This window comes from Marmota monax, unplaced genomic scaffold (genome assembly GCF_021218885.2).
Source record: "Marmota monax isolate L192 unplaced genomic scaffold, Marmota_monax_Labrador192_F-V1.1 WCK01_AAM20220418_F8-fsc00082, whole genome shotgun sequence".
Classification (NCBI taxonomy): Eukaryota; Metazoa; Chordata; class Mammalia; order Rodentia; family Sciuridae; genus Marmota; species Marmota monax.
This window is the reverse complement of record NW_026695207.1, coordinates 3,532,947-3,604,314: the sequence shown is the minus strand read 5'-3', so window position 1 is coordinate 3,604,314 and position 71,368 is coordinate 3,532,947. Positions and strand designations below refer to the sequence as shown.

Genomic DNA, 71,368 nt, shown 5'->3' with positions numbered 1-71,368 from the left:
AGTATTTATGGAGGTTTTGGCACAAATGTCACTAGGAGAGTATGGTGTACTACACTTAACTGCTCACAGGCACCGTGGATGACGCACTGTGGGTTCTGGTAAGAATTTCCAAGTTACTGAAACCTGTGGAATATAACAAAAATAGTTCTGAGAAGGACATTTACAGAAACGAACGCCTACCTCACAGATGTGGAAGATATCAAATAAACAACCCAACAATGCACTGAATGAACTAGAAAAACAAGAACAAACCGAACCCAAAATTAGCAGAAGTAAATAAATGAGAAAAATCAGAGCAGAAATAAATGAAATTGAGGTTTTTGGAAAGATAAAATATTAAGAAAACAGAGAGTAGGATTTTTGAAAAGATAAAATGACAAAATTTTGGCTTGACTAAAAAAAAAGTATAATACCCATATAAATAAAATCAGAGATGAAACAGACACAAAACTGGCACCACAGAAATACAAAGCAGCATTAGGGACATAGACAACTGTACGTCAAATTGGAAAGACCACACAAATGTATAAATTTCTAGACGCATAAAACCTATCAAGATGGAACGATGGAGAAATAGAGAAGCTAAAGAAGTCAATAACGATCAAGGACATTGAATCCATAGTAGAAAGTCTCCCACCAGGGAAAGGCCAGGACCAGGTGGCCTCGCTGAGGAACTCTTCCTCGCTTCCTAGAACTTACAGCCCCTCTCCTCAGGCTGATCCTAGGTGAGTGAAAAATTGGTCAACATCATTCATCATCAGGAAGATGCAAATCGAAACCAGGATGAGATACCGTCACACCCCAATCCAAATGGCCATTATCAAAAAGACAAAGAGTGAAAATGAGGCAAAGACCCAGAGAAAGAGAACATTCGAATTAGTACAGCCATTACAGAAAACAGTGCGGAAGTGCCTCCATCAGAACTAACAATTCCCAGGCTCGATGCAGCACCATCCATGATGAACAAGACAAAGAAACAACCTCAGCGTCCACTGAGGGATGAATGAGCACACACCAGGGAGCATTATTCAGCCATGAAAAATCAGAAGACTTATCATTTGCACCAAATGGATGGCACTGGAGAACACTGTGTCAAGCGAAATAAGTCAGTCACAGAAAGACAAACCCGTTTCCACTTATATGTGGAAGCTTAAAAACTCGATCTCATGGAAGTAGAGAGTAGAATGGTGGTTACCTTCTAGCTACAAAGGTGGGGGTGAGAGGAGATGGAGGCAAGATGGTTAACAGGTGCAGAGGTGCAGGTAGACAGGGAACTAGCTCCCCCCATTCTATAGCACAGCAGGGTGATTGTGGTTGACAGCAATTTATTGTATAATGCAACATAGCAAGTCCAGAGGGTTTTAAATGTTTCCAACACAAAGAAATGATACATGTTTAAGGTGATGAATATGCCCATTACTCCGAGGTAATAATCACATGTTCTATGCGTACACTGAAATATGACATTTATTCCATATATATGTGCAATTATTATGTATTTTTTTTAAATAATGTATTATTAAAAGAATTTCCTTTTTCTGTTCCCTAGAGAACTTCCCTCAAATCAGGACGGACAGCACGAAGCTGAACCCAGAGTTCTGGAACCCATGTTGGCCTGGCCGCTCACGATCTACGTCTTCGCTGGCACCGGGGTGTGTCCATCAGAGAGTGGTCCCTTGGCCCTCGCTTGTTGATCACCGTAGTGAGCTGCGTGGGGCGGAGGCCCCTCTCCCTCCTGGCCTTCCTGGGTCTGTGTCTCGCTGGGGAATGAACATGGTGCCCTTGATCCACCACAGCCAGGCACGGAGCCTGACGAGGAAGGAAAGAGATTTAAATTCTTTTAGGGGGAGAGTCACCTCCCACTTAAACTGGAGCTAAAAAGAGTTCCGCCATGTGTGCAGCACCACGTAACTTCCGGTGTAATGCCACCAAACACCCACACGTGGAAAACAGAGCAGCCAGCTCTTCGCCCCCACTGTCCAGCTCCAAGCTGCAGGAGCTGATGCCCATGTGACAGATAGTGACAGGTGGCATTCTTCTCACTGATGAGGTGAAAGGCAGATTCGGGATTGCAGAACCTCACCTGAGGAGCAGCCTGAATGTCATGGGGAGAAAGAACACCCAGTGCACTCCAGCTACGTTTTCAAGAACCCCCAGAATGCCTTCTGCCTGACCATCCCTCTCTCTCTGTTAGAACTGCCAATTTTGAGTTTCTCACTATTTTTATTTTCTTGAGAAGTGATCATTTTTATAAATAGCCTTTTTAAATGTCAAACTAACTGGTTGAATAATTTATCTCTACTTCTTATCCTGAGTAGCTTAACCCATGTTTAATTTTCTTGGGCATGTTTGAAGGATTGGGGGAAGGGTTTTCAGAAACAAGCACCCAGAGTGAACAATTCTGTTAGTTAAGGTGTTGGCTCCCTCTTCTCCCACGGGCGGAACTGGATTCCGTGGGGTTGGAAGGTGGTCATCTTCACCATGCCCTGTTTCTACTTGGGTCTGAATACTCATTGCTCATCCCCTAGCCAAGGTCAATTAGGTCACATTGGAACCACCCAAAAACAACCAACCAGGGGCCAAAGAAGGTCTTCATAGTCACAGCAAACCTTGACTTTGATTCCTCAGAGCAGAAGGCTGCTGCCAAGTGCATCTTCCCAGTGCTGGGCATGACGGACACTTGTCCGTTTGTCTGCCTCTGGGTTCCTTTGTTGGATCCAGTAGGAACCAGCTCACATCAGGCTGAAGAGACCAGGAAGTTCCGCTTGATGTTGACCATGGTTCTCAAAATGTGTGCCCAGACCAGCAGCCCCTGGGAACTTGTCAGAAATGTACATTCTCATCCCTCCTCCAGACGGCCGAATCAGAAACACCGCGTGGGGCTTAGTACCCATGAATTGGCACGCCGTCCAGACCTCCCAATGTGCCCTCAAATACCAGGACTCCTGCTCTGGGACCCTGGTTTCAAACTTGGCTGTACATTAAAGAAAGAAACAAACAAAGACTGCTGACATTTTGACCCTTAGAGATTATGATTCATTTGACATGGGATGTGGTGTGGACATGAGAATTTCCTAAATTCTCCAGTGAATTGGATGGGCAGCAGGGTTGGAGAACTGCTGGCCTGGAACAATCCAGAAGCCTGAAGCCTAGGTGCACCCTGTGGGAATGCTGCTCTTTATCCCAGGTCCTAAGTTTCTGTATCTCTCTGAAGGTAGGTCTAAAGCAAGATTTGCTTCCCTAGCTGCACCTTAGGGTGACCTGGGGATATTTCCAAAGATTCTTAGGAGGTTTTTCTTTCTTCTCCCCAGGGTTATTTCTCAGGTAACCAGTGTGAATCCAGGGTTGAGGATCAAAGACCACCCGGCCTGTCTCCCCCTGGGTAGATGTCTTCCTCCGTTAACAACATATGAAGGGGTTTCTGAGATCAGCTTGGGGTGGGAGCCCCTGCCAGTGGGGAGCCTGCTGAGTAGTTTGGGATGTTCCAGGTCCTGGCTGTCCACAGTCCTCCTGATCAACACTTCAATGACCCACAGGTTCCTGTACCATCCCTGGGACCTCCAGCTGCAGAGAACAGTTGATCCATGTGAGAGACGCCTTCCGGGACACCACCTCCCGCCCAGGTCTCCACTCAGAACCCTTTCTCTCACCGCATGCTTACTTTTTGCACAGAAGAACAGAAAAGATGTCTCTTTTCTCCTTCAATGCTCCTTGTTTGCATTCAGGGGCATCTCTAATTAGGGCAATTTTATGAAAATTTTTAAAATAAATAATCCCAAATTGCATTTAGCATAGCCAGTTTCACCATAATTAAAATGCCCTGGTGGATGTGAATGGCCTCGAGAAAAGCAAGGCCTCCATTGAAGTTTCTAAAGCTAGCTTGCAAATTCCTATTTAAAAGCTCCTCTCCGCAGCCTTCCTCCAACCAGGAAGCCCTCCCTCATTTCCCTCAAAGCATGTGGAATGTGGAAGTTCCTGTTCAAGGCTCTCCCATCTTGGAAGGCCTTCCCTCCCTGTCACCTAACAGCACCTGCTGCCTAAGATTCCTGGGGAGTTGGGTCCTCTCTGTCCAGCGAGGACACAACAGGGCCATGTGGCTTCCTCTTGCACCTCCAGGACTTGCCCGAGGGGCTGGTACGGGGTCAAGGAAACAGAATGCTATTCCTACTCGGAAGAGCACGGACCCTTGTTCCTGTCTTGCCACTTTTCTCTGGCCCTTCCTGGGTGAGAAGGTAGAAGAGGCTACTTAGGAAATCAAGAGGGTCTCCGGGAAATGCAACATTCCGCATGGAAGTTTCAAACCAAGAGCGGAGGAATGCTTCCCTTTCAGGAGGGTGGCTGGCGGCACACGGCCTTGGCACTGTTCAGTGTGGGTGTGTTGTGTTTGGGGTTGCTTCTGCTGAAGATGACCAAGCACAAAACAGGGCCCGTGGGTGAATCCATCAGAGAGGCTGGGTTGCCTCTCTGATACAGTTCACCAGGCTTCCTGCTTCTCCTGAGCAGCCCTCTCCCTGGCTTCACAGAGACCACAGCTTTCTACCCTCTCAAGTCCTGGGAGGGCATGAGGAAGCACATGTCAAGTTCTTTTGATGAGGCTCCATTGGGAGGTAAGCTGGGATACAGACCCAGCAGAAGCAGGACAACCTGGGTCCATGCCCGCTCCTGGCTAAGGCTGGGGGAACCCTGGTGTCATGCACATCTCCCTCTGTACCTTGCCCAAGGGCAGAGAGTCCAAGAGAGACTTGCAGAAGGTTCTGGAAAGCAATGGTAGAAAGGGTAGGCACAGGTCTCGAAAGCTCCTTGGCGTGCCAGCCATCTGCACCACCTTGTCCCATGGGCCGGTGCTTGGGGAGGAGTGCTGTGCTGTCACTCCTGTGAGAGGCACATCTCCTGCCTAATCGACCACCTAGTCAGCCACCCAGCACAGTGCCATTGGTCCTCGGCAGCGTGTGTGAGTCTGTCATATCATTCTCAGCCCACCCAAGGAACAGCCCGTCCCATTAAATTTCACACCTGCCCATAAAAACCCAGGGTGGAGCAGTATTCAGTGATTCCCGGAGATGCTGCAAAGAGAAGCTTTAGAGCCAGAAACACTCAGACCCTGGATGATACCCTCCACCAGGGCTGGGGCTCTGCAGCAGCCTGACTCCTAGCAACCTGTGTGCGCCTCTACCCAGAATTCCCCTGAAAGCTTTGTGGGGCTTGCTGCAGCCTGGGACCCTCTGCAGCAAGAGGGCAGCTGACCCTTCCCCTTCTTTAGCCCTTCCTGGGTGAGAAGCACATTTTTCTTCAGAAAACACTCTCAGGACAGGAGACCTGAGTCTGGTGCCCACTTCCATTGTAACCAAGCATGACCTCAGGCGGACAGGACATACCCTGGGCCTCCTCTTCCTAAGTGAGACAGGCATGGTGGGCAATCTGGTGCTGGACGAACCTCAGTATCCAAGACAGACCTTGCAACTCTGAACAGGACAACCCTTGACAGCACTTGGGAAATGCATTTGTTTTGTTTGCTGGTTTTAAAGATGTTTTCTCCTGTCCTTTCCACTCATTCTTTACCCTTTCTTAGAAGAAGCCCATTTCTAATTTTAAAGAGAGGAGCTTTGACCCTGTGGTTAACTCAAGGGTGTGGACAAAGCCTGGGGGACAGTCATTTCATCATTCCAGGCCTGTCTCCAAGTTTGAAATTGCAGCTCGAGTGAGATAATCCATCCAGACCCCTCAGCAAAGGAGGGCATGTGATGCCGTCCATGCTGTGGGGGTGCAGGCCACAGACGGCCACAGGCCAGGTCACAGGCCACACACAGGCAGGCACTCTCCTTCATCCTCATGCAGAGGAGGAATATTGTCCAAAGGGTTAAGACCCGTGCCTCAGAAGAGTGGACAAGGGTGGGCCTTTGCCTTCTATAGATTTAGTGGTGTATTAATATACTTAACAAACATCTTGCTTTGGCGATTAAAACTAACTTTGGAAAAGCACAAATGAAGTCCTTTGGCTTGGACTTGGTGCTGAGGTCTCCTCTGGGAGGGAGGATGGCAGGAAGGAGCTGGTAAGCCAGACCTATTCTGCAGAAGGTGAACCTGAGGGAGGAAGGAGGGTCCTGGGGAGCGGGGCCAGAGGCCATGGGCATCCGCCTGCGGGGACCTGTAGGTGGGGCAGGGCACAGATCCTCTCAAAGACTGCACAGGAAGGAGATTCTTCAGGGAGACCAAGCCCCGAAGGAGGACTATTTATAAAAAATATGTCCAGGGAGCTTGGGGTAGGAAGGTGCCTATGGGGATGCAGGAAGAGCATTATGTGACATAGCATGCAGAGGAGGAGGGCCGCTGGAAGAGGAAGGTGCTCAGGAGGGAATGAAGGAGGCAGAGGTCCAGGATGAAAGGCCCATGGACCAGGGCATCTGGGATAAGGGGCTGAAGACAGAACGTGAAGAGGCCCTGGCTTTGAAAAATGGAGCTGAGTTACCCTTGACCCCACCACCCATTTAAAAGAAAGTAAAACGAGGGACAGTGGGCATAAGGGATTTATACAGCCCACACACACCCCATAATCTCTGATGGCATCTTGTAGGGTGAGAGGAAGAGCAGGTGTTGGATGATGTAGCAAATCATGGAGTCCAGGCTGCAGCCTGGGAAGGCCTGTTGAGCCTTAGGCTGGCCCCTACCCAGACCCATGCCCCTCACACCTGGACATCTTCCCACTAATAATCTGCAAGGAGTTTCCAACATTGCTCGCTTCCAAGGGCATGTGGGCTTATTTTAATGATCAACTAATGGACACATGATGGAGGTCAACTTTCCCGATAGACTTGGTACCCTGACCAGAGATCCCCCTGAAACCTCCCTAAGTACCACTTATGAAGTGGGGAGGTGCTGGAGCGAGGAGGCCTGGTTTCGGGAGGATGGGGTCATCTCTCGCGTCCCTGGACTGACTGCACCTTGGAAACAGGGAGCATCTTCAGCTTCGTTTCTGCCGCATCACCAAGTGTTTGGGAGAGCCGACAAGAGGGGCAACTCAGCAACTCAGCCTGCCTCTGAAGCCCACCGGTGATATCTGGGGACCCTGGTTGTCATGCTGAGAGGGGCTGTTGCCACTGGCATTTAGTGGTCAAGGGGCAAGGGTGCTGCCAAGCATCTGCAATGCACAGGACCTTTACCAGGGAAGGGTCATCACCTGCCCCAACACCAACAGTGGCGAGGGGGAGAGGCCTGCTGGGACCCTCCGAGATCCAGGTTCTAAACTGTTGGGATGTCTTCAAGCTCCAGGTTCATTCATTCAAACTGATCACAGCTACCTCACATACTGAAATCATCACAGCTGAGACGCCTGAGGGTCGGAGACAGTCCACAGAAGAGAGCGGGAAGACAGCCATCCAGGGCCATCCGGAGGCTTCCGTTGAGGCTGCAGTCCTCGCATCTCATCAGAGGGTAAATAAAGAAGTGGGTCCCAAATAGGATGAGTGCTCCTTCTGCCTCTGAGTGGTCACCTTGGCATTTTCCCTGACGTGCCTCACATTAGCAGCCCAGGCAGGAGCCCAGACAACACCAGCCCCGTGCACACAAGGTCGGCCGAAGGAGAGGCATGTAATTACACCAGGCGGGAGACAGAGCTGCCCAAATTACATGTTTCCCCAGCTTCCCATTTTACGATTTAATAATACCTCCTGTAATCACACACTGCTCCAGCATGTGATGTCACCGACACACTCAAGCCCCCCTTCAGGGGGATTTTCAGAGGCTACGCTGCTCCCCAGTGCATCCCACACACACTTCAAGATGTTCCAGTCTGTTTCTAGGTCTCACCAATAAGAATAGAAAAAGGCATAGCCAGGCGGCCACCAGACGGGACTCCTTCCCGTTGAGCCTCTGTGCTTTCACTGGTACCGGGTCCACGTCACTTACTGGAGCCAAGGCGAGTCTGGTGCTGGGCCTGCTAAAGACCCTGCAGTGAACTCAGCCCCACCCTGCAGTGTGCCCTGAGTCTGGGCCACTGCCACCCCCTTTAGTGGAGTCTCAGGCCTTGCGTGCTAGTGACAGATGGGGTCCCCACAGAAGGGTGTCCTCACAGCCCTGGAGCCCAGACTCAGGCCAAGGTGTCAGTGGGCCATGCTCCTCCTGGGGCCCTGAGGACAGCCGCCTTCTCCCTGTGTCTCATCATCTTCTCTATGCCTGTCTGTCTCTGGGTCCACGTTTCCCCTTCTTACAAGGACACAGGTCATGGCGATTTAGGCCCAGCCTAGTGGCCTAGCTTTATTATCTCGGTAAAGACCCTATTTCCAAATAAGGTCACATTCTGAAGTGGGGGAGGTTAGGGCTTCAACTTCCCTTTTTGGTGGGGGTGGGGACACAACTCAACTCTTGACCCACTTCTTCCTCTGGCTTGTTCCTTGGTCAACACAAGGAGGGAGACGCATTTGCAGAGGGCACATGAGCACCAGGCTTCCGGCAAAGGCCTTTGTGCACATCTCAGACCTGATCCTGCCACAAACCCCAGGCACTCCCTCTTGTCTTTGTCCCCACAGCTGGAGGTGGCCGAGTCAGCAGTGGAGAGTGGGCCTGACCAGTCGTAAGGCTCAGGTCCTTCCCAGTCCAACCTGCCCCTTCCTGCTGCTCCTCGTTCCCCTTGTAATTAAAGTAAGCCAGCCTTAATTTAGCTCCTGCAAGGAGCCCACAGCTCCTCCAGAGAAAGCCAGAAACCCCTTGTGGGTTGTAAACGTGTCATTGGGAAACTCGTTTCCACAATTTTATATTTTTAACTTGGGAGTCAAGCATAAGCCTTTGGCTTTGTAGTTCGTCTTCTAAGCAGAGCTATTATGGTATTAGAGATCCTGTCTCCGATCATTTGTTTTCCATGGTTGCTTCATGCAGAATTCCTTGCCTGCGGAGCAGAAGGAAGACAGGCACAACCCCAGGCAGTTGATTCCCACTGAATCTCAGCCAGGGTGGTGCCCAGGGCCGTGGGCCTCATCACATGGAGGTCAGGGGTTGGGGCCCAGGAGGCCGCAGGGTGCTGGGCCCTGACAGGGAAGCACGCGCCCAGGCCAGACTCCAGATGAAGTCACGGAGTCCTCTCTGGTTGTTTCTGCTCACCTCCACCCAGCTCCCCTTGCTGGTCCTGCCAACCCTGGACTTGGAAGCAGACTGAGCTCCTTGCCCCACAAATCAACTGATTTAATCCTGCCCATTTAAATTCTGTCAGTGACATAAAACCACATTCACAGGAGGAAACCACTGGAATGGGAATTGGGACAGGCTTCATGGGACAACAGCCGAGGACCGTGGCCTCGCGTTGCCAGCATCTTGGAAGAGTGGGGCCTCCTGCGCCCTGTGCTGCTTCCCCTGCCTCGGTCCCTGCTTCTTGCTGTTCTGTGTCATGGCGGAATTCTGACCCCAAGCACTTGTTGCTGTCCTAACCCTGAGACCTGTGAACCTGACCTTATGTAGAGAAAGGCTCAGGTTAAGACGAGATCCCAATGACTAGTGTCCTTAAGAGATGAGGGGGACACCATGTGAAGTCAGACATGTAGGAGGAAGGTGGCGTGGTGACGGAAGACCTGGGTGCTGCAGCTGCGGCCTAGGGACACTGAGGATTCATGGAGCCATGAAGCCCAGGCCAAGGCTGAGAGGACTCTACCTAGAGTCTCGAAGGGAGCCGCATGGCTCTGCCACCAGATGGACCTTGAACTTCTGGCCTTCAGAACTCACAAGGACACACGTGTGTTGTTCTGCGTGGTTCATGGCTCTTGGTCATGGCAGCCAGGAAGCCAGCACGGCTCCCCTCGTCTCCTTCGCCACTTACTCAGGGAAACGCTCCTTCGAAAATGGGTTACTCCCTCAGCTGTGAGGGGGATGCACCATCCTCCGCCACTCCCTGTTTACCACCTCCTTTGTCCTGGAGCCAGGACTGAGGACAAACCATTCCTGTGTGGTGGCAGGTGGCACCCGCTGTCCCCGTGAGTCACTGTGGCACCCACAGCACGGGGCTCCTTCCTTCAACAGGAGCTGTCCCCAGGGTAGGGGTGAGTGGGCCTCAAAGTGGAGGTGGACTCACTCTGAGAGTCAAAGCAGGTCTCAAAGAAAGCCACCCGAGACCCGACACCCTGGAGATGAGCTGTGTCTGTCCACTGGCAGGCGACACAGTCCCCTGGAGCACCTTCAGAGCACTTGGGCCTCTGGGGGAGCCGGGAGGGTTGCTGGAGCGGGAGCAGGCCTGCCCACGCGGCTTACTGAGGGCCGCCGAGGCCCAGATGATTCAGTCTTGGGGAAAAATGCCAGCGGAGGGAGCTCTCAATAATTCTGCTTGTCCCACAGCCACCCAGGATGTCGTCTCCTCCTCCTGTTTTCCTGGTGGAATCCCTTGTCTCCATCCAGGATTCCTCAGACAAAGATGTCAGTTCCTGCACTGTCCTAGGTGGGCACATCAGTCCTGGAAGAGACCCTCTGTCCCTGTCCAGGACGATGTGTTTCTGACTCACCAACAGAGATGCAGACCAGGAAGTGACCCCAGGTGACCTGGCCAGAGCTCTGGCCATACAGGACTATCATGCCAAGCTGTCCCCCTCCCAGAGCCCAACCCTGTCCCCAACCAGCTGCCTTTGGGCCTCCAGAGCCAGGGGACAGCCCTGAGGAGGGTTCTGGGCCCACCAGGCCCCTCGAGTCAGCCATGCTGGCCATTAGGACAGTGTCCCCTGGCTGCAGTGAGTGAGATCTGCCCAATGCAAGGACGTGCTGGAATGCACTGGCAAGGCCTCCGGCTCACCAGAACAGAGCTCTCTTGGTCATGGCGGCTCCCCTGCCCGCCTACTGTGCAGCCTCTGCAGAGAGCCGCCCTCTCTGAGCTGACTGGGCAGGACCAAGGCTTCCTCCTCCTGTGCCCAGCACCCAGACCGCCTGGGCTCAGAACATCACACGGAGAGACCCGTTTCTGCCCCTCCTCTCCAGCTAGGCCAGCGATCCCATGTCTGAGCCTCCCCCAAGAGGGCCAAGTATCTGCAAGACCAGCCCAAACCCCATGCAGGTAAGCCTGGGAGTGCCCAGGGTGAGAGGGCTAAGCCAGAACAGAAGGCCCAGAAGCCCTGGCGATGCCATCTATTCCATTTTCCTTTGCTTTCTTTCTTTCTCTCTTTCTTTCTTCCTTTCTTCCTCCCTTTCATTATGAAAGCCTAGAAAATCTGTCACATCTGACGGATGTCGATGAGTGAATGAATGAGTGTGACCTTCATGTGCCTTCCTTGGATTAAAAGGAAGCGTTTATAAGGGACCTGCTTGTTCTGAGTACAGCAGTATGAAGGTTGCTCTCCTGTCACATTTTGACTCTCTAGAATTCACATCTGACATGAAAGGCGAATGCTACGTGAAAAGTGAACAATGTATTTTTCACACCTGCAAAACTGATGAACAGCAGGCCTCATTTGACTCGAATAAAACAAAATGATTTGACTCTGGAATTGGCTTAAATACAGAGTTGCAGACATGAGCCACGAGTTGTAAAAGCGGGCAGATGAAAACCAGCGTGCAAGGGCTTTCTGTGACAGACGCGAGCGTGGCAGCGACGCTGAGCGGGCTGTGGATCAAAGCTGGCAGTGCCAAAGCTTATCAACCTTTCTCATTCTTTGTGCAGGAAAGGCCTGGGTTAAATGATGTCTTCTTTTTCAAGCTTCAAACAAACAAAATCTCATTAAATTTCACCAACTGGACTCAAACATTTACACAGTAGAGAAGAAAAATCCTTCCGACAAGCAAGAGATTAAGAAATGATTTTGAAAACAAGTGGGTAATGAAGGAAAGAAGGGATGAATCAGGTCATGTTGACCAACACAGGAGTCCCTGGTTCTCATGGAAGGGGACCTAGCAAAGATGGCTCATGGAAGTGAGAATTCACTTCTCAAAGGACACAGGGACACACAGGGAAGGACGTTTTCATAAGGGTGGTGACAGTCTCCTGGTTACCAAGCCATCTTTTTCCTTCATCAGCGAACAAGTGTTGGTCAATGTTCTTTCTGATTACCTGCGCTGTCAATGCACGTGCCCTGCTCCCTGGATTTAAATGATCTGAGAACAGGACCTGTCTTCCTTCTCCCTGATGTACGCAGGTGCAGGGACAAATGCTGGCTTACTGGGGAACACACCCAGAGTGCCTGATTCTAATTATATCACTGTAATAACACATGTATGTACACGTGACACATAGACAACATCACACATGACACGCATTATGCCATCTACACTGAAGCATGCATATACACAGGTGTCCATGTGTGAGCATGTGCCTAACAGTTACCAGCAGATCATACTGGAGAACCTGAGTCTCCCTGCACCTGATTAAGACACAGTTAGTCTTTGTCCTTGGACCTAGATCATCTCTAAGGACCTCTGACAGATGAACAGATGGATGGATGGAAAGGTGGATGGATGAGAGGAGCTACTGACACATGCACATGTACCAGGAGCTAATGACACTTGTAGTATAGGAGCACTGAAAAGGGTGTCATGTTTGCTGCAGTTAGTTTATAAAATAATTCCAACATTTCTCTAAAGGCAGAGAGTATTTTTTTAAAAAAAAAAAAGGTCAGAGGAATGAAGGGTGCAGCAGATTCTCAGTACCAGTGATCTTCTTTAGAGGTGTCACTTCCCCCAAACCACAATCTTATTTATTTATTTATTTATTTATGGGGTATTACTAACTGATCCCAGGGCCCATAACCACTTAGTCACATCCCCAGCCCTCTTTTATATTTTATTTAGAGACAGGGTCTTGCTAATTTCTTAGCACCTCGCCCGTTGCTGAGGCTAGCTTTGAACCTCCTGGCTCAGCGGAGCCACTGGGATTACAGGTGTGCACCACTGCACCAAGCCCAAACCACAACCTTTTACGTACATTTCTAAGCAGCACTCCAAGGTCACTCTGGGAAGGGCATCTTTAGTGTTCCATTGCCTTTTCCTCTCTTGTCAAAGACAGGTCACAGAGAAATAAATGAAGGAGCCTCAGTGCAGCACCTAGAGAACCCCTGGCCACCAGAGCCTGAAGTTCACCACTAACATGTCGGACAGCTTCCCATCACTGTGATGGAACACCTGCGCTGAACACCTTAGAAGGAGGAAGTGCTCACTGTGTTTATAGTTCTGAGCTTTCAGTCCACGCAGGATGGCTGCATTGTCTTAGAGCTGGTGGCAGAGCAGAACGTCAGGGCAGGGAGCATGTGGTACAGCACACCTGCTCCCCCATTGCAGCTGGGAAGCAAAGGGAAAGGGCGGAAGAGGTCGAGGTTGCACATCCCAGTCAGGGACAGGCTCCGGTGGCCTGCCTACCTTCCACTAGCCCCCACTGCCCAAAGGTTCTGCCACCTTCTGATGGTGCACAGGCTGCTGACCAGATCTTTCACACACGGCCTTTTGGGGATGTTTAAGATCCAAACCATAGCAACCAGAAGCTGGTCCCTGCAGTAAATGCAAGGCTCTTGCCCAGGGCCAACCCACCACTGGGGAGGCTGAGCATTGTCTGTAGATGTTCATTGTCATGGGTGCTACTGGCATCTATCAAGTGGTAGAGACAGGGATGTCACTAAAGGCCCTGTGATGCACAGGACAGCCTCTAAAACCAAGAATTATTCTGCTCAAAATGTTAATAGCACCAAAGCTGGAAAACCCTGGATCGGATCTTTGAGGATTTAGACATTTGAAAGGAAAATAAAAAGGAAGAGGCCCATTGCTGATGTCTTGTAAATCACTTGGGGGTGACCACAAATATTTACTAGATGATTAATATGGCATCTATTTTGAAAATGTTGCAACCATTCTGATTATGAATCACTCTTATTTTATTGCTGAAGACGTGTAAATTTCACAGAAGCTAAATAACTTGCCCCAAAGTAACCCAACAAATGGTTCACCAAAATCTGTACTTAAACAAAAACCCTTCCCTGGAGCCCGAGAGATGTAAGTCCAAGGCCAAGGGGGTGAGGGGGGGGGGGTGGCCTCACTGTGGTGAGAAAACTGCCCTCACAGATGCTGGCAGGCCTGGGAATCATAGAGCCATGGACAAGCATCAGCTCACCAGGGACATAGTCAGTGCCATTCTCATGGGACAGTGGGCTGGGCACATTGCAACACTGATATCAGAAGGGACATTCATATCCCTCTAGAAGGTACAGTGAGACCAGGCCTCATCTTTGATCACACAGCAACAATTGCTTGTCCAAGGGATGTAAGATTTTTGATGCTCTGGTCAAAGACAATTTCCAGATTTGACAATTTTTACATTTAGATGTTCTTATTTGAGAGGGGAGAGGAAAAAAAATAATTAAACTGATCCCAGATGAGCCGAGGTCAGGTGATAGGACACTAGCAGTCAACTCCTTAATAAATAAACAGGTCTGACCCAGAATTTCAGGGAAGTCTCCTGAAAACAGTAGAATATTTTCAGGCTTATTTTCAAAATTTCCTTCATTTATGCATTCCTAGTCAATGCTATTCCCAAATCTATAAGTTTCACCTTTTATAAAACCCAGCAAATCGTGGACCTTTAAAAAGCTGGCCTGCCTTAAGTCTTCCTGACCTCACACGGTGGCATTGCATGAACGTCACAAGATGGATCTCATTTCCTCCTCGCACGCAATCTTGTTCTATGTCGCAGCACAGCTTTTGTGTAGAACTTTTAAAAATAGCCCATTTGGGTTCCAAGCCAGAGCTAGCTCATCCTTGCCTGGCATTGCCTTGGAGAGCTTCCCAGGCTGGAGGCCGTGAGGTGCCGGAGCCCGCGGGATGGAGCCAGGCCCAGAGACCAAGGCTCGGGAAAGCTGTGTGGACCTGACTTCAGGAGCCAAATGGGTCGTGGCCTTGGGAGCCATTCTCTGGAACAGCTCTCGGGACCGTCTCTCAAAGCCAGCGGTGGACTAGCTAGGTTTCTGCAGCTCTTCTAGATGGGAGACAGGGAGCAACCACTGGGGCCCCAGAACTGATTGCACAGGCCCCTGGGCAGCTGGCTTGGTGGCTGGGCCATGCCCTCCCTGGCTGGCTGTCTCCTTCCTCCCTCTTTCAGAGACCTGAAAGCCTGACTCTCCACCCCTCCTGAGGAGTCAGGGAGGTCCAGGTGGGAAGGTGTTTTTATCCCTCTGGATGCTGTTCTGTGGTCTCTGGGAAGGAGGAGAGGCCAGGATCCCTCCCTTCGCTTCACCAGCACAGGCTCCATCAGCACAGTCCTGTAGTCCTCATTGAGTACCTACGAGTGCCGGGGACACTACTGGACAGTGAGGGATGCAGAGGAGGCGAGAGTCCAGGCAGTTCATAACCTACTTGGGGTAAAAAGTAAGCAAGACCAGCTGTTGAATGAACGCTGTTAAATAGAGGGATGGAGAAAGGTCTGCCTCCCCTCCTGCCCAGGGGATGCCACCAGCAGAACCAACAAAGCAGAGGGCAAGTTAGCCTTCTGGGGCTGCGCTGGAGTCTGTCATCTGTCTGTCTGTCTGTCTGATGGGTTGAGAGCGAGCACCTCAGGTGGCCAGGATGGAATGCCAGGTATCAAGGTTTAAAAGGCCACCGTGTGTGGTCTGGGGACCTACCTCTGATGCATCTGAGTATTTTTAGGACTAAGAGATCTTGTTCTCTAACAGACCTAAAAGTCGAGCCTGGGGAACACAGGCCGCCCCAAAGCAGGGCCTGCTGCATTTGCACCTTCAGCTGAACCCTCCGGGGAAGAAACTTAAAATCCAAGCTACAGCCGTCTAGGGCCAGCGGGGAATCCGTGCCAGGACACAAAGTGCCACTGGGTTAACAGCCTCCCCACGGGGGGTGGGGTGGTTGGCTCCAGCTGTCTTAGCAAGGGCCACACAGCACATGGCTTAGGCACAGCAGCTTGTTCTCCTGCAGTGCTGAGGCTGGAAGTCCAAGACCAAGGTGTCGGTGGGGCTGGTTCCTTCCCAGGCTTCTCTCCTTGGCGTGTAGATGACATTGTCTCCCTGTGTCCTCACATGGGCACCTCTGTATCCCAGTTTCTATGACTTTTAGGAGCCAGGAGGCTTGCAGTAGGACTCACCTAGGTGACCTTGTATAGTGGAGCCTTTAAAGGCCCTGTCTCCATACACTGTCACTTCTCAGGTATTCGGGCTCAGGACTTCAACCCAGAAATTTTCAATGGTATATAATTCATCCCATAAAGGGAAAAAAAAATTGTGTGTCTTGGGGAGAAAGGGGTGGATACAACATTTTCCTGACCCCCAATTCATGCTCATTTCAACATGGTTGTGTTGAACTGAAACAAATTTGGCCTAAACCAGCTTCCATTCTTGTGTAATAAATCTGACCCAAAGCAGACTATATATAGTGAACTGTACCCCTTGCAGCCTGGGTAAACAAAATATAAGCTAAGAGTCTACTCTCGTCACCAAGCAACTGCATCTCAGCCAATCACAGCAGTTGAGCTACAGCCAATCACAGGTTGTCGACTCATCAGACCCTGTCCATATAAAGAAAACTCCCAAGGCAGCCAATCAGGTGGCTTCTGGATATTACTTTCTTTTCTCTGGTTAGAAGTAGAATCTGGTCCAGAATGATGCAGAACCTAGAACCTTTCATTCTTATTCAAGTTAAACTGAGCTGGTCTTCATTTTTCTCTTAGCAGTTGAATTATCCAAATAAACAGTCCTTCTAGGTCATTACAGGGGACTGGGGAAGGTGAGATAAGGCTATCCAGGGAAAAGTGACTCTGGAGACCAGGAGCAGATCATTTTCAACATGAGCAGGGAAGAGGACAGGTAGAACTGAGTGCTTGGAAGAGCTTGCAGGACAAGGGGAATTGACCCCCAGTTCCCATCGTTCTGCAAGGTGTGGAAGTAAGGGCTGATCTGCCTGCCTCTGATTCACTCAGGACTGGGTCTGGTGCTGGAATAAACAGGCAGTTCAGCATGTACACTCGATGTGACCAAAATGGATGACAGTGATCAAAGAGGGCCCATGTCTCATCTTGAGCAGCTCTTCCACCTCTCAAAACCCTTTAGAAAATATAAATATCTTCTTGAATATTCTGCCTTACAAGAAGCCTTCTATATTCTAAATTCCTCCAGTTGAAAACCAAAACGCTGTTTATATAATGGGTTGGAAAATATTAGAAGGCATTCTTCATGAATTCTGATAAGGATATTATTCTGTGCAGAGGCATCCTAATTATAAAGCTACACAATAACCCTCAATTCCAACAGAGTTATTCTTCTCTATCAGGCAGATGGTAATTGCTTTTAAATATGTGCATGCATGCATGTGCGTGTGCATGTGTGTATACAACTCACGTCTCATCTGTTTTGAGAAAGTAATATCTATCTTTTTAAATTAGCTATTTTTTTTTACTCTAAAGACTAATTCTGAATAAAATATCTTTTCAGAAAAATATTGCTGGCCTAAACTAAAAAGAAACACACACACACACAAAAGAAAGAAAGTTAAAAAAATGAGTATTTTCTCAGAGAAGATGAGATTGCAAAGTGACGAGACTCAGAGGGAAGTCTTCTAAGCTTTTGCTCCTAGCTACTTGTGAATGCAGAGAGCAAAATGAAGTTTTTTGGGATTTTCCTGTGTGTGAACACACCCTGTGCAGACTAGCCCACATCCCAGGGTAAAAGAGAATTCTGCACATGTTAGGAATAACTCAGTGCAATTACTCCCAAGGTCCTACCAGGATAATTCCCCTTCTTTAAAAGATGGTTTCGTGTAGAGTGTTTCAGCTTTAGCCCTGAATAATATTCTCCTACCTATAAAATGCTTCATAAAAACAAATATTTTATGCATGTGTGGGAAGAGGTGACTCTTATTAGTGGGAGATAACATAGGGTAGGATTTTAACACTGCAGATCAAAGCATATTAGGAGGGAGTGAAATCAATTTAGCATCTTCTGAAAAATAAAATAACAGAACCGGCTGGATTAGGAGATGACAAAGAACACGTCAGAGTGCCTTGCACACAGGAGGGGAAGGACTTGTGGCCCTTTCGTTCACCCACCACCCACCCTCCTCCTGACAGGAAGGGTTAATGCTTCCAGAGGCTAAACAAAAGGTGCTGGGAAGACCTGAATAGAGATTCAGATAAGCAAGTGTCACATCCCTGGGAGGAAATTCAATTGGATGGGCTGACCAGGATCACAGGCTAAAACGCAGTATCTGCTCAGATACGCAGAGACACCAAACCGGCCACCCGGCTTTGCCTATCATCTCATGAGCTGGTTCCAACAATGGGTGATGCAAGTTTGAGGCAAAGAAGAGAGGAGCGTCACTATGTCCATGTCCCCTTTGCAAATGTGGAAAGGAGACACTGTGGACATTTTCAGAAAGAAGCCATTGACTTCTAACAAAGGCCTATGGATTTTTCTTGTGATTATGCACATCTGTGTTACAGCCCATTCCCTGTCCTATGCGTCCAAAACACATTTCTTGCTGAAATGTTTATAAATGAAATTCACATTTTAACAAGATAAAGGGCAAAAATGAAACACAAATGTGATTTCAGAGGCAACTCAGACTCGGGCAATCCAAAATGTAATTTATTCCTAAAATAAGTATGTGGGGGTCTCTAAACACATCAGCCTCTTGCACCCTTGTATGTCCAGATTTTGTTCAGTATACAAATATTCGTGAGCTTGGCAAACTATTGGCCTCTAAAATGGTGATGGGAACAGCTGCACACCCTAAACATGACCTCTCCCTTCCATTGAAATTGCCATTAAGTTGGCACATTAGCTTTTTTCATCTTTTTTTCCTAGTTAGCAATCTAAATAGAATTTGGTTTACTCTTCTCCCCACCCTTGCCATGTTTGAAAAGATTCCATGCCTGGCTCTTGCACACTGATGTATCCATCAAAGGGGTTGTATCACACACTGGATAGCACTCTCCCCCAAGCTCTGCAGCAGACTTCTGGGAAACATGAGCCCAGGGAGCCGCAGCACTGCTGTGGTCTCTGCTGACAAACAGAAGCCGTCCCACTGCATACACCCTGGGGCAGCTCCTGTCCTATGCATTGCCTACTCTCTGTGGGGACACAACCCCTCAAAACAGTGGGGGGCTTTGTAGAAGCAAGCTGTCCAAGCTGAGATGTGTAGAGAGTCATATGGAGAATTGCTAAAAAGCAAACATGCAGGACAGCATGGGCCGTATGTAACAAACCAACAAAAGCAACACTATGGCTCAGTGACAGAGCACTCGCCTAGCACATGTGAGGCACTGGGTTTGATCCTCAGCACCACATAAAAATCAATAAATAAAATAAAGGTATTATGTTCATCTGCAACTAAATATATGTATGTATGTGTGTGTATGTGTGTGTGTGTGTGTATTTTTTTTAAAAGCAACATGGTGAACCAGTGAGACCCAGGTCCTACCTCTTGAGGCCTGACTGTGCCCAAGGAAAGCTGCAGAAGTACACTTCTCGACAGAGCAAGGCCAGTGGGGACAGACTTCTCTATTTACATATTTATTCTTGGATTAATTCGTTTAGGCATGTATCCAATCATCTAATGAGACTGCATGCAGAAATGCTGTGCACTGAAAGATAACAGTGCATTTTACTCACATCTCTCTTGAAGATATTCCTGGTGTCTATTCAAATCCCCTCTTTCTCAATCCTTCTTGCTTTTAACTGTTTCCTTTGGTGTCAGGCCTTTGGTTGAGGTTTCTTTTTCTCTGCTGTCTCGTGGTCTTTTTTTTTTTTTTTTTCTGTGAATGAATGTCTGCGTGTTTGGGATTCCCTACTCACGGTTGCTAGAGGCTGGTTCTGAGTTCCTCATCTTCCAGGACTAGGGAGGTGGGGCATACTTCTGGAAGGAGGGAACTTGACATGTGCTCAGCAGCTTCCGGTTCTTCCTGGGCTGCCCAGCCACACTCACGCTTCTAAGAGCGGGTACATCTTCAGATTTGCCCCCTGCCAGCACAGCTAGGAGCACCTGGGAGTGACCTCAGGCCTGCCCTGTCCTGTTCGCTATTTCCACTCACCCTGGATAGTCCCAGCCTCAGTGGCAGAAATCTCCTGCTGCAGACCTCTGAGGCTGCATCCTCTGTCTGCCCCTATCTGCACAGTCCTTCAGGGATTCCTCCAAACGCCAGCCCATGGATGCTCTTCTTTCATGCTTGGCAGCTGTTATGCCGGTGGAAACGAAAAATGCCACAGTTACCCTGGAAAGCAACATGGCAGTTTCTTATAAAATGACTTCCTACCTAGTCTTTGACATAGCCATGCCACTCTTTGGCATTTATCCAAAAGAAGTAAAAATATGTGTCAAAAAAGCTTGGACATGAGCATTCCTAGAAGCTGTGTGTAAAACACACAAAACCAGAAGCAGCCTAAGTGTCCTTCAACAGGAAGATGGGTAAGCAGATGTGGCATACACACAGAGAACACCACCAACGAACAGGAAGTAAAACTCCTGACACACAGGGCACAAGGGCCGATCTCACAGAGATGATATATTGACAGATAGAAGCAAGATATAGACAGTACAGGCTGTATTATTTCACTCATATGATGCACAGAAAACCAGCAAGCCTTGGGCTGGGGATGTGGCTCAAGCGGTAACGCTCACCTGGCATGCATGGGCGCTGGGTTCGATCCTCAGCACCACATAAAAATAAAAATAAAGATGTTGTGTCCACCGAAAAACTGAAAAATAAATATTAAAAAATTCTCTCTCTTTAAAAAAAACCAGCAGACTAATTTATGGTAATAGAATTCAAAACAGGGTAACTCTGGTGGAAGGAGGGGGTAATCTTGAGGGGAAAGAAACATAGAAGAACTTTCTAGAATGATGGAAATATTCTGTGCTTCGATTGGGGTAAAAATTACAAAGATGCACACATTCATTTTTTTCAAGGCCAACTGAATTGTGCAGTTAAGATCTATTTAAAACCGATTTAAAATTAGATATTATTTTCGAGTACCAAAATTGGAGAATTTATTCCTAAATAAATTTTTCAAAGCTGACATGGGAGCAACAAAACATTTACCGTCATACACTGATGGTAAGATAAACAAAAAGATTCAAATGATTTTATTACTTTCTAATGCTTTGAAAATGCATAATAGAAATATGATACATGTTCTTGGTTTTGACTAATGATGATATTGCACTCAACACCCCTTAACAGTGCCAGAAAGCAGAATCCACCTCCCCTCCTCAGAGTTCTACACTGGAACCTATATTTAGACCTACTATTGAAGGTAGCGTTGAATAGAGATGCTACCTTGGCACAGTATCAGCTGTCATTTCACACTTCCACACAACCAGAAAGAAGCTGTCTTTGCCTCAAGCAAAGATGAAAAGGACAGGGAAGATGAGATTATCATCTCTGGAAGTCTCTTTAGGACCAAGCAGTCTCTTCTTCAGGAAGGAATACGTGGCTCATTTCACCACTCAAGAATTCCTTCAACTGCCAGAGAAAAATCTCTATTCCGTAATTACCAAAGCCAGCTCAGGTCCCTTCTTCTCTCCTCCAAAAGCTAAGGATAGCCCAAGAGGAATCATTCAGAGATTGTCACAGAAATGGTTTATGTGGTCCTCCAGGGAGTCCACACCCCATCCACAGGCTCAGTTCTGACCACCAGACACTGGAGCCATGAATGAAGAGAGGGGTGGTGAGGTCCCTGCCGGTTCCTGGCAGTTGCCACAGTGGCGGTGCAGGTGAAGCCTCTGGGCATCTGTGCAGCCCAAGGTGACAGCGCCTCCCCAGTCCCTAAAGGGCAGCTCCAGGTGAAAGGTCAGCAGCTGAAACCTCAGGACAAGAAACCTCCTTCTTGTTTTCTTCACCACTCCATTTCTTCTTTGGGTCCTGGAGGGCTTTCGCATTTTTGTGACTAATTGCCTGGATTAAATCTCTTCTGTTGAAACACTTGCCCTGTGTTCCTGATTGGACCCTGACTCATCCACAGCCCAGTAACAGGAGGGGATTCAAAGACCAAGACGACCAATCAACTTTGACCTTAAGCTGGGTCACGGTGTTAGTGCCAGTGGCCAATTGGAAAACGGTTATTAGCATAAAGCCATAAAGCTGTAGCTTCACCATGCCGTCATTAGCACACCTGTGGTGGCCTGGGGTGACAAACCCATTGGAAGGAAAGCTTTGGAGAGCACCTTCTGCACTGACCATTGAGGAACCAATGACGACAAAGTAGGGGGGTGCCACTGCTGACAGCAACTTGGGAAATTGTTTTTAAAGAAGAGACGCAGAGCTGCAGCTATTACATATGACAGGAGGGAGGGGGCAGTCAGACCAGGGGAATGTCCTGTAGCAACCCTAAAATATTGTAACTCTCAGATCTGCTGGAAAACACCCCCAAAATGTGATTCCTAGGGCTGGGGCTGGGGCTCAGTGGTAGAGTGCTAGCGTAGCATGTGTGAGGCCCTGAGTTCCTCAACACCACATAAAAAGTAAGCAAATGAAATAAAGGTATTGTGTCCATTTATAACTAAAAATATATATTTTTAAAATTTGATTCTTGAGGTTGCAGAATTATAAAGTGCCTTGAATTCACAGCCATATCAAACTTCTCCCATGTGAATTAGCATCGGTTGGAAATAAGTAGGACCCTGAGAATTAAAATGAGACCATTTTCATAATTGAGAAGACCAGCTATTATGGTTTAGATATGAGGTGTCTCTGGAAAGCTCATGTGAGACAATACAAGAACGTTCAGAGATGAAAAGATTGGGTTATGAGAGCCTTAACCTAATTAGTGCACTAATCCACTAATAGGGACTAACGGGGTAGTAACCATAGGAGGGTAGGGTGTGACTGAAGGAGTGGGTCACTGGGAGTGTGCCTTTGCAGTATATATTTGTCCCTGGTGAGTGGAGATCTCTGTGCTTCCTGGTAGTCAGGTCCTGAGCTGATTTCCTCCACCATGCCCTTCTACCATGATGTTCTGCCTCACCTCAGGAGCAGAGTAACGGAGTTGGCCATGGATGGAGACCTCTGAAACTGTGAGCCCCAAATAAACTTTTCCTCCTCTGAAATTGTTCTTGTCAGGTCTTTTGGTCAAAGTGACAGAAAAGTTGACTAAAACAGCAATCCTCCCTTGCTTCAGCCCCTGTGCTAAGTGTATCCCAGGAAGACATCTTGCGAAGAATTCTTGCATCCATGAGGGGCTGAACGCCATGTCTGATCTAAAAGGGAGACAGCTCACACACCCAAGGAATGGTGGGGTGGCATTAATGTACTCTATCGGCAACCTGTGTCCCCGTTGGAAGGGGAAGAGGGGAGAGACAGTGGCCGAGGAAAAGCCTAATAAAAAGCTCATGCATGAATGATCTGAAGTCCATTTTATGGGTTCATTCTCTAAAATCAAGCTATTAAAATCCCACTTAGAGGAGGCTGAGATCATCGTTAAGGACCTCTGCCATGACATCAGGCCAAGTGATGGGGAACTAGCATCCCTAGCAGCAGGTTGACCTTGACTTAACTGCAATGAGCCTGGAAGAAAGTCATTTGATTAAGCTGTCATATGAGATTTTAAATCTTATACGGTTTCCTAGTAATATTTATGTTTTAGGATAACATGGCTCATATTAGTTAGAGCCCTGGTTAGTTTGCTTTAAGAAAAAGTAATCCAGAGGATCAAATAAGAAAATTATTTCTCTCCTATGTAATAGGACAGGGTGGTTAACACAGAGCCTCCATGGTGACCGAACCAATGCCTTTTCCAGATTCTGGAAATAACTGTACTTAAATAGCCTGGAAATTATATTCTAAGTTTTACTCAGACCTCAGGTCACACTTAGATACAAAGTAGCCTACAGAATGTCATCTGTGGCTGAATAGCACTTGCCTGGCTTAAACTCACTTGAAAAAAAACAGGTGCAAGCTGAAGTCTTCACCCTGTGTACTTCCCTCTAAGTCCAGCACCAACCCTTCCCCACACCGCGCTGCTGCCAGCTTTGGCTAACTGATCCAAGCCAGTGAGGAGAGAAAACCCACTTTCCCGGCTGAGTTAGGTTGGGATGGAAAAGAGCAAACAGGTGGTCACTGAAGCAAAGACTTTGAGAAGCAAGGTGAAGCGTGAGGACACGTGAGTCGGGGTGGGGGTAAAGGACAGCAAATGAAAGGAGCAAGGACCGCGTGCTGGGCACTATTCCCAACAAGGGCAGTCTAACTTGGCCAGACGTCCTGGGTTAAAAGAAATAAAGTCATTTTTGCACCAAAGGGATGTACCCATGTCACACAAAGAATCTCTAGGAGGTCAGAAATTTGATTCGAAGGCTGCTACACAGCCTGGAACGTCATCTAGATTACAACACTGAAGCATCCCAAGGAAGAAGCCCGCTCCAGCCTGGGTCCAACCTCTAGATGGAACCATGAACCTGAGCTTCAAAGCTGCCTCGGGAAGCTGGGCAGGGCTCCTCCACCCACTCACCCAGAACTAGCCCCCTTCAGGCTTTCCTCTTCCACCTTGAAGTTCTGACAGGCTGAGACAGGTCACTTGCCGACGCCTGGCTGCAAGGCCATCTGGGAAAGTGAGTTCCTGCTTTCCTGGAGGCCAGGACCATAAGAGTTATATCAGTCATCCACCCTTGGATTGCAAACTATCCCAAAGCATGGTAGCCATGCATTTGCCACATTATCTTGGGCCTGCTTAATTTCTCTGTGCTTTGGTTTACAGAATTATAAGGAAGGGAAAGACACAGGACTTACTTAATACTATTGTCATGAAGATAAACAGATCTGTGTGGATGGCACTTCAGATATGGAATGTGCCTTCCAGTCATAGGCTTTGCTGATGGAGAAATGAGTGGTTTAATGTGTCCTGTGACCTTGTAATGACACAGATCCACACAGACAATGTTTTTCAACATCGACAGTGACCTTAACAATCTACTTCAAGAAAACGAACTATGTGCATGAATTTTGGTCAGATATTTTCTTATACAAATTGGGCAAATTTATTTATTTACTTGTTTTATTTTTGGTACTGGGGATTGAACCCAGGGGCACTTTACCATTGATCTATATATATGCCTAACCTTTTTTTTTTTTTGAGACAGGGTCAACTTTGACTGGGGTTCGCACTAAGTTGCCTAGGCTGGCCTCAAATTGGCAACCCTCTTGCCTCTACTTTCAGAGTTACTGAGATTATTGGTGTGTACCACCCTTCCCAGCTCTGGGACAGATATTTTGAGGTGGAATGGTGGAATGGTGACCTTATGAGATTGGTGCTCATTGGAGATGTTCCTTTGAGGCAAAGTACGTGGAAAAACACTAGTTCTGCCTTTTTATCAAAACTGCAGCTGGAGAGAGCTAGTACCTGGGAACACTGATTAAATGCTCTTGGGAGAAGCCTTTGGCAGGTGCAACTCAAGGCTCAAGTGACTACCTATTGTAAACACCTCCCTTCTTCCCTTCCTACCTCCCCTCCTTCTTTTCTTGTTTGATTGGTGTAGGCTCTGGCTGCAGATTCCCTAACCATTTTTCCCCCAACCCCTAGTTGAAACCCGTAGTTGTCCTTAGAGATTATTATTTTTTAACTAAATGCACTGTATTCAACTACCCCAAAGTTGTTAACTTAATCTTTAATGTAACTTTTTTTTTATCACAACTGCAACACATTCCTTTTACAAATGTTTGAAAATCAAGTAAAAAGGAATAATTGTAACAACAAAAGATAATCTGTCACACTGTGGGTCCAGGTACATATCTGTTCATTCCTCTGGTGAGACAGAACTTTCTGTGATCTTCTGAGAAAGGAAAAGGAGAACTTATGGACCATACAGGTCTTCTGCCCACCCTGACTCTCCTGCAGGTGAAGTGACATTTGGATTCATGTGCTGGAGAGGACAGAGGAGGGAACCAGCTGAGAATAACCCACTATTTTAATGTAACAAGAGTTACCAATCAAAATATTTTCCTTCTAGACTTTTCCTTACTTTTACCATAGTTTTATATAATGGTAGCAACATCGGGGTACGATCTTGCACTCTGCTTTCTCATTTAAAATCAAGTAGATCATAAATATTTCTATATTCCATGTAATCTTCATAACTATAATATTGTTGCTGTATAATATACTTTTAAGTGGACTAGGTATAATTTTCTTGACACTTTGACTATTGTTTAAACGTTGGTTGTTTCTCATTTTTAACATTTGGCTTTAGCCTTTTAAAGAGTTGATCCAGGAGTCTATGTTTTAGACAGAAAGATAACCTGTGAGATGCCACCATCCCCCTGGGTCAACCTGTCCTGATTGCACCTCTTATCTCAGCATCAGAATTAATCATGCTCCTTTCACTTTCAAACAATATTTACAACCAGAAAGAAGTTATACAATCACTGTTATTAGCCTGTTTTCTATTGCTACAATGAAATATCTGAAGCTGGGTAATTTGTAAAGAAATGTGGTTTGTTTGGCTCACAGTTTGGGAGGCTGAAAGTACAGATAGCATGGCACCCGCTTTTCTGAGAGCTCCTCAGATGTGGCATATCATGGCAGGTAGCTCCTGGTGGAAGGAAGAAGAGACTGCATGGGAAGACAGAAAGCCAAAGAGCAGGGAGGGCCAGTACTGACCTCCCACTAGGCCCCACCTCTTACAAGTCCTAACCCTAACCCTAACCCTAAACCTCGCTGGATCTGAGGCCCAGCAGCTGGTAGGGCAGTTGATCAACAGCAAGTACAGGGCCTGGAGGCAGAGGGTCCCCATGTGCAGGTCCAGCTGAGCCTTCCTTCTGAGCACATGGCTGAGCTGGACCAGCTGCAAGGCCTCTTTGAAATTCAGTTTCTTCACCAATAAGATGAATCTGATAAAACCTGAGAGGGCTTCCATGGAAGTTAAATAATAAAACATGGAGTGACTGCTTCTCCTTCGATATCAGCTTTCAACCTTGTCTTATGCCCTTTCCTTATGTCCAATGAACTCATAGGACTTTGCAAGTAGACACTGTCATCTTCCCTCTTGCCCTACCTTAAATTACACATACACATTGCATAGGATACGGTCACAAAACAAAAAGAAAACCCCCTGAGATCAGGACACACAGACCCTGGGTCTGCTTCAGGTGAGAGTCCACTGCCCCTCAGGTCAGCTGTGTTACCACATTGCCTTCAGTCACACCATCTGAACAACAAGGGATGCACCTGTCTCCTAGTCACTCCCTCTCCTTCACCACAAGTTCAACTCTCTCCTGTTAGACATCCCCAAGAGACAGGACCCCACATTCTCTAGGCCCAAAGCAATGTTTTTTACAGTGAATTTTTCTAATGACTTGGAAAAAATGAAAATGGAAAAAGATATCAAACACAAAAAGTCAACACACTTTCCAGATGAAACTTAAGAGTCTCCCGAAATTAAAAGCCAAACCTCCTAAGAGGTGGGGGCTAGAATTTAAGCCATTTCAGTTTTAGGTTCATGATAATGTTTCCTGTGTGTCCTAGATTTCACCCTTGCACAGTGAAAGGGCCACGCACAACCTTGAATGTGCCAGAATTCTCAGGACCTTCCAGCTTCTGGGGGTCTGAACTCACTTGTCTTATTTCACCAGATTAAAAATAAGATTTTCAGCGGGTTAATGAAAGAGAGGAAAGGGAGAACCCAGAGGCTCAGGTCGAAGGCAGAACTCCCGCTCCTCCAGCGGTCATAAGGTCAGCCGCGAGTACTGCACTCCGGGGCGCAGACCCGGCTGCTCGCGCCTCCGGGGGGTCTGATGTGCTTCTCCGCAGCTGAAAACGAGCCACTGGGCACACTGCTTGACGGTCCCTTTCTCCGGAGACCTGCCACAGAACACTCAACCTCAGGCAGGAGGAGTGGAGCGGGCCAAGGAGGGGGAGTGAGTTGGCGAAACGTCCACCTTTACCGGAGTCGTGACTCCAGGGTCTGTTCTTCAGGAGGTTTGCGGCTGGCATCGCGCCCCCGGTAACCCTGATTCTTTGAAGAATCCTTATGAAAAGTGTCCCGCCGCGGGTTTCTGGCCCCGACCGCCCAAACCTGCTATGCGGGAACACTGGTCTCCATCTGAAGGAATCAATAAGCAGGTTGCTTTCGGCCCTTCCCCTCTGGGCTGCTGTAAGGAGGTTAAATGGGGCCTGCGGATCGGGCTGGGGTCCACAGCGATCCCGGATTCGGCACAGACGGACCCGTGGCCTCGGAGACCCCTTGAGCGCGCGCAGACAGTCCCCTCCCCGCGAGCCCCTCCCTCGCGGCCCCTGCGGGCTTAGGGCTGCGAGCCCACCGCGCCGCTCTCCCCGAGCCGGAGTCCGGCGGGCCGGGCGCGCACCGCTGTCTCCCCCCAGCGGCCGAGCGCGTGTCGCCGCGGGAGCCGGGCGGCGGGGGTGGCACGGCGCAGGCAAGCCCGCGGCTCCGCCCCGCGCCCCCCCCCCCGCGGCCGGCAGTGCCGCCCCCTCCGCGCCGCGCTCGCCTCAGACGGAGCAGCCGCCTCTGCAATGTCAGCAGCCGCAGCGGCGGCGGCGGCGGCGGCGACACGAGCGGCAGTGGCCCGGGCCCCGCGGTAGCCGCCAGAGCGGCACAGCCGGGCAGACGCTCACGGTCGGAGCCCACGGCCATCCCGCTGCCTCCGGGGCGCTGCGGGCGACTCTGCGCGCCCCGGCGCGGCGCTGGACTCGGGGCCAGCCGCGCTGCGGCCGCGCACAAAGGACCGTGGACACTGGGAATCCGAGGGCTGCGTCCAGGGACCGGCCCAGGGACGGCTAGCGGCGCCGCGCCTCCTCCACACCTCCCTAGGCGGCCAGAGCCAGAGCCCGAGCGGGCCCCGTCATATGACAGCGGCGACACAGCAGCCTGCGAGCCCCCGTGCCGCCCGCTCCGCTGCACCAAGGCCGCCGGCGCCTGGGGTGACCCGCGCCGCACCCCACTGAGTGGTCGCCGGTAGCCGCCGCCCCGCGACCCCCGCGTCCCGGCTCGCGGGCTCCGGGGGCAGGAGTCCAGGGAAGCCCCCAGCCGGCGCCGAGCCTAAAATGGCCACGCTGCTCCGTAAAATCGGGCTCATCCGCCTGCACAACCGGGACACGGAGGACCCCAAGCACCACCACAACCACCGCGGCGGCGGCGGCGGCCAGCAGAGCGCGTCGCTGCGCGGCAAAGGCGGCGCCAAGAGCGGCGGCCACAAGCAGCAGCAGCAGCAGCAGCAGCAGCAGCAGCACCCCGGGGGCGCGGGCGACTCGAGCCCGGGGCCCGGCAAGGGCAAGGGCAAGCGCGCAGCGGAGCTGGCCCCGCGCGACAAGCCGCCGCAGCCGGCAGCGGGGGCGGCGGGGGCAGCGGGCGCCGGGGGCCCCCGGGAGCGGGCAGCGGGCGCCAGGGCGGGGCCGGGCCCCGCGGTAGCGGCGGCGGCGGCGGCGGGCGGCAGCCTGGTGCCCGCCGGTCGCCAGCAGCACTGCACGCAGGTGCGCAGCCGGCGGCTCATGAAGGAGCTGCAGGACATCGCGCGCCTCAGCGACCGCTTCATCTCCGTGGAGCTGGTGGACGAGAGCCTCTTCGACTGGAACGTGAAGCTGCACCAGGTGGACAAGGACTCGGTGCTGTGGCAGGACATGAAGGAGACCAACACTGAGTTCATCCTGCTCAACCTCACCTTCCCCGACAACTTCCCCTTCTCGCCACCCTTCATGCGGGTGCTCAGCCCGCGCCTGGAGAACGGCTACGTGCTGGACGGCGGCGCCATCTGCATGGAGCTGCTCACGCCGCGCGGCTGGTCCAGCGCCTACACAGTGGAGGCCGTCATGCGCCAGTTCGCCGCCAGCCTGGTCAAGGGCCAGGTAAGGCCCGCGGAGAGGGGCGGGGGGCCTGGGGACATGGGGCGGCGTTGCGGCGATCCGACCCCTAGGGCCCGGTGCACCCCGCCCGGGATGGGAGACCAGGGATGGGGCCTCTGGCTACCTTGCTCCTGGCCCAGGGCTACTTGTGCCGGTCTGGCTTTCTGGATAAACCTCCCAGGGAGTTTTTCTGAATACATCTCCCCCAGGGAGGGATGCTCCTGAGCGCCTCTGCCTCTTTCCCCTGATAGATTCTTCCTTTCCCTGCGTCTCCATCCTGTCGCTTCTGTCCCCTGCCTGGCCCTGTTAGTGTCTCTGGTCTCTCTAGCTTGCCCTTTCATTCTCATTCTCATTCATTTTCTCTCTCTCTCTCTCTCTCTCTCTCTCTCTCTCCCTCCCTCCCTCCCTCCCTCCCTCCCTCCCATGTCCTCTCCCCTTTCTCTTCTATTCCTTCTTGCCCTTAACCTCTCCTGTTCTCCCCCATCTGCATACTGCCCTCCCTTCCCCTTCTCCACCCTCTAGAGTCGCCCCCGTTCTCCTTGCCCTCCCCCATTTTTCTCCCTCTCCATCCTGTCTACTCAACCCATCTTATGCCCCTGTAATCTATGAAGGTGAGAACTTCTTGTGTAGCGCGACCTAGGCATCTGTCCCAGCATATTGCCTCCTCCCTGCTCCCCCCCTCCCCCAACACAGAGGTTTCCTCCTCTGGCCTTTCTGAGAGCCAGCTGCCTGCAGGTGACCCCTCTCCACCGCTCTCTCCTTCTTAGCATCCCCTGTAAAGATGTGTTCTTGAGAAATCTCTCTAGAGAGTAGAGAGGCAGAAGTGTGGTTTGAGCCCTTCCTTAAGTGACACGGCCAGACCCCATCAAGGCAATGTCTGCAGTCCCTAGCCAGGCTCCCTTCCTGGCTGGTACCTGCTCCTTTCCAGAACCTCTGGGGTAGCCCTCCAAGTCTTGGTCTCTTTTAAACCGTTTTTTCCTTGTCCCCAGGGTGGAGGTTGGGTGTTGACAAGGCGAAAGAATTTAACTAAACTCAGAGAGGAAGGCTAAGCAGGTCACCTGAGTCTTCTCCCCTATTGCACCAGGGGACTGCTTTGTGGGAAAGAAGCCTCAGAGTGCAAGAAAGCAGAGAATGGATTTTCTGATGTGGTCCTGCCTGGCTGCAGGCAGGGGCCCTCTGGTTTTATCTTCCCAACTATATGTTCTTGAACGTGTTCAAATTCTGAGGTGTCCTCCTGAAATGATATTAAACATTATTGGATAAAATAATATTTCCCTAGGTGTCTTTTGTATTTATGGAGAATCCTTGTTTTCTTAAAAAAGACCCTGAATGACCTCCTGTGGTCTTTATACAGTCTCCTTATCAGAGGGATCAGTTCTTTCCATTGCTGCCTCTGACCCCTTTACTGCAGGGGGTTTCACACTAATCAAAAGATGCTTGTTCTGCCAATTTCACTAGAGGTGGGACCCCTGGGATTCCAAACAAATAGCATCCTAACTCCAGCAGAGAAGGTCACTTAATTCTTATCTTTTCTAGGGCCCAGGTTTTACCTATTTCTTGAATTAGGGATAGGATGGCTATAACAGCTCTAGAAAGACAGCTTTAACTGAGCAAGGCTTGATTCTTTAATGTCAAAGCATCTTCCTCATCATATAGTGGAATGTTGGGTCCACTGCAAGGTGCATGTGATTGAAAACAAGCCATTGGATCTCAGTTTATTTAGCAAGCACCATTTATATACAAGTGTAGAAAAATATTCTACATAAATGCTTTGTTGTTCATTTCACTGTACATAATCAGAATTCTTTGGACCTGTCTGTTATTGTCTTTCATTCTTTATAGGAAATATGTCTTTGAAGTCAGAGGCAGAGAATTGTAATTTTGCCCTATAGAATCACAGAGTCGAATCCTAACATTTTAGACTTGGGGGGATCTTAGACTGCAGCCTTCATTCTAGAACAGGGAAAAAAGATTTAAACAAAAAATAAAGCAGTTGTTTTTAAAAAGAGAAATATCTTAGTAGATTAAATGTTTTTTTTTTCTATTTCTACATTGATGCTATGAATATAAATTGTCTTATTGGCAACCTTAAGCTTCTCTTAAAATAGACGAGTCTTGGTGTGTACATTCACTTTCTTTGTAATCAAAATTGAGAGCCAAGCATTCAGTTTGCAAATCAGAGGCTTCAGTATTGAAAACAATTATCAACATTTTTATGTATTTGATAAAATCTTAACTGGACTCAGCTTCTCCCACCTAGCATATGTATTACATTTAAATATTGACATTTGGAATGATGTTTAAAGCTCAGCATTTTTTAAAATATCAGTGCAATTTCTTTGCATTTTCCATGCTGGTTTCAACCAACATACAGTTCTCCAAAAGAGAGTAAGGTGTGGTACTCATGAAATTGCCAAAATGCAAAGAAAGGATTGAAGAACTTGGACCATCATTTATGTTTTAGGGTTTCATGCACAGAAGGACATGATAGTGTCTCAGGTAACCTCAGTGTCAGGTGCCTTTGAGTCCCTGTGCAAATTCACTACTTGTAGGTTGTTCACTGTGCATAAAGCAATTGCCAAATTATTTCCATAGTTAAAGGTAATGTGCTTTGGGAAAGCAATCAAAATACCTGCTCAGGTGTTGAAAGCACTGGGATGCTATCAAACCAATAATTACTTTAAAAGAAAGAGTTGTAATATGGAAGTTATGTTCCTCTGTTAGTTGGGATTTCTTTTTTAGGACCCATTCTCTTAAGCTGCAAAGTTAGAAAAGGCATGTTTTCCTCTTTCCTATAGGAAAACACTTACCTTATCTCAACTCTGAATTAAATACACCCTGCTTTTATATCTTTAGAGAAACCTCAAAACAATTTTAAGATTTCATGTGTAATACTGCAAAAATATCTGCTTAGCAGCTTTGTATACAAAAGTTTAGATTTATCACATAATATGAGAAATTCAGTCATTTCATGAAGATTTTTACCTGACTGAATCTTTGCCCCACATGATCAACATCTCTTTCCTGTTGTGGTATGAATTTTGGCTGTTTTAAATTAAAGGATCGTATAAATTTCTTATGATAATTTCTCTGTAGAAGTAGTGACGCAATCCCCTCATCTGTGACTAAACCTTCTTTACTAAACAGAGGTGTTTTATTCTGTTTAGTTGAAATGAATAATCCCTAGGCCTTTAAAATGAGCTGGGAAAATGTTACAAGTATCCTCTTGGACCATCATTTGTATCTTTTATCATTTACTGAGACAAAAGATTATAATTCATAGTTTTCATGTGGGATTTTTGACATTGAAAAGTGTAAGATTTATGTCTTAAAGCTAAAGGAAACTCAGCAGACAGTGGACCCTACAGAAGTTCCAAGTCCCAAAGTACCAAGAGCGAACTGTGAACCTGGACAAGCGAGCACAGCCTGGTGGGGTCCTGGCTTCTTCTCTGAGGGTGGGACACAGATGGCAGCATGAGTGGCCGGCCACCCTGCCCTTGCAGCTGTGTGAGCAGCAGGGACCAAAAAAAGCCACTTGATTGTACACTGACTCACTGTTGTGCTTTCTCACCTGCACACCTCCTGAGTGTCCCCCTTTTAATTAATTAGACATTGCTAGCGGCAGGGAACCAGATGGCAGCTGAGTGACACTTCCTCACTCCTCCCTGTCCCTCAGAACTAACCCTACCAGCCAGGACACAGTGCTGATTACAATGGTGTCAGCACGCAGATAGCATTTCCCACTGGCTTGTGCCAAGCTCGGGGCCAGCTGAGCGTGCAGCGTGCTCAGCCTCCCTGGGTGCCCTTCTGTGGATGGTCATTGTACAGAAAGGAAATTGCAGCGCCACAGAGTCAGGCTGACTTCCTAGGGCTTGAAGTTCCTGTGCCCGGCCAGCCTCTGAAGCCCTCCAGCAGGAGCAAAAGCTACCCAGAGGGCACACTCACGCCCAGGCTCCCAGGCACCTTGCTGTTTCCAGGCAGTCCTTTGTTCATTGTGACCTGAATGACAATCACTGTATCCACAGAGAAGAGACACAGGCCAGCCATCAGCAGAAGATGCACAGAATGACCGGAGTAAAACATCCCGCGTCTTAGAGTTTGAATTAAAAATCAGTGAGGATTGCAGGGCAGTCATGTTGACTTAACAGCACTGGTTCCTGGAGTTCTATTAATAAGGAAAAGTGACAGATAACACCATCTGTCTGTGTGTGATGATGAGCAAAGGGCCGACAGCTCAGCCTTGTTCAGGGATGTTGTGCGCAGCAAGGTCGGCTTTAGCACTTTCAGTCTACACCGCAGTGTCACAGAGAACCGTGCACGTGAGCACGCACACACAGACACAAGGAAAGCCCCTTACCAGAAGGCCCTCCACGTTCAAGACCTGGAAGCAGCACTTGACCCGGGACTATGAAATCACCACATCTTCTGGTCAAGAGCAGAAGACAGTCAGCCCTCTGAGCTCCTGAAATTTGTAGGCTTCTAACCTGCTACAACTGACACAGAAGTTCTAAAGGCACTGTGTTAGTTGGCTGGAGCTGCTGTACTAAAGGACTAGAGACTGAGTGGCTTAAGTGACAGAAATTCCTTCTCTCACAGCTCTGGAGGCTGGAAATCCAAGATCCAGGTGTGAGCGGGGTGGCTTCCCTGCCTGCTCACCTGATTGTCTTTGTCCTCATCTCCTCTTCTTAGCAGGACCCCAGTCCTGTGAGGTTAGGACCACCCTCATGATTGATTAAGTTGATTTAAAGACCCCGTCTTCAAGTAAAGTCCCACTCTGGCTCCTGAGGACGGAGCACCGAGCATATGAATTGGGAGGAAGGAATCAACAGCACCAGCAGAGCATTAGCCAGGACCACATCCTGTTCCTCTAGAGTTGTTGCCGGTTTGAAAACCAAGTCCTCAGTGAAGCCTCACGCAGGTGGGGAGGCACAGGAGGCTCAGCTCACCTGCAGGTGGGAGCAGAGAAACTCAGGTGTTTAGAGGGAACTGGGGACACCTAGAGTATAAACAGTGCCACAGGGACAGAGGGGACGTCGCCATCTGATCCACCCAAGGAGACTCGGGTATGTGTTCTTGTGAGTCACTGTCATTTTGTCCTGTGCAGCATGAGGGGACAGATGATTACCACCGACCGTGGCTGTGCAGTCTGAGGTATTGATATGCCTGACTATTCGGAGAAAAAAATAGCTACTTGTTCTTCTATCAAGTAGGGCACAAGGAGGACACAGACAGGACTCTGCATCCTAAAAATAGCCCCACACCAACTTGGAGAGCTCCCCCAGAGAGCTCCCGCCCCTGGCTCTTAGGACAGTTAATAATAGGATCCGCCTCCTTTACCCTGAGTGGTGACATTTGAGAATTGGAACCTGCAAGAAGAGGGTGCAAATGTGTATTTGCTTGCTTTTCTGGTTTAAGTGTGGGAAAGGGTGGTTTTTCTTTTGAAGGGACAGCATAGGTTTGTTGTTTCTGTCTGTGGGCAGGTGCCCTCTTGGGACAGTAAGTTGAAGCTCGCGTGGGACAATAAGTTGATGGCCTGACCCCGAGGCCCCATGTCTCCTTTCTCATCCCCTGACGTCTACTTGCCTGGATCCAGGTGCAGAAGTAAAGCAGACTCCCTAGTGCCATGTTGGCGACAGACAAGGAACCAGTTTAAGTGGGTTTTGTGTTAAAAATAATGATAATTAAATGTAAACCGACCAGCCACTCGCAGTGGGTTCTTCCAGCCACATTCCAGATGTCCATGAAGCATTGATGTTGAGGCCCTAAGATAGAGGGAGGGGTAAGTGATGGCATAGGTTGATCCTGTCCTTTCTGCCAGTGATTCTCAGGGCACTCATTGCCCCCGGGCAGCTCTGAATCAGCCTGTCAAAGCCCAGCACTGTAGAGAAGACCATCCTAAAGCTGAACCGTCTGAAGCCACTACTAACACATAGAGCAGAGGGAGGGTAAGCCCTGAGCAAGCAAATGTGCTCCCTGAGTCCTCCAGCAGACCCAGCTGTGGAGGGCGGGGCCTGGGGTGTGCAGACTGAGGAAGGGCGGTTGGTTAGCAGAGCACATGCGCCGAGGCCTGCTGTGGACCAGGACTGCCTGGGCAGAAAGGGGAGAGTGCCTAGGGGCAGCTGGCACTGAGAGCCTGCTCTCTGAGGAGTACTGCAGCCCCCTTCATCTTTGTCTTCACAGTCACATCTTGGTTCCTATTTGGAGAAGCTCCCGTTTGTTGAATATCCATGGACCTGACAGTTGGCAGTGGCCTGGATGTGCACTGGGGATTTGGGCCAGGTGGGGCCCTGAGGTCATAAGTTTCTTCAATTCTCAGAACCCTCTACTTGAGGGTGGTCGGGTTGACGTTGACATTGTTGGCCTGTTCTGAGCATCGTTTCATTGGCAGTAAGTGGAAAGATCAGGCATTTCCCAACCCCACCAAGAAGTTGTTCTACTGCCCGAAGTCCTCCCAGTAGCGACTGGGTGCCCCTGCCTAGTGAGGTGGCAAGCTGACATAAGGTCCAGTTGTTCATTTATTTCCTCACGGTTGCGGCATCTTTCATTCGGTCATTTAGCACCCGTTTGCTGAGGGTGTACCATGATTGGGCACTGTAGCGATGACACTCTTGTCATGCCCTCTCTGTGTATTGTCCCTGGTCCTGTTCTGGTCTGCTCCCTGGCCCACTAATCCTGGGAGGCTGGGAGGAAATTAGCTGAGCAGGGAACCAACGACACCTGATTGTAAAAGCAAGGGAAGGAACAGAGTGGAACCAGTCAGGGCTGAAGTGCGGCTGCAGAAGTGGGAGACCGCTGCTGAGCTGCCCTACCCAGAGGGATGCTCTGCCTGAATTCCTGCAGAGCCCCCACCATCTTCCTGTCCCTTCATCTTACCTGCTGCCATCTCCCACATGGTTCCTCTAAAATGCGGACCTGATTTTCTGAGACTCTTGATTATGACCTTTGCACACTACAGCCCATGTGCCCCAGCAGTGCCCACCATGGCACACTCTTCCATGCTCCATGGCACCCACCAGGGTTTCTCCCTCACCATCCCCTTTGTCTGGAAGGTCCTTTAGTCCTGTCCACTGGGCGAGCCCCTGACCGTCCTTCTAAACCTTGCCAAGTCTCCCCCGCTCCTCTGCAAAGGGCCCCTTCCTGCTTCTCCAAAGTGCTGACTTCCTCCTCTGAACCCCTCTGGGCTGAGAACTGTTCATTTCTGAGCCTATTTTGCTAGATTGTGTCTACGTGTTTACACTCTTGTTGCCTCTTATCTGCACACAATGTCCAACACATTGTGTGTGCCAAATAGATATGCTTGTTGCAAGATTCCTTTATCGGAGCAGACACCCATGCCCTTCACTTTGCCATTTCCTGAAGAGCAACACAAGAATCGAGAACATGCACAGGTGCTTTCTGTGGGCCAGCTGCTTGCCAGCTGCTGTATGCAGATCATTTCACTAAAGCCTGGCAACGGCCTACAGGGTGGCTGCTGCTGTTACTCCATTTTGCAGAGGAGGAAACTGAGATTTGTGGAGGTTTAATCACATGCAAGAAGCACAGGAGTAGAAGGAGCAGAGCCGAGCTGCCCCCGGGCAGTCTGGAGCCAGAGCCAACCAAGAGCCGGGTGTAGCTTGGTTGGTCCCCACGGGTGCAGGTGGACATCCGAGTACTGTTGCTTGATGTGCTTCTCAGGAATAATTCATGGAGGACCTGGGGGGTTGATGATGCATCCATCAAATCTGATACACAGTCCTGAATTATCAGTTTGGGCAAATATATGCCCAACTTCCCCCTAAGCTTGTTGATTCTGTTGTGTGAAATAGAATAATGCTTTAATTCTTTCAAACTGTAGGAAAAAGATAATTAGTGCTGTTTTATTTCTTATATACGCAAAAGAAAAAGGCATTTTAAAGATTCTGAAAATAACTTGAGAAAGTGCTTTCTTGAACATAATCATTACATTGGTGAAAGCACTCAGATTGAAGAAATTGCTGCTTTAAAAATAATTTTTGTAAAATAAAAACCAATTCTCCATCACAATATTTGGCAAGAATTCCCAATAATTTTTATTGAGTTTTTTGATGAGGGAGACAAGGAAATGCTGTCACATAATGAATCATTACAGGTAAAGTTGAAACTATTCATTTCACTTGGGAATTGAAGGGGAAATTTCTAGAAAAATATTGTAAAGATATTTTCCTATATTGAACCAGACTTTTCTAAAATCCAGAATCTATTATAGCTGTGATACTAAAAAGCAGCTATTGATACTTTAGGAACTTAGATATTTTGTGCACACTATTGTTAAAAACAATTATTTCAGCCTTACTGATACTTATGTGTTAGGGTGATATGTGAGTATCAGAGTGGGTGCCCAGTTTGCTTCTTAAAAGGTGTCAGCTAAGCACTGCTTATAATCATATGGAATAAATATCAGTTGCTGCAGAGATTCATTTGTGCTGGGGTCCTTGGTGGTTAAGGACATATATGCACGACTCTGCTTCCCCATGAAGGAAAAACAGAAATAACATGAAGAAACTTACCAAAATCTGAATCTGTGACAAGCTTACATTAATTGTAACTAGTTGAATATATTATGAACCTTTAAAATGTGACTGGTTAAGAGTCATCAAAATACCCTGTGAATCACAATTTCTTGAACCTTATCTTTTGCAAAGGGGCTGTGGGTCATCCTTATCAAGCCTTCCCTGGGTCTCATGTTTGCTTGTGTCTGAGAACTCAGTCCTGGTGGGGGCGGGAGGGCTGCCCTCCCCCTTGCCCCTCCCCCTATGCATGTTGGCTGGGGAAAGAAGGCAAGACAGCCAGGGAAAGAGCCCCTAAATCACTGGAGAATACTGGGAGCTGTGCAGTAGGGGCCCAGCCCTTCCGAGCCCTGCTGATGGACTCCCTCTGATCTCTTTCACAGTGTGAAGCATCCTAACCAGAGAAAACTCATACAAGACAGTTTCTCTAAGGGCCAACCCATAAAGTCATGTAAAGCTTAAAAGACATTATCATAATCAAAATGAAAACTAGTCTAATAAAGAGCGAGCTTGAACTCTACGAATTGAATCAAGATGATGATTTTATTAGTAATTCTGCTTAAAAGGTGATTCTGGCATCTGCCTTTTTAATAATAAAAGAAATGGAGGTCTCTTCTTGGTTATTCTTGAGGAATAGAGAAATAGGAAATTCCAGGAGTCCCTTCCTGCTGCATCTAAATATCAATAGCAACTATAATGTGACTTTGAAACCTGGGGTTTCTATTAACAACTGTCAAGGCATTGTAATACCGCTAGGGTCTACCACAGTCAACCAGAATCTTAGAAGTGCTGAATGACTCCTACAAGTGAAAATCCTGACATTTTTCCCACCCAAGTTTATACATCCTTAGGAATGCACAGGCTCGAGGTGATTCCAGGTGGTGCCTGGTTCTTCAGGTGTCTTGGAAAGACTATACAGCTTATTCTGCAGCTCATGGCCAGAACCAATAGATGTCCTGGTTCTGCCATGTTGCTCTCAGGTGGGGTTTGGATAAAACTCTAGTGGATCTGGAGGCAAAGGCAGCACTTAATCCCACTCCTGGCCCCGAGCACATTCACTATTGGGCAGACAGCTACTTTCTGAGCATAAGGCACCTCCTTCAAGATAAATAGGAAAATTCAAGATAAATAGGAAAATCATGAGCCCAGTAGCTCCTGGGAATCATAATATTCAAAGGAAATGATGTTGGCAAGTTCCTCAGAGAGAGGAGGTGACCCACAGATGTCCCTCTTTTAAAGAAGTAGAATATTTATTGAAATACATAAAAAAGAAGAGTGTGTGAAATGATCCATGTTGTTAGTATTTCATAGTCATATTGATGTCTAGTTGGCTCAACTTTTTTATGTTTAACACAATTTTATAAATGCTTCTAAGAAACACAGGGGAAGCTCCCTTTTCTCCTCTTAGACGGCTGCCTTAGATGGACTGTCCTTACCTTTGCTGGCTCCCCACTCTGAAGCACCAGGAACTGATTTTTGGTAAGGTCATGGTGATGTTCATGTCCCACTTATTCACCTTTTTGGCTTTGTTCTATTAAGAATACCATTCTGTTACTAGTATCTTCACATTTAACTCAACTTTTGCTGATGTTAAGTTAGAAAATTACATGGGAGAATATTATCGTTTATAACATTGGATCTAGGATCTCTAGATGCATGTGGTATGTTCTCATAATCTCACTAACCATTGTTGAAATTCTGTCTTGATCAGCACCCAAGCACAAAAGACACTACCAAATACGATGTCCACTTGAAAACTCTGCTACCATTTTGTTTTTAAAGTGAAAAACTGGTTGGTAAATCTAATTTAAAATTTTGTACCAAGTTGTAGACTCCAGCAATTATCACCATTCATGCAGAATGAACATAAATTATTTCAGTGTAATTGAAAGAGATCTTCACTGTGGTCCATTACACATTGCCTTTCCAATGCTCTTGGGGAAAGGCCTTTCCTGAGTGGAATTCAAGATAAACCTAACTGACCTGCAAGAATTGTTGAAAGAGCTTATCAGAAACACCTGTGGGTGTTACAGGTGATATTCTGGCCATCAGAAGTTTACCAGCAATGCAGTGCCAATGGCTGATTGACATTCTCTTAATTTCTTAGTCAGCTGGGGCAGGGGAGTGGCCCAGGATCTGGGAGGACTTCCTGCCCTGGGGGGAGACTGAGTAGCCATCTCTAGGGTTCTTTCCAAATCCTAAGACTCACATGGGTAGAATCAGCATCCTTACAGGGAGAGAGGCTGGCACATACTTCATTGATACTCTGGGATTCATCCACTATTTTTATTGTGCTTGTGATCATAGTCCCACATTTCAGCAATATCGAAACTTCTGCCTCTGTGAACATTATAGGCACAAAGCACTCTCCTGCCCCCAGTGGTCCTCAGTCTTCCCTGAATATTATTCTAAGAAGGAATATTATCTTTTACATGGAAACAGAGTCCATGGCGATATCTACATCAGTTTGGGGGCTTGGGCTGTGTTGCCATAACTACCTCTTCGTGTTTGTAATGTTTTTTAGCATCATAGTCAGCCAATGGAAACAGTTCTACCCAGTGGCTCAGACTGTATTCTCAAATTTCTCTTTTTCACTCCTGCATAAACACAGCATTTAATTGTTATATAATCTCTTGATTGAAACCATTTTAGTGGCCCTATTCTAAGAAAAATCTGGAAGGTCCTTAGTTCTTACAGTGAGGCTCCCACAAGGTCTCCAGTTCTGAGACCAGTTGGAGGTCTCAGGGCCCTGGGAGGCTTCCCAGCTGCACCAGATGTCTTGCAGATCAGTCGCAGGGCCTTCCCCGTGTTCAGCCCTGACAGCTCTGTCGGAAGGAGTGAACCCAGCTCACCCTATGGTAGCTGTCACTCAGAGTTGACGTAGTTAGTGGCCCTGCTGGGAGCCCATGGGTTCAACAAGCATAAACAAGAGTGCCTATATTTACCTTGTCAGGACTGTCAGATGGCCCTGCACCATCTCTGTGGCCCGAAGATGCTCAGGGACCTCAGAACCGGGTCTTGATCAGCACCCAAGCACAAAAGACACTGCAACCCAGGACCCAACCCTGACTGTGGGAGGAAGTATGGGTGGATGTGGTCAAATGATGGCCCCAGTGACACAGGTCTCCATCAAGAAAGATCAAGGATGTGGCAGCCAGTGGCAGCCTGTAACTGAGGTGGGCTGCAGAGGGTGAGATAGACCCCCCAACCTTCAATGTGCATTCAACTTTAGAGACTACAAGCATGTAGGGCTTCTGCAAGTCCAAGAGTGGGAGGCTGAGAGGGGCTGGCAGTCATGAGGAACAAGCAAGGGCCCTGTTGTCCTGGGCTCCCGAGGGTGTTTGACAGAACAAGGCTCTTCCTTCCCCAGCAGCCCCCAGGGCCTGACTCACCTCCTGTCTTCATAGTGAGGGTTCCAAGGTGTACCTTCCTCCTTCTGTGTTGTCTCATGTTGGCGCATCACCAAGTCCACGTTGCCAAGTTCGAGAGCCCTCTAGTTAGAGGGAAGTCAGTCCACCTTACTGGGGTGGACAGATGTGTTTGTCAGAGGACTCGAAGAAGTGATTTAGCCTGAACTAGGGCAGAGCAAGCCCACTCAGAATTGCTGTGGGACCATCCCTACAGAGTTTGATGGAAACTTTCCCACTTCACCATGAAATTAAGTTGTCCAGCAAGTCGAGGGACATGGTAAGGTTTCCATAGCAAGGAAGCAAGTCAGCATCTCTAACTCTGAAACCGGCTGTGAAAGGCTAGTTCGTGGTTTTGTTTGATCTGTTAAAAAAAAAAATGCAGTGAAGTTAACTGGTCTTCTATGTCCAGTCCCGTTTGGGGCCTGATAAAAGCAGGGAGCATGCTGCATCGGTGGTCTTCCCTTCAGCCACGTGTATTTAAGCCATTCATTTCTTCAATGTTGGCCCTTCCCTTTCCTTTGCATGTGATACTTTCTACACTGATCATTAGTAATGTTGTGCCAATCTTGATTTTCTTCACCTCCTTTCAGTCTCTCATTTCACTGTTTCCTGCCAAACTTTTAAATTACTGTGTCCCAATAGTTAGAGTTTTCTAAAAAGAAACTATTTCAGAACATTCTAGAATGTCTTACTCCAGGATTGGGCGAGTGAATCCTTTGAAAAGTGACCTTTTGCAAACCATAAAAGCATGCCATATTCCAAGTATATAATACAGCGATTTTCAGGAAAATCTGTGGAAAGGGTATGAGTTTGGGAAACAGCGGTGAAGGGGAGCATGAGGGCCACTTGAACAGATGCAAAGGCAGGTAGAGTGATCTCAGCATGGGGAAGGACAGCGTGGCATGTGACACTGCCATTTGTCCCACTGGTGTGGACTGGGAAGGTGGGGGTTCCTGGCATGTGGCCCTCCCAGCCCAATCTGCATGAAATTCCTCGTTTTCTAAGATATCAAAGCCCAGTCAGGTTAATAGCATTTGTGCTGTGATTTCATATGTTTCATTTCAGAGGAATTTAAGGTGTTTTTTTTTAATGAATATCTAGAATTGCATAATTAAGCAGAATTGACAAAAGTAGGCGTCGTGAACAGGTCATTTGTAAACCAAGATTTCAGTGATGTTTATGGAGCTGTGACAACATTTAGCACTTTCCTGTTATTCAAAGTCAATCCTCTTCCCGGTAGGTTAAGTTCTGCAGTACAGACCATCGAGCTATGAAAGCCCGAAGATCAGATGTGAGACAAAAATTCCAAATTCCAGGTGGCGAGATGCTAGCTCAGAAATAGAAAAGAAATGAGAAATAGCTCCCAGTCGGTTCCAGTGGAACCGCTCAGCACACGAGCTCTGTTTTCTTCCTTTGTTGGTCTGTTTAAGTTTCCGAAGGGCTTTATCAGAAGTGGCTGGTTTCCCCGGCATCGCAGAGGGCTCTTGGCCACTTGGGCTGCGTTTCCCAGTTAGAGGAGGCTTGAATGGCGTGCAGAGGTCAGGCAGCGGCCAAGAGGACTGCTCTGCCCTGCTCCCTCCTAGAGTTCAGAGCTAGGGACATCCTGCCAGCAGGCCGGGAGTCTGGAAGGTGTGGCCAGGAAGGCCCCCCTGCACTGGGCTTCACTGTGCGTACCCCACACAGCACCTTTTGGGGACCGCCCATAGGACCTTAAATGCCTGGATGATGTTTCAACGCAGTTTCATTCTGATGTAGGGCACAGCGTCTGGTGTTTTTCACCACCTGCGGTGGCAGGCATTTGGACTCTGAAGGGCATCCCTCCTGTCCCTGAGACACAGGCAGCAACCGTCCTCACATGGGGCTCAGAGCCCCATCACACTTCCTAAATGCCACTGCCATCTTAGTTTTTTAGACTCTTGGTTGAGAGGTACTCACGTTGAAATTTCAGAGCCAAGTGAAGTGGCAGGCATTGAGAAGATTCTTCAAAAGAATACTTTAATCTCATAAGAGAAAGCTGGGGGACAAGAAAAAAAAATGATTGTCACCAAGTCACTTATCTCAGGATGCAACAGTTCTCCACCGTGGCTTCCTTCCTTGGTGCTAGTGTTGCTCTGTGCCATGTAAGGGCAGGGCCCTGTGCAGGCTCTGGTGAGGCCTGCTGTGTTATGTCCCCACCCCGTCCTTGCCCTCCCCTGCCTGAGGCTCTGACTGGAACTGGGGAGGTGCAGCTCACAATGAGGAAGGAGTGAATGGCTCTTCACCTTCAGTCTCCTCTTCCAGATACCAGAACAAGAGTCTACCTCCAGTCCCCCTGAGGACCCAGTGGCCTGTCCTGGAAAGCGTTTAACTCAGGACTCTGGGCACACAAGCAGGTCTCAAGCCCCCTTTGAGCAGCCCCAGGCCAGGTCTTCCTGTTGCATCCCACCCATCTGCAGGCCCCTCTGGATGTCAGATTTTCCATGAAGCATCAGCCCTTCCCTCTGTCTGGGTTCCTGAGTGCTTTGGGCCTTCTGGAGACTTGTGCTTCCTGGAGCAGCTGGGCGCCCACCTGCCGGGCTGGATGCTCCCAGGGAAGGCAAGCCATGTGGCTTCTGGCCTGCCAGAGTACAGGACCTCAGAACAAGCCCAGACCTTCCTCCTAGTGGGCACTCATCAAAAGCTGTAGGATGAAATTGAGTCGGTGCCCTTCAGGCACAGCAAGATCATGAATCATCAAAGAAAGACTGAGGGTGTTGAGTACTTTGTAATCGCAGTGCCGGGAGAGTGGACATTTTTAGCAACAAAGCAATGCTCAGTCAAAGGGCGTTTTCTGGTTGACACTGAGCACAGAATCCTCTCACTCCTGGCACCCTGTGCATCCCATGCCATCGGGATTTTCTGTTTTTCTCTGAACATTGAATGCATTGGTCATGGTGTTTTAGCAAATGAGAATTGGCTTTATGGGTTGTGTTTGTAGCATGTACCCTTGAAGCATCGTGATATTGCTGGCCAGAAAACACAGCAGGGGGTGGTTGGGCAGAGGCAGGGCCTGGAGCCCAGGCGGGAAGCCAAGGGGCGGCTGAGCGCCCTCGGACTGCTGGTCCACCTACACTCGTTCTTGGCATTTATTTCATTGAGAAGTTTAGAGAGGGGTGTTGCTTAAAAAATTCTGTAAACACCTTTTGTTTCACTTCTTCGTAGTCTTTCCTGATTGGAGATGGCTTATGCTATGTGGGAACTCATCCTCTCCCCTCCCAGTTTCTGTCTTCTCAACCCCATTCCCTTCTTCCATTCAGCTGTGGCCTGTATTGTTGGAGCCTCCGTTAGCCGGTGTTGTTATTGGAGGGCTGCTGAAACGGGACCACACCAGGTGGCTGAAGAGCTGAAAAGGTTCACTCACGCTCTGGAGGCTGGAGTGAGGCCAGGTGGGTTGGGGGGCCCCTCCTGGCCTCGCAGTCACAGGGTCTCGCAGGCTCTTCCCTTTGTGCACATCTGTGTCCTGATCTCCTCTTCTTCTAGGACACCAGTTGGATGGGGTCAGGGCCCCTCAAGAACCTCATCTTAACTTAATCACTTCTGCCGTTTCCCAAGTGCAGTCACGTCCTGAGGAGCTGGGGGATGTCGAGGACACCTTCAGGCCACACCAGCGCCTTTTCAGCCTGGGCTGTGGCTGTTGGATCACACAGCTTTGGCATCCTCAGTCTCCTCTTGCCTGCTCCTGCCCTGGTCCTTCCCTGCCCCTCACCTAAGGACCAGCCACCTCCAGACCCCAGCGTCAGTGACTGGGCCTTCTTCCCAGTGGCCTCTCCCTCAGAGAGAGCCTGCTGTTTCTGTCTTTCCCGCTGTCCTGTCCACTCTTTCCAGTTGCCCTGATTGCCTTAACCTCCTCATGCTGTGGTTCCTCCCAGCCTAGGATTCCCTCTCACTCTCTCTGTGTGGTTTCTCTCTGCTTTTATGAGTCAGTGAGCAGGAGCCTGTCCGTCTTCCTCTACTCTCTCCTGATTCCCTCCTAATTCCTGCATGATTATTATTTTTTTGTTCCACTTTGCATTTTCTTGGTCCCTATGAACCTCCTCCTCCCACGCTCTTCTCCTGTTGTTCCTCCGAATTTGTCCACGGTTTGAAGAGTTCTCTCGATTTTCTTTCCAGCCACTCCTGTCCTAAGAATGTCCGTCCCCTGCTGGTCTAGCCACCCATTCCGTCTTCTCCTGGGTTGGGTGCTTTTCCTCTCGCTTGTTCCTCAGGAAAGCTGGTCCTCTTCTGCCTGGAGGCCCTCTGGACAGAGTCAGGGTCACCCCTGCTTTGTGCATTTGTAGAAAGGGGTGGTCTGGCAAAGCCAGAGTGGAAGGGATGGATCGAGCAGGCAGTGTAGACATGCCAGTGGATCAAAAGGAAGCCGAGGATGATGGCTGGATCATTACTTTAAACAAGTCAGGGCTTCCTAACGGCTGCTCTGTGGACAGCTGAGGTTGAATTTCTATGGTGAATGTATTTGATGCAATTGGTTTTTATGCTAATCCACCCGAGTTGACGAGCTGTTTTTAATCAAGTTATTTTTATCATTTCAGATGTCCTTGCCAAATTAGATGTAAGATGCTTTCTGAAAGCCCTCAATTCCACTTTTTATGGTAATTCTACTCATTTAATTTATAGTCACATCAGAGAACAATTGGTAATTTTATTTATCAAACTGGTTGGAAACAAGCATTTAACAGGGGTGTGGGAGGTACCAGAGCAGCCAGGGGATCGTCGAGGAGAACTTTGCTCAACCATTTGCACTTTGTGTGCATTTTTCCTTAACTTCAAAAGTGGGCAAAATCACTAAAATGACCCCAAATATCACCACCAACCCATATGGCACGAAGATCCCAGAACAGGGTAGGAGCCTTCAGCGTGGCTGGCCGGGCCACTCACACCGGAGCCTTGCACCTTCTTGAGGTGACAAGCCGGGTGCCTCTCGCCTTCTTGGAACTTGAGCTCTGCAAGACCAGGAGCAAGGCAGGCTGGGTTTCATCCACCACGTGGCCGAGGCTGGGAAGCTCAAGCTCTGGCCAAGTCTCCTGGGTCCACGCGCACAGCTGGCGGAGGGACGAGCCCTCGTATCCACGCTCCGCCTCTGAGGCTGAGCAGTTCCAGATGTTACCAGAGTGGAGAGATTCTCCGTGAACTCCACGAATATCAGCATCTATCAACGTGCCCTGAGACGAGGTCCTCATCAGATAGATCTTTTGTAAATTGAAAATAGGTTTGAAGTATTTATATAATTTTTACATACATTTAGATATTTACATTTTAATTTCAGGTGACACCCCTGACTGTTATAATATCATAATTAAAGTAACCTGTAGGGCTTTTTTCCCCTATAAATGCACTTAAAGCCCAAACCCAATTAAAAGTAACATAAATGTTACTCTCTTGCTGTGACTTTGATCTGCCTTCATGATGATAGTGATCTAATAGAGAATAGATTGCTCCCATTCAGCTCAGGTTCACGGACACTACTGACACCACACCCTCTGGCAATGGGTGAACGCAGGAGACACCTTATGACATGTCTCAGCATCCCTGTCTCTGTCCACACAAGATAGTCCAAGAGCTCAGCGCCAAGGAGCCGGGCCCAGGGCCGAGCTGCAGCCCTGGAGTGTGGCCCAGGCTGAGCGCAGGACAACAGAGACTGTGCAGTTGTTCAGAAGACAGGACATGGCACCGCATCTTGGACCTCTGAAAGATGGGTCCTCAAAAGACTTGTCTTTCCCTGCAGGTGGTCACTACTGTCCAGGCCTCCACAAGCCAGTTGTACAGTTAGACCACAGCTATCATTACTATGACTATTTTACAATTCTTGCCATGAATATCATTGCTTTCATGGTTCAGGAAGGACTGAGAAAAGCAGATTGTGTGATAATGCACAAGATCATGTGCATGTTGTCTAACGTCTCCAGCCCCTAAGAGGTTTTCTGATAAGAGAAAATATGACCCACTCACTGTATAAAGTTTATGCAGTACCAGAGGCTCAAGGTAGAGACTGAAAGTCCAGATTCCAGGGGGTAATGGCCTTTCTCTGCACGCAGGCGAGACAGGTCCACACACAACCCAGCAGGCCTACGAGGGTTTCCAGTAGCAGGGACATGCTCTTCATGGTGGCTGGAGGGGGCACCTATTTTGGTACAAGTACACTGGCCATCTTTCTGGTAACTCAGACTTGGAGCCCCCTGGTGTGGTGTGCCATGGATCACGAGCCTGTGGACAGTTAGGAGCCTTGGTTCCTCCTGCGGGCAGCAGTCCAGTAGACCACTCTGAACATCAGGTTAGCTCTTGTGCCTTCATACTTCAAGAAGCGGGGCACTGCACCAAAGGGTGGGGACACTGCACACACTGATGGGACAGAGTCATCAAACTCTCCAAAGGAAAGGGTCTCCTGGTTATCTTGTTGACAGCATGAGACCAGAACATCCGGCCACCTACCCCAAGATCATGGGACTTCCTAATCTCACTGGCAAAGCATCTCATTTTTTTAAACTTACATATATTTTATTTTTTTCTTTTTAGAGAGAGAGAGAGAATTTTTTAATATTTATTTTTTAGTTTTCAGTGGACACAACATCTTTATTGTATTTTTATGTGGTGCTAAGGATTGAACCCAACGCCCCGCGCATGCCAGGCGAGTGTGCTACCACTTGAGCCACATCCCCAGCCCACATATATTTTATTTTATTAAGGCTTATCATCTTTCATATAGTTGGGATTTTTTTCTTTGAATTTTTTTGGGGGTGGCCACTGAAATTTTATATTTCACCCTCTTTCCATTTTAAATTAGGTTGTTATTTCTTATTAACTTAGAAACTCTTTCTGTTAAATGGATTCCCAGGCCTCTGCATTAGTTACCTATTACCCAGTAACAAACTACCCCAAAACCCAGTGGCTCAAAGCAACACACATCTTCCATCTCGCAGCTGCCGTGACCGCCTGGCTGGGCGCCTCGGCTCTGGTGCGTCGTGAAGCTGAGCAGAACCGTGGGCGAGCACCGCTGTCACCTCGGAAGGTTTGGCTGAGCCAAGCTTCCGAGAGCCAAGCTTCCGAGACGACTCAGGGGTAGTGGGCAGTGCCTTCGTGGGTGGCTCCCACAGTCCCTGGCAGGTGGGCGTCTTCGTGGTGGTGGAGACATGGTGGTGGCTTTCCAGAGGGAATAGTGAGGTGACAAGAGCACCCAGGATAGGGCTGTAGTCTTTCTCTGGCTTCATCTCAGACAGAACCTCCCAGCATTCCAGCCACCTTCTGCTCCACAGAAGCAAATCACAGGTCCTGACCCCTCAGGAAAGGGGACAAACAGGGTGTGAACAACAAATCAAGTGTCCTTGAGGACACCTTGGAGGGTCTCCACACAGGATCACAGAGTGTTTCTTGATCTGTGAGTGAGACCTTGTTTGCATCATCCTTTCTAACGTGTTATTATTGACAGGAAAAGGATCACATTTTCATTATGTGTTATAAGTTTTTGCCTGTGTATTAATTTTAACCTCCCTTTTCTTGTAACTTACTTTTTACTTGGGTACAGAGAGGGGAAGCCCTGCATTCACACAGGGCCCTCCTTGCCCAGGGACCTCAGAGTTTGGGACAGACCTTCTCCAGTGCACTGGGGCCCCGTGGAAGGTGAAGTGCTGTCCTGCGTGTGCACGTTCAGGGAGCAGGGACCACGCTGTGTCCTGGGCCTCCCTCTTAGATGTCTCCTGCACATCACGTCCTGCAAGCGGCCACCTGGCTGGCGGCTCCTCATGCCTGCATGTGATTCCGCTGTGTGAAGGCTCAGTTTGCCCCTCCACTGCCCTGGGGAGGAGCCCAGCCCCCTCCGTCCTTTGGTCATCACAACAGGTTTTCTGCAGAGCTCACTTGCCGGCTTCTGGGGGCAGACGTGCAGCCGGGAGCTCCTGGGCCCGTGGGCTCTGCTGATTTCCTCTAGGTGTGGCCAGAGACCCTCCAGAGTGGTCAGTCCCACACCTCCTTGCCAACAGGCGGCCAGATCCTCCTCCCCAGGCGCTGCCCTTGGAGGTGCTCAGTGGTGTCCTATGTGTGTCCATTTGGATGTCCCTCTGGGCCCTTGGCAGCCATTTGGACTTGTTCTCATCTCAATGTTGAGTTTCCTGGTTTCCCAGCCTTTCCTTCTCGGTTTTCAGGAATTCTTTCTGTTTTCCACATCTCACTTCCTCGTGTGGGTTTTAGATGCTGCCAATATCTTCTTCCAATATTTTCTCTCTTATCTTTTAGGAAAAAAAAAAAACTCCCTAAGGAGTGGAAGTGGTTGCATCGTCTGTCTTTTCATGGGAAAGGCCGTGTGTGGCCGTTCCTCCCCACTGTCAGCAGATGGGCCCTCTGTGTTCTGCCGCTGGCTTCAGAACTGTGCCTGTGGCATCTCAGGTCCCTCCTCAGGGGCACTTCTCTGTGCGCTGTTGGTTAAGAGCAGCTCACCCCTCCACCCTGTGTGCAGCCATCCTGACCTGCCCACTGGGCCGCTCAGCCCCTCCCGCTGCTGTGAGTGCCTTATTCACCCTTCCTGATCCACGTCGTGACTCTCATCTGCTCGTCACCTCTCCTGCTCCTGTCCAAGCCTCCTCCGGTCTTAGCATATGCCCCATGGCCAAACACCACACAGACCCGGACCCTCCTCTCGGCTCTGCTTTTTCAAAATTGTCTTAGCTTTTTGTCAATCATGGAAAGATTTCAACTGTTATGTTGGGAATTTTATTGAGAGCAGAAACTCAAATTTCTATGGGTCCTAGATCACAGGCTCAGCGCAGAGACTGGGCATTTCAGTGCAGAGTCTGACTTGGGGTATGTCCTTCTGCCTTGTGGAGCCCCCCTCTGGAGCACAGGGCCTCCAAGTTCCCAGCTGCAGGGCTCAGAGCGGGAAGCTCAGTGGGCGATACCTGCCTTCACTCACGATGCTTCTGCTTGCAGTCACTGGCCAGAACTGGCCATGTAGACACAGTCTGATTGCAAGAGAGGCAGAAATGTAAGAAACACATGGCAGGTTGTGGAACACAAATGCTCTCTATCAAGTCAAGGCCCCCAAAATAGCTGAGTCTTTGTGATTCTCTGTGTGGGTAATTCTCTCATCTGAAAATAACAAAGTTAACGTAATGTTGCATCTCAGTGCCTCAGAAAAACACTCAGTAATGCCAGAGGCAGGCAAACAAAGGCAGAGCAAAACTGACTGTTTTGCAGTTTTAAATATGAAGACAGAATAAGCTAGATTTTTGACGTCTTTTAATCTTACTGCAAACCAATGTAAATATCAAAATAACAAAATCAAGGATGTTAATTTCTTACATCCATGGACAGAAGACACTTGGGATTATTCCTCCCTTCTTTCACAAAGGCGGTTTTGATGAGTTGTTCAACACCTTTTGACATCTCATAAGTGGACATTCTGTGTCCACAATGAGGCTGCCACAAAATTGTTAGCTGCAATCGTAACAACATGTTGCGTCAGTACTTGGAGCCAAATTGAAAGATTTTACTTCTAAACTCCAGTTGTTTCAACACGTTTACCTTGTTAAAAACATTAGTTGGGTCACTGTAATCGGAAGTGGAATGCTAACTGGAGTTTTGAGACTGTAGGGTTGATGTGACCTTGGCCCATGCACGTGATATTTTACGTACAGTCTGAGGCTGTCACTGCCATTATCTGTGACTTCCTGTTACCTATGGCGCATGAGCTCATGTTCTCAGGTTGTTAATGACTACCACAAGTTCCGCGTGGTGTGGTGCGAGCCAGGTACTCTGTGGTCCGATAAGGTTGGGTAGTCCTGGCGGACAGCTGTTAAAAAATCCCAACCAAGTGCTGCTATATCCTGTGACTACTCTGATTCGAGCACCAGGCTTAGGTTGTGGAGGAATTTGGCCACTTACTACCTCTACTACCATGAAAGTTATTTGCCCGGAATTATCTACTTGATCATCTGCATAATTACCAGTGGGCCCGCATCCTGGTTGAGGACTAGAATTATAACAGAATTCTAGCTGGGGCATAAGGGCCTTCAGATCAAAGGGTGATGATTCTTCAAGATTTATCATCCTCTGCTGGAGCACCCAGTGGTTGCTGGGGGTGTGGTTGTGTGACGTTCACAATGAATCCCTGCCCACCCAAGTAAGGAGTGACATAGTCTTGAGATCTCCTTGTAACACATGATAAGAAGCAGTTATCATAACCGCAACAGGGGGGGACCCTGGAGCCCAGCACTGTGAATTCAGGTCCCGGATCCCATAGGCATCAGCTGCATGACCTTGTGTGACCTCAGCCTCTGCTTCTGTCTCCTTGTCACGCCTCCTTGGACATGGAAAGTCCTCAGAATGGGGCTGACACTCTTCCACATGTATGGGCCTATGACATACACAGTGCCGGAAGGTTTCCAGGGATGCTTGTAAAAATCAATGATTGGATTCTTTTCTCTACTTGTTATAATTCTTCCTTAACTCAAAACGCAGAGACTATGTGGCAGTACGCCTTCATACACATTAAAGAATTAAAATCAGAACATCTCCCAAAGTAATGACCTAAAAGTAATAATAGCCATCCCAGTTGCTTATAGGAAATCTCTTTCTAATTTTATTAGGTCAAACAAAATCAGTCCCTTACTTTTCTAAGCGTTTCAACCAGAGTCTAGAAATGTGAATTTAGAATCAGCTTCCTTGCTTGATTACAATCTTGAAACTATTTTATGGTAATAGAGCACAAAGGTCCCCAACTTGTTTTGGCAACACTGACCAAGCTCATTCCTGCTGTGTCTCTGCCCAGTTTCCTTGCAAACATAGAAGACCTGGGCCCAGGTACACCGGAACCAAGTTGTGCAGAGCAGCAGCCTGTTTTCAAGGGTGAGGTGGCGTCTCAAAGCCTTGAAATGGGTCGAAGTTTTTCCTATTCACACGCTCATAGTTCCATGCAGCGTGGATCTCGTGCGCTCAGAGCTCTGATTTAACCAGAAACCAGTGTGAGCAGAGCCGGAGCGTGGGGAAGGGGTGAAGGGAGTGGCAGCCAGAGGTGGCCAGGGCAGGAAGAAGGTCTCCCAGTCATGGAAGGAAGGCCCTGGCTGGTGCTGTGGCAGAAACGGAATCTGGCCTGCTGGGGGCTGGGCAGCAGGTGTGGAGAGAGCTGGAGGGCCACTAGGAGCCAAGGACACTCCCAGCCCAGAGATGGCCCTGCTTTCCAGAGCTGGGCCCCTGCTATGGCTGCTGATTTCACTGTAATCCCTGGAGAAGTAGGATTTAGGAAATGCACTTGTGCTGTAAAGTGGAGAAGGATTGCCACATGTCACACCCCCCAAACGGCTCAGAGCACCCCAGGGTTCTGGAAATCGAGAAGATGAGTGCCGGCCTGGTTTCAGGATGAATACCTGGAGTCTCAGGGGTCCTGGCTCCAGACTCCTCTTCCTGCTGGTGGCGTGGAGCCAATCGTGTGCTGAGGGAGTCATTATTTTTACGCTGAGTTGATGCTTCCTTCTGCACCCACAGCCCTGGCACCTCATTAGCACCTCATTAGCAGCCACTGTACGAAACAATCAGAAGGGTGTTCTCAGGGCAAATGCACTGAGCACCGTTCTGGTGTTTAGTGGGTATTGGGTTATTAAAAGTTTTTCAGCATTTAAAGGTTTAATTTTCCCACAGGGTGAAAAACATCCTGCCCTGGACTGAATTCGGGGTGTGCCCTCACTCAGCTCCCGGGGTTGCTGTGTCCCTGCTGCCTCAGACAGGAGCTGTGAGGGGGAGGTGCTCCTTAGGAACTGTTGATGGACAATGGTCCAGGGGTGCAGGGGCCACGTGCAGCGTTCCCCAGCAGACAAAACTCCCAGACTTACGGGGTAACGTTGGTGAAAGTGCTGGAGAGCAGCAGGTGCCTGTGGCAGCACTGGGTCCCCGTCGCTGCACCAGATGCCATCAGCCTGTCCATCAGCACTGCCCCCTGCTCAGTGATCCGTTTCTCCAGCAGGAGAAGGTAGTTGGGAGGCATAGAGGTGCACCATCAGTGTCGGCACTGGGAACTACTGCCATCACAGGGTTTGCCGCTTGCAAGGGCAGGAGCGGCCCCCTCGGTGTAGAGAGGTGGAAGTGTCCCTTCTGCTTAAACCAGCAACCCCAACTCCAGGGACTCACGAATTCCCACCTCCACCTCAGCCATCCTGGGGTGGCCTCTACCTGGACCCTGGGACCGGTGGCCAACATTGATGCTGAAGGCCCTTGGTCACATGAGGGTCCCCATGTCCTTGGGGGCTAGGCCACTCTAGAGAGACCAGGAGCAGGAGGGTGGACCCTCCAAACTGAGCCACTTACAGTCCTCCCCGCCAGAGGAGGGAAGTGATGGCCACAGTGCTACCTCAGACAGATGAGCACCTGTCCACCTCCCCTTACCCACCTCCCCCTGTCCACCTCCACCTACTTTCATCCACCTGCCCACCTCCCCCGTCCACCTCCCCCTGTCCACCTCCACCTGCCCACCTCCACCTGTCTACCTCTACATATCTCCATCTGCCCACCTCCCCCTGTCCACCTCCACCTGCCCACTTCCACCTGTCTACCTCTACCTGCCTACCACCCCCTGTCCACCTCCACCTGCCCACCTCCCCCTGTCCACCTCCACCTGCCCACCTCCCCCTGTCCACCTCCACCTGCCCACTTCCACCTGTCTACCTCTACCTGCCTACCACCCCCTGTCCACCTCCACCTGCCCACCTCCCCCTGTCCACCTTCACCTGCCCACCTCCACCTGTCTACCTCTACCTATCTCCACCTGCCCACCTCCTCCTGTCCACCTCCACCTGCCCACTTCCACCTGTCTACCTCTACCTGCCTACCACCCCCTGTCCACCTCCACCTGCCCACCTCCACCTGTCTACCTCTACCTATCTCCACCTGCCCACCTCCACCTGTCTACCTCTACCTATCTCCACCTGCCCACCTCCCCCTGCCCACCTCCACCTGCCCACTTCCACCTGTCTACCTCTACCTGCCTACCACCCCCTGTCCACCTCCACCTGCCCACCTCCACCTGTCTACCTCTACCTATCTCCACCTGCCCACCTCCCCCTGCCCACCTCCACCTGTCCACCTCCACCTGCCCACCTCCACCTGTCCACCTCTACTTGCCTACCACCCCCGTTCACCTGCTCCTTTCCACTCCCCCTGCCCACCCAGCCCACAGGGCCTCACAGACCAAGCCTAGCCCTAGCCATGGCCTCCTCTCTGTGTGATGAAGTCGGGGCCACCATCTTGGACCTACAGTGTTTTCCATCACAGCAGGTTCTCAGCAAGTGGCTTGAGGCTCAGTCCTTCACGCTGAAGTCAGCCCCTGCAGACTTGCTGCTGCTCTGTGGGCTGAGGGGAGACTGAAATCCACCCGGTGTCCCCCACCAGGACAGCTGTGGGTGGAGTTCCTGCTAACCGTACCCCTCCAAACCCAACACCCTGGAGCATCCCCCAGCAGGCTTTTGATGGCATCACCTGGAGCCCCCCAGCAGGCTCCTGATGGCATCACCTGGAGCCCCCCAGCAGGCTCCTGATGGCAGCACCTGGAGACCCCCCAGCAGGCTCTTGATGGCATCACCTGGAGCCCCCAGCAGGCTCCTGATGGCAGCACCTGGAGACCCCCCAGCAGGCTCTTGATGGCATCACCTGGAGCCCCCAGCAGGCTCCTGATGGCATCACAGGCTTTGGAGAAATGGTTGGCTGGAAGCTGGTTTGGCTTTGTTCACAGTAGGGGAGATAGAAAAGAAGTGTTTGGGGCAGAAAGTGTGTGAGCTGGACTTTAGCTGTGTCCACTGAAGAGGGCAGTGGCTGCCTGGTGCAAGTGTCTGTCAGGGTGAGTAAAACTGGTTCTTCATGTGAGTGGCAGAGGCTGAAGCTGGGAATGCCCAGTGTTCCAAACATGGTGTGATGGATCAAAGACGGAGCGGACCTCTGACAGACTCGTGACTCTGTGGAAACAGCAGCTATCCCGGGCTATTCTAGGAGGCTTCCTTCACTCCCCACAGCAGGAGTTCCATTGGTACCAGATGTCTGGAGAGAGAAAACCAAACTCAAGTCACCCTGCTCTGTCCCCAGAAGCCCTCCCGTTAGAGCCAGGGAGCTGCTGTTGAGCAAGTCGTGGGAAGAAGTGAAATTTCACATCTTTAAGGCTCTGCTCCTCTTGAAAAAAACAGTAGAGTAGTAAAGTAGGTGAAGTAAATAATCCACACAGAGTCTTGTTGCCGTGTTTTGACAGCAAAACAGACTGTTATGAAAAATAATATGTATTTTATGTAGTTTGTGCCCAATTCATAACATTTTCACTCTTCAATTTCTCCCAAAAACACATCCCCAAACCTCCACCGATTCCAGAATCTCATCAGCCTTATTTGTTTAATGCTGCAGAAGTTCTTTTTGCACGTGTCAACTCCTGTGCTGCAAGATGCCACGTGAACTTTTCTCTGTCATTACAATGAAATGTAATGAAATGTAATGAAATGAAGCCGTGAAATGTCACCCCAAGTGCATAGGCAGACCTGCTCCTTGCAGCCGGGAACCGTGTCCAGAGTGAGTGTTCCATGCATATGTCACCCTGGTTGTCTGCGAAAGGCTTGCGTCTCTCTCCATGCGATTTCTCTAGAAGAACCACATTCGGGGTTTTCTTGTCAAACTCAGGAACTCCAGCTAGCAAGGGTAGAGAGCTCGGTGTGGCTGCCCTCCGTCTGACAGATTAATTACCCAGCACCCTCTCCTGTCATGTTACCTGGTGCTTTCTTGGCTCCTTCATTGTGGGGGGTGTTTCCCTTCAAAGACATTGTCATAACTGTTACCTGCATTAAGGGAACTGAACAATGGGAGTCGTGAAATAAGGAGGTATCTGATTGCCTGATGATGGACAGCCATCCAATCAACAGCACACGGCAGAGGAGCTCAGGGCTGCAGGTGGAGTGTGTCCCATACATGGGGAAGAGTGGTCCCTGTCGGCCAAGATGCTGTCTGTCTGGAACGTGGAGAGGGGCTCACTTTCAGAGCATCTCGTCTCCCTGACCACCTTCTGCAGGGCTGTGCTTCCCTGTTTCTCGGACGCATGTCCCCCTGGTCGGGAGCAAGGCCTGGCTTCTCCCACAAAGCTGCCTGCCTTGGCGCACCCTGCTACCTTTTGACATGCAGCTCCAGGAAAGCATGGAGTGGACCCCGGTTCCCATCCCTAAGTCAAGGTGACATGGACAGTAGGAGGCAGCCCTGGTGTCATGGGCTTGCAGCCACAGGTGGCCACAGTTTGGACGGAGCAGAGTCACACTCTCTGGAACAGGAGGGCACAGTGAGAAGGGAGCACCAAGAACGAGGCAGGGGCAAAAGCGGGTGAGCGCCGTGGGGGAGTCTCCGTGGGGAAGCCTGGGTTTCTTCCCTTTCAAAATCTGATCCAATAGGAAAGAAAAGCCTGGTGCCCGGAGGAAGACCAAGCGTACAGAGAGAGTTGGCCCAGATTCTGAGCCAAGAGGTCAGGCTAGCCAGGAAAATGCCTCTTTCCTTGCAAACAGAGTGTGGGATTGGGCAGCGCCACCTTGGGTCAGGGTGACACCGGGAGAGTGGGCTTGCAGGCTAATGGCACTAACGTGTGCAGGAGCACAGCGTTCAAGGAAATGCAGAGGTGCCTGTCTGCGTCCTCCCACAAGTCGCCCGTGACAGTGGGGGTGTGCTCAGGGAACATTTCTAGAACCCTCCATGATCAGGTAGAATTGTCTCTGAAGGAGAAAGCACAGGAGGAGGGGCAGTTTTGTACTAAATAGATGTTTTAGCCTTGAAAACGGAACACAGTGTCCTTGGCTGGGCATCTTCCTTTTGCATTCTGTGCCTTGGAAAATGAAAGACACAGATTGCCCATTATCTCAGCCTGGGGACCTGAGCGGACAGAGCCTTCCCGGGAGGGTGCGCCTGCCAGGCCCTGAGAATCAGTCCGGGCGTGTGGGGGTCCAGGCTCCATGGCGGGGCCCAGAGGCTGCGAGACAAAGGCAGAGTCAGTGTCCTGACAGGCTCAAGGCGTACGCAAGCTGTGGTAAATCACAGGGTGCACGTGGGAGTCACAAGTTGGAAAGAGGGGACAGAGGGACGGAAGGAATTCCCTGGTGGGGGAGAGTGCTGCGCGCAGGGCAGAAGCCTGGCAGCTGCAGGGTGTGGAGCGTCACCGTCTGGTCACTTTCTCTTCCATCAGCGACACTTCTCCTGCTTCTGAGGGCTGGCCTGACCTTGGGCTCAGATGGCCTCCAAAGCCAGACACTCCGGCGCTGACCCCGCTCTCAGCCATTGCTAGCAGTGTGACTTCAGCCATCTAATCCACGTCCGTGTCCCCGTTTCCTCTGCTGTCATCTAGGGCTGGTGATGGCCCAGGGTTGCCCTGGTGAGCTGCGGGGGAGGGCTCATCCCATCCTGAGAACCCCGCCTGGCATGCTGCGCACCACATTGGCCTTTAGTGGTCCCTTGCTGTCACTCCACCCACTGAGGTGCATTCTAAAGAAACCCCCTGGGGTCCAGCCGCTTAAGCAAAATTGTAAGAATTGATGGAACCTCCAAAAACAAAATTTTTAAATAATCATTTGCTGTCATTTATATTTTTAGAAAAAAGTTCCTTTTTCTGCTGGCTTCCTCCAAGAAATGCCATCTGTTTCAAAGCAGATTTGACAATTGCTAGCACTTTCTTTCAGGCGTAGGGGGAGACGCTCATGTTTTGTGAGCATCTGGGAACCGTGCCTTCAGTGCTGCCAGGGCTTGAGGACTTGTTGTCATAGTATTGAGGGAAGTGGCTTTACTTTTTTTTTTTTAATGAGCATTATCAAAATTTAGACAAAACTGGTTTGCTGGCCCAAACTTCGATGCTGGTTTTGTCATCCTGAGATTTTACAAATTTAAGAAACAATACATGGGTTGGCTACTAATTAGGAAAATATTTTAGAGATTATAATGTACAATCTGTGGTTAAGATCTTAATGAAAAGTTCTAGAATGTTCTCCCAAGGGACTTTTCCTCTTTAGAGGAGCAGCTTTGCATCTGGACATTATTTTCTAACTTTGCCCTGAAGATGTCCTGAAACAGCTGGGTCGTGGTTCTACTTGGCCTCTGTTGGACTCTCTTCACCCACCTCTCCCAGGCCCTCAGCCACCTTCTCTGGACCATGACAATAACCTAACTGGACAAGCCACCAAACCCGTCTGGCCATAACACCTCCCAAATGACTCATCCCCAAAGAAACCTGACCCGGAGCCCTTTCACCCACAGGATAGGTCTGAACCCCTCAGGACGGGGAACAGAGCTCTCTAGGGAGCCTCCCTCCTGTCGTGGGGAGAGCTGTGTCCTCCAAAAAGATGCAGGTTGAGATCCAAGACGCTTGGGACCAGAAGTGCCGCAAATCACAGAAATTTTTGAACGTTGGAATATTTGCATAGATTTTACAGGTTGAATATTTCAAACTCAAAAATCTGAAATTGAGAAACGCCTTGAAATCTGAAACTTTTGGAGGATTGTGTTGGTGGGGGACATGGACGCCTAAATAATGAAAGAAACAAGAGTTGTGCTGGGTGGGGGCTTCCGCCAGGCACCAGCCGAGGAACCCGTGGGGAGGGGTGAGAGCAGGAAGGCTGGCCTTCCCGGAGGTGGCCCACAGGCCGGTGCGTCCCCCCAGGCTCCACAGACCCAGCTGTGACTCTCTCTTTTGGTTCTGACGAGGTCTTGTGGGTGACCCGGACTTTGGCCCCAGGACCCAGGTGGGAACCCCAGCTCTGCCGTAGCCTGTTGTAAGTCACCTAATGGAAGCTCGGATTCCCAGCAAGCCCTGAGGCTGGGCTGGAATTTTGCTGCCCTGGGCCGTGTGCAAAGCTGCCCATGGCAACTTACCTACCGGAATGTGCTCAGCCTGGGTCAGCGACACCCGGCGGAGGCGATGGGCTCTGCGACCTCTGGGAGTTGGACTGTGGACAGAAGCCGTGCTGTTCCAGGCAGCCCATGGGCCCCATCCTCGAGACCCTGCTCCTTTCCTCGGGGTGGGCTGCTGCTGGGCAGAGTCCCGATGACAGGCACCAAGCCCCCCCAGCCTGAAGGTGGAGGCTGCCGCCCTCCACCTGGCACATGCACCCGGGGCTCCCTCTACTCAGCAAGAGGCGGCCTCCAGGCCCCTGCTGGGCTCTGGTCCCTGGTCAGTGCACTGCAGACACACTTTCTTCCGTCCTTGCTGTCTGAATGTCACCTCTATGTCCACACACGGGCTTTTACGGACACCCTTAAAGGGATCCCAGTGTCTTCCAAAGGCACCTCCTTGCAGCACCACTGTGCGCTGCCGTCTTCAAGCCCAGGAGCTCCAGGTTGCTCCCCAGGTCCCGCGGGACCGGCGAGTCTGTAACGAGCACCGCCCATCTCCGGGACTGAACTACCAAGGCTTCACCACCAGCCGCGGCTCCGCCATCCAGGCTCAGGAACCGCACCCGGGGACCTCAAAGCTTTACACAGGAGTCTGGAAGTTTCGACTATTTCTAGGGAGCCTACCCCAGTAATTCACAGACAGGTGAAACACAGAAATACCAAGAGGGTATGTTTGCAAGGAAAATAAAAGAAAAATCTAATCAAGTGAGAATATAGGTTTGGATACATGAATATGGACCACTGGGAATGGACATGATTTAAAAGGCTGAGATTAAACATGTAAACACACTAGGTTGGATTTGCCTGAAGACATTTTGGGGACCAAATATATAGAATCACAATATCCACATTAAAAGACAGAAATGTTTTGCTTTTTCAAGAAGGCAGAATAAAAGTAGATTTAATGAAAAGATGCAACCCTCCATGATAGTTTAAAAAATAAAAAGCCTCATATATTGTTTTTAACCCTAATCCTGGCATCAGGCCAAGCATCTTACATGTTTTAACATGTTAAATCCTTATAAAACTCCAGTGTTGTATAATACTATTAATATACTTAATTTACAGATGAGGAAATTGAGATTCAGAGAGGTTAAGTAAGTTACCTGAGGTCACACAGTCAGAAAGAGATTTGAAGCCAGGCCTGTTGAATTCTGCCACTCCTCCCCCAACTAGCACCCACGCACAGCCTAAACATTCCATTCCCAAACCCACTGGGCATGTGCTCATTGTCCCCAGAATGTAGCAGGCGATTTGAGCCTGTACTGAAGTTGATTTCAAGGCTCAGCTTAAGTGCCATCAAACAGAAATCTTCCTTGACAGACAGACCCCCAGGACCCTCTTGCTGCCCTCCTCCCCCCTCTCCTCTTTGCCCTAAGCTAGAACCCCTCGTACCCTGGGGCTCTGAGTTCCATGAGGACCAGAACCCTTTCTCTGGAAAGCCCTGCAGTGCCAGCCACCAGCCCCCTTCTGAGGGGGGCAGCAGTCACCTGCTAGAGGGCTGAGGACTGGGCTCGTCGGCATCTTTGCCCCGCGTGCCAGGGGCTCCCTCCTGTGGGAGCACGTGACACGGTTAAGACAAGTTCACTGTCACGGCTCAGGGGTGCCCTGGCATCTGGCCAGCGAGACCAGGCATGGGTCCCCGGCGCCCTGCCCAGAACCACCCACCACAAAGTCTCCCAGCCCAGAGGTCAGCCCTAGCGGCTATGGTACATCCATCCGCCTGTCCCCGCGTGGCCCCCAAGGCCGCCTGGTTTTGCCTCGCAGCACCCAGCATGGAATGGGTGGACCAGCCCGGGACGGAGACTCATTAGCTGAAGGAAATGTCTGCGTACTGAATAAAGCGGCTGACCCCCAAAGGGAGAAAACGAGAGCTCAGGGCACAGCATCCCCGACGGTCCCTCGGACAGATGCAGCCGGGAGGCCTCTGCACGGGACAGGACGTCTGAGGCTGCGGTGGCACAGTCCCACGCTGAGAGGGCTCCTGAGAGGGCTTGGAGAGCACCCTTCCCACTCTGGGTGGTGGCCAGCCGCTGCCGGGCAGGAATTTCCTGTCAGCATTGAGCACAGCGGGTGGGCGGAGGGAGGGCAGGAGCTCCCGCAGGGAAGTGTCCCGGGCTGGTCCCTGACCTCAGCTCAAAGAGACCCAAGGTGGGAGAGGAGACTACAGCGTGCTGGGTCTGCAAGTCCACTCTCTCCTGGGCACGGTGATGCTGCAGCGGGTACTGACCACACTTTAATCCCCAAAAGACCAAGTTTCAGGAGGCCAGTGTAAAGCAAGGAGAGTCCCCGAATGCCAGCAGCAGCATGAGGAACATCTCAACAGGAACAGCTCAGCCACCCTACAGAGTGGGGACATGGTGTGCCATGTTGGAATGGCCCCTCCAGAGAGGTCAGATGGATGTCGGTGAAGAGGGGTCTGTGAACTGGGAGTGTGGGGAGCACTTGGAGCTGGGGGTTCCCCAGGGATGGCTTAGAGGAGGGAGGCGCCCAACCCCCTGGCCCAGGACAGCGGCTGTCTCCCGTGCGGAACTGACCGAGCCCTGGGCTTTCTGTTCATGATTCCCTGAGAAGAAAAGGCGACCGAGCTGGCCTATTCCTTTGGGGGTTTCTCTGCTGCTTCTTGTAAGAGCTGGGACTTTCACAAAGGACAGGCAAGGTGGACGTTGCTGCCAAACGTGACAGAGAACCCCGAGGTCACTCTGCTTTTTAGGGAACACTCCTGCCTCTGGCCACACAGACCAGCTTGTCCAGGTGTCTTCTGCTCACAACCCCCAAGTCACACCACACACCTCAGCGCTGGAGAGAAGAAAGAGGCGCTGAAAACACGCACTTCACCCCAAAACTCCAGCCCTTGCTACCAGCTCTCGTGGGACGCGTGAATTGTCACCAATGTCCCTAGAAAGATGTGCCTCGTGTGTTTAATGAAACAAGCTGGGGCCCATCTCAGCATGTGGAGGTGACGGTTATGAACGTGATAGCTCTCAGTAGTCCCCTCTGTCACTTATGATGCAGCAGACAGCAAGGGACAGAGTGAGGAAATCAAAACCAGGAGTCGTACTGGGGGGACGGGGGCCCTTCCAACAGTCAGTAGCCAGTGACCACCTGTCCGCTCCTCTCCCTGCTCCTTTCTACAGTGCAGCTGATGGGAACTCAGCCGCCCTTTCCAAAGGTGTCCCTTCCCGGTGGCAGATGGACAGAGTGAGAGGGCTGCCCAACCAGGGCAGCGCAGCCCACCTGGACTTCCGCCCCCCAGCCAGGGATCGCGCTGTGTGCCCACTGACGAAATGAGCCCCAGCCCTAAGTCAGACGTGCACGACAGCCTTCTGTCCCCCGGGCCTCAGGTGTGGGCACCATTTGCCAGAGGATTCGGGGGTTAGCCCAGCTCCTCCCACTGTGGACTGTCAGAGAGCTAAGGTTGGGAGACACTCCTGCCTCCGGCCACAGGGACCGGGCGGTTCGGCCCACAGCGGCCGTCCAGGGCGGCAGGCTGCAGTATAGTGTAGGAGGTGGGGGTGCTGAGGCCTGGTTCCGCTCAAGGCACCACAGCGAGCCAGCTGTGCTGCTGCAAACAGCATTACGACGGGGAACACAGTGGGCCCGTTCAGAGAGCTCTGCCTTTAGTAAAGCTCCATAAACAGCAGGAGGTAGTCAGTAATCATCAGAAGGCACTTGTTAGTTGTTGAAATGCAGCCAGATCTTTCGAGATGTTTCTGCCCCGTGTGTGAAACGCTTGCATGAGTCACTCAGGGAAAGGAGCGGATCCCCAGGAAAGCCTAAGCCTACTCCAGGCTCAGGGGGACAGAGGAACCCACGAGGCCGAGGGGGCGATTCAGGTGATTCTCCATCAAGAGGCTGTTTCAGGAATAACTGAGGCTGGAATACGAGGGGCCCCAGCAGGTCCGTCTAGGCACTGCCCTGGCTGCTGGTTGTCTTCTGTGTGTTCTTGCCTTCGCTGTGCTCTGTGCCCTGGGGACTCTCCAAGACTCTGTCCCAGCTCCCTCTCTTACAGTCTAGAGCCTTCTGTGCCACCTTGGGAAGGTCCAGACCCTCACCCACTGCAGAGCCAGCTTCTCGTCCTCAGACCAGCACTCACTGGTCACTGCCAGGGAGGTGACCTGTCCCCTGCCCCTCACCTACCTCCCAGCTGTGTAATACACACAGCATGAGTGACAGGAGTTGACTACCCCCACCGCTATCAAAGAGGAATCAGAGGTCAGAATTCATAGCCTTCCGCTCATTCGCCTTAGAGGGGGACTGTTGGGTTCCCAGTGGACGCTCGCCCCACACAGCTGGTCCTGCCAGCCATCTTGGAGATGAGGGCAGAGGCCGGCTTCCTGCCTCATGGAGCGAGCACACTCAGGAGGCCAAGGCTGTGGGCTGTGAAGACAGGTTTGCCAGCCCTGGCTCCGTGTCTGCCCGGCCGAGAGGCCCCACCCGTGCCGATGGCCACGAGGTCACCTTGATTCAGAAAGTCCCGCGACCTCCCGCGTTTTAGGCAGAGCTGATGGCAGACAGAAGGACAGCTGAAGTTCTAACCTGCTCTCTCTTCTCATCTCACGCAGGGACGGATCTGCAGGAAAGCCGGCAAGTCAAAAAAGTCCTTCAGTCGCAAGGAGGCCGAAGCCACCTTTAAGAGCTTGGTGAAGACTCACGAAAAATACGGCTGGGTCACCCCGCCCGTGTCTGACGGCTGACCGCCCGCCCGTGTCCACACGCACCGACTCCCTGACCTCTCCTCCCCACACTGCACACCCTCCATCCTTTTCTACTCCAGCCAGAACTGCACCCTGAATGCCAAGGAGGCTTGAAGTCATTTATGAACAAGTGCATTCACAGAGAGAAGGGAGCGGATGCCACTCGGGTTAGGTTTCCATGATAAATGAATGATCATCTCTAAGCGCTTTAGAACACATGTCGAGATGGTGACGTTCCCCAGCCTGCCCATCCCCGCCCTCCCGGCACCTGGCCCTTAGCTTCTTCCCATGACAGCAGTTCCAGCGAGCAGGCGGGAGCCTCGGTGCTCGCCAGCTCCAGCCCCATGTAAACGGCGCATTCCTGTTTCCTAGGAGCACCTCGCACTGCGGCCGGCCGGCCCCTGTTTGCTGTGCCCTGTGTCTGTGTCTCTCTTCCTGGCAGGTCAACACAACCTGAAGACGTGTCTTTCTTTCTGTGGCCTCTGGTCTGCTGTGACATCATTTAGACCTCATCCATGCTCTGACCTTCGGCTCATGAAAACAATTTAACATTGCCGGGTTCTAGTGATTAAGACCGCCCACTTGGTTACCTTGTGCTCTCTATGCTGATTGTGTGGTGTGCTGCTGTTCCAGATAAACCAGTGCCATTCCATGAGAGACAGGGACGCTGCAAACGCATGCCAGGTGCACCCCCTGGGGCTCAGAGCAGTGACAGAGACAGCGGTGTTGGTAGAGACGAGGAGACACTCCCACCGGCGGCAGCAGCGTGTTCGTGCTCCTGCCACCAGAGCAAGGACAGTCTCCCACTCATGCAATCATCTGACTCGTTGGACTGCGTGCTAGTGACGGGGAGACGGAGCTGCCAAAGGAGACCACGGGATCGCACCTGACTTGCATGGCCGGGTCTGTTTCCTCCCCAAGTAGTCACACTGTGTGTCCCTCACGGTTGAGATGCGGGCACCTCGTGTGGTGTAAACCTCCTGTTATTTAATCTCCCGCCGTTCCATTTTTCTCTTCTGTTAAGTTACTTAGAACTTTCTAAGAAACTCCATGAAATGAGGAAATAACTGTTTATAATAACTTGCGGAAAGAGGTAAAAATGTTCATTCCAAGTGGAAAATCTGATTGGACACATTTTAAATAAAATCATGCATACCTGACACACTGACTCAAGAATCCAATCATTGTGAGCTAGGCTTCCATTTAAAATATTTCATCTGCTTTATAAAATGTTAATATTCCAAAGACTGCAAACACCAAAACTTGTACTTCAGGAGCAACAGCTCACAGCCAGGAAATGCAGTCTTAGGAACCCACAGTCTTTGCAAAAATCTAACAGGTGGAAACAGTCCCATGGGGCAGCCAGGGAGATGAGGAGAATCTAAACTGAAAGCACCAGGGACATCTGGGTCAAACCCAAACCTCCCGCGGTGAAGGAAGAGGCCACTTCTGGACGGTTGCGAACAACTCTTCAGGCAGTTTCGACTCTCCGGTTGCTGTTCTCTTTGTTCCAGGGTTTTGGAGACCAGAGAGGCTTCGCCTCAAACAACAAGGTCTGCTCCTCGCAGAGTGACTGGGGATCAACCAAATCTATCCTTTATTGTTGTTCTTATTTCCTTACCCTTCCTTATTTGCCCCAAATACACAAATGCAGCTGCCAGGCTCCAATGACCCACTTGAGAAGGCCTGACCTCGAGCTCAGGTTCCCTGAGAGCGGCCGTGGTCAGGAAACTCGATGACAGTGCCTTGCAGCCTGACCTCTCTGATCCCCAACGTGGAATTCTCCAAGCTGGAACCAGTGAGGGGCTGATGGTCTTTGGCCCTGGGACTGTTGGTTGGGATGGAATTACTCCATGGGCATTGAAGACCTAGGGCAGAGACCTCTTCTCAGCTCAGGAAAGCACTTGAGTTTAGCAATTTCCAGGTGAAATTGAAAGCAACTTCCTTTTTTGTTTTTGAAAAAAATATTTATCCAAGGCTGCATCAATTTATTTTTTAATCAGCTGATTGGAAAATGTGTTCACCATTGTGTCCAGGTAAGCAGGACAGAAAAGTGCTGCCAGGGGACATGCCACCACCTCCGTGGGCTCCATTACTGCCCACAGCGAGGCAGGGAGACGTGCAGCTCAATCTCAGCCGTTCAGTGCACCTGGAATTTGGGTTATTTTGCTCAGCCTTTCCATTATGTTTGCTGGAAACCTACAGAAGAAATCAATTCTTCAGTGAAAGAAAAGCAATTTTTCATTTAAATAGAAAGAATTCCAAAATTTCAAAGCAGTGACAACGTAAAACATGCCTATTGCTGTGAGTCCCTATCTGGCATCCTGCATCATGGCAGGACACTAGGGGACCCTGTGTCCACCGCACTCTGGTCCTATCATATCTTGGCCAGGAGCCTCACTCTTCCCCTCTGCAGGAGATGCCCCCTGTGGACCCAGTGGGAGAGGAGACTTATGCTCTGTGTCCTGGGGTTATGTTCCCACAACGCCAAAAAAATGGATCCCTCTTCAGACAGACGGCAAGGTGATCACTGGAAGGAGATGTTCGCATCTCACATTCTCCATTAATCAGCTGGAACGCAAATCAAGCCAGAGGCTGCAGATCCAAAGGAAGAGAAAAATACCAACTCCGATGCTTCCCCAGCTCCCAAACCCCTGCCCCTCCCACAGCTTTCCCCGCGGGCCAGGCCATGACAGTGACCGCCTGGTTCCTGGGCATGTTCTCCAAGGCCTTCCAAGGCCGAGGGGAGGCTCTGAGGAACTTATCAGCGGGCCTGTTACCCACCCCTTACATGACCCAGTGCTGCATGAGGGGACACAGTCTCCCTCATCCATTACTCACATACACCAGGCTTCAGGCCTCCGTTTCAGCTCCCAAGTTCATCCCATCTATCAAAATTCAACTTTATTTTTTGAGAGATAAACCTACAGACCAGGGGAAAACACCTGGGATTGAGAGGCTGAAGCCCAAGTCTGCCCCAGGTTCTGGCGGGTCACATCACCCACCTGCACCTGGCTTTCTCTGCTATAAACTCCACTAGACCCACTCAAATGACGGGGGCAAAGTGCTCGTGAAACCAAAGACTGCTGTATGAATTTAACACCCGAGTTTCGCGGTACCAGGAAATTTATATCACAATAACAGGCTTTAATTAGAACACACTTGGAGACCTGCTCAGAGTGAATAATTATAGAGGTTAAAATGCAATTATCATGTAATTACATTCTTGCTTTTCATCCCCAGACCTCTACATTCTCACTCAGCCACTGGCTCCCCACCCAGTCCGCTTCCCTCCTAGAGATGGGCAATCAGAGGAGTTAAGGCACGTCTCAAGACACACAGGAAACGGCAGCCAGGGAGACACGTGCACAGCTGCCCTGCAGAAACCACAGGCCCGAGACTTCCTGACTCCTCAGCAGGAAGATGTGGTGGAGGAGTCAGGGGTGAGCCACAGCTGGGCAAAGGGAAGGAGAGGGCGGCTGCAGAAATGGGACAGGCTGGGGTTTCCCTAGAGCCCTGAAGGGCGGAGATGGCGGTCACTGGCTCCCTGTGCAGGGACTGCATGTCGTCGTTTTATCAAGACCCCTGAACAGCAGGTTTGAATGGAACTTTCTTTCTGGGGAAAGAAGACCGTGTCTTGACCACAGGGAAGGTAGAGCCACTGCATCTGGGAGGCCACTTGGCCAAACTTCATGCACTCTATAGTGAAGGGGCGAGTGGCGAGGTCACCATCTTGCTGTGGCTGATCCTTCATGATGCACCTCCTGAGGTCATTAGGCTGTTCCTGTGGCCCACACTCAAGCACACACCTTCCTCCCACCTTCGGGTCAGCACAGCCACAGGCATTCCAGACTGTCTGGGGAACACTGAGGTGATCCATTCTGTACCGAAAGCCAGTAGGTGCACAGGCAGGGACCTGACTGCAACGGCCCTGGGAACTGCAGGGGGGCACTCTGAGCTCAGCCTGCATGACCCCCGCCAAGTTGAAGACATTAAAATGGCCCATGGCTCTGCTTCTCAGTTGTAGGCCTTATTTTTCCAGTTTTTGCAGCCTCCAGTTCACACGTGTTGAGCGTCTCTCATCCCCAGGGCCCATCTGGCCCGGAGAACATGGCCAGTGAACTGGAAAGGACAAACAACAGTGAGTGTTGACATTCGGCAAGGCAATACGTGATCTTAGCTTGGTTCCAGAAGAAACGGGAGCAAACTGTGCTGGCCGAATAATCATCATCAAAACAGAGCACTTGAAGAGCGCGTAGGTGCAAATAGAAGCAGGATTCTCTCTCGAGGTTGTAGCGGAGCTAGACAAGCAGCAGTGGCTGGAAGGGTCTGGGGCAAGGCCATCCTCCTGGGCCCGGGGGCCGTACGGAGCGCGGTGTGGTTTCCCGCTGCCGACTCACCCTGTTTCTCTCGCAGAGTTGAACTATGCCACTTGTCGACACACAGGCATTCTGTACCTCTAGATCTTGGGCCATCACTGGTCATGACATTAATGGAGCTGAGATAGAAACTGCCATACGCCGATGGGCTGGGTCTCATTCTCGCTTGCCTTCTCCGCGAATGTGATTCTATGTCATGAATGTTGTTGACACTTTGACAATGGTAGGATGCTAACTGAATATCATGTCCACTTTCAGGCCATCGGCGCAATTCACAGTGAGACTGCCGAGTGTCCTCTTTCTAGAGGTATCCTATCCTGTAATCCTCAGAAGGAGGGAAATCAAAATGCATGTGCCATAAAATAAGAAGGAAATGTTTAGCATCGATCTTAGTTTGGTTCCAGAAGAATGGTGAGTGCATGAGTCAAACCATCTAGAGGCACTGCCCCAATTGGAAAAACGATTTGGAAAGCAAGCCTTGAAACCCAATAAATGTCTTTCTGTGGAACGCTTGTCGTGTGCTCGCATGGTCTCTGCCGGGGGCTGTCAGGGCTCCTCTGGGTCTCTGTAGTCTGTGGTGGGTGGCTTTCCGCCATGTGGGGCCCTCTGATGGTTCCTGCTTTGATTGACTTGTGGTTTGCCAAGTGAAAACTTTGAAGTTTGTCGCCAGGATCCTCCATAAAAATCAATGAAATGCAACCGAACCGTGTGATGAGGTCTCTTCTGCTGCCACCTGCACTGTAAAGGTTTGTAAAAGTGTTTGCCAGAGATTCCCAGTAAAGTTTCTCAACATAATTGAAATACTGTGCTTAGCCCAAAACTCTAGCCTAAAATACTCCCGAATTACAGATACTTCTTGGGAAAATGTACGGAGGAACAATTCCAGAAAGTAACAATTTTCAAAACTCTTCAGCATAATTTATGTAAAAGGCACTTGAGCTCATTTACCACACTGGTGTGCAAGCTGGGTTCAGTTTTATCTTAAACTGCTTACTGGAGGAGTTACCTGGTCAATACTCAGGACAATCTCTGGATGGAGAGCACACTTTTCCTTTAAAATCTGAATACAGTATTTCGGTATTGAACGGGCATCAGTCTTGGAATCTAACAGCCTTGATTCACTCTCCTCCTCTTGGCGGAGAAGGGTAAGGGGCTTAGTCCACACACCCCATTTCTGCTTCCCAGACTTAAATTTTAAAGTGTTTTAAAGCTCCTGCTTCCCACTACAATCACTGGGGCTGAGGGCCAGGCAGGGTTGCAGTGTTTGAATGTTAAGGGGACACAGACATTCAGTTCATCAAAGACCACAACACCAGAAAAGTAGTTACTATCAGGGTCACAACAATAAGCAATCCCCCTGTGCAACTGGGCCTCAGTGGACAACCTTGGAAGGGGTCGGGAGATAGACTTGGTGCAGGCAGGTGACGGCTGGAGTGACTGTTGGGTCTCCTCTCAGGCTGCTCCCTTCTCCCCAGGAGAATTGCACCCTTTCCTTTGGCAAAAGCACGGGAGTTGCACCAGCAGCAGGGCCTCACCTCTGAGCTCCAGGGGTGAAGGAGGCAGGGTGTGCTCGCTCACACTCTCCCGGAGCCTAAGAGCTGACAGGTCGTGGCCTGGTCACTGTGTCATAAGGCCAAAAGTGGAAAACTCAAGAGGATGGACCCCGGACACTGACACTGACCCTGAAGGCGTGTCCGAGGGAGCAGGACAGCTGCAGGTGGAACCGGACGCATAGCTTGCTCCGGGCTCTGCCTCACCTGCCCTGAGGTGTGTGCCTTAAAGCGCTCTGTTTCCTCACCACAACACATGCTAGGTGTCCCTGGAAGCAAGCTAGTTTTACTTAAGCTGGGGCAAATGACAGCCGTATTGAGGTAGATGTACACACACTGTTTGCCAAGTGGAATTCAGATAAGTTGTGTTTGCTCAGCTTTCCAGTGGAGGAATTGGGTGCAGCCGTGACGTGGTTGGCCAGGACAGAGGCCCCAGGGTCAGGATGTGGCAAGTTTGAAAGTCCAACTTTTTAACTTATCTCAGAGCACTTTTATAAGAATTTATTGTCTAATAAATAATATCAAAGGTGAAATCCAGTGACAGGATTCTAAGCAGCTCGAATGAGCTTCCCTCCAGGAAATCTTTTTGCTTCTCTGCCTACACTTGCTAAGTCTTTAATTGCTCCAAGGCCTTTGGAGCCATCTTCTGTTTTTATCTCTGTGGGCAACACTGCAAGATGGATTTAGCAGACCGCAGCTTGCAGCCTGTAGACGGGAAGTGAACATTAGATTCAATGGATTCTTCTAATCTGATTTTACTTAAACATGGTCAATTACTTTTCCTTGTCACTAAAACATTACATTAAGTTGATCCTAAAACAACATCTAAATCTCTAATTTGGAGGGACATTCTGAGCAGCAACTCTCCAAAATTTGCCTTTTTTCAATAGCAGGAAATTTACTATTTGCTATTGAAAGTTCTTCATACTTTCATCAAGTTCTACACACACACACACACACACACACACACACACACACACTCTGCTGGTTTGTGTGATCTTATTCTCATTGTTCCACGGTTTTCTTCTTGCTTTATTCTGGCTTCTGCAATCGATGGTGTTGTTTTTCCATAAAACATGAATGTGCAGAATAGCTCCGACTTCCCTTCTCTTCCTCTCTGTGGCTGAGGGTCTCTAGGACCTTCGCTCACACCTGTGAGGGCTCTTGAGTCCTGTGTCACTTGTACGGAGCCCTGGATTTCACAGCC

The 71,368-nt window shown here is 49.9% G+C and overlaps 1 protein-coding gene across 1 annotated transcript; it reads left to right on the top strand.

Annotated features, from left to right (window-relative positions):
- Positions 1-28,429: 28,429 nt before the first annotated feature.
- Ube2ql1 (ubiquitin conjugating enzyme E2 Q family like 1) lies at positions 28,430-69,119 on the top strand. Its single transcript, XM_046430355.2, has 2 exons — positions 28,430-29,723; positions 64,101-69,119. Exons 1-2 carry the CDS (start codon positions 28,926-28,928, stop codon positions 64,230-64,232), a joined length of 930 nt encoding a protein of 309 aa, XP_046286311.1. The 5' UTR covers positions 28,430-28,925; the 3' UTR covers positions 64,233-69,119.
- Positions 69,120-71,368: the final 2,249 nt, after the last annotated feature.

Excerpts from the sequence above, each read along its gene's own strand:
- Ube2ql1 (XM_046430355.2), top strand. The coding sequence starts at position 28,926 with ATGGCCACGCTGCTCCGTAAAATCGGGCTCATCCGCCTGCACAACCGG. Across the intron at positions 29,724-64,100 it reads CCAGCCTGGTCAAGGGCCAG|GGACGGATCTGCAGGAAAGC; the intron begins GTAAGGCCCGCG and ends CATCTCACGCAG.